This window comes from Ruditapes philippinarum, unplaced genomic scaffold (assembly GCF_026571515.1).
Source record: "Ruditapes philippinarum isolate M1 unplaced genomic scaffold, ASM2657151v2 ctg4412_1_1_1_1, whole genome shotgun sequence".
NCBI lineage: Eukaryota > Metazoa > Mollusca > Bivalvia > Venerida > Veneridae > Ruditapes > Ruditapes philippinarum.
Genome location: NW_026860386.1, coordinates 1 through 72089, shown reverse-complemented (window position 1 = coordinate 72089; position 72089 = coordinate 1). Strand labels below are relative to the sequence as shown.

At 32.9% G+C, this 72089-nt stretch overlaps 1 protein-coding gene across 2 annotated transcripts; it reads right to left on the bottom strand.

Annotated features, from left to right (window-relative positions):
- Positions 1-50114: 50114 nt before the first annotated feature.
- On the bottom strand, positions 50115-57143 carry LOC132759884 (myosin-2 heavy chain, non muscle-like). 2 transcript variants are annotated; one of them, XM_060751754.1, is made up of 4 exons: positions 56717-57143; positions 56108-56179; positions 54642-55626; positions 50115-50703 (listed from the first exon to the last, which is right to left on the bottom strand). In XM_060751754.1, the coding sequence occupies exons 1-4, from the start codon at positions 57104-57106 to the stop codon at positions 50606-50608; spliced, it is 1545 nt and encodes a 514-aa protein (XP_060607737.1). In that variant the 5' UTR covers positions 57107-57143; the 3' UTR covers positions 50115-50605. The 2 variants fall into 2 exon arrangements, with proteins under 2 accessions (XP_060607737.1, XP_060607736.1); XM_060751753.1 differs by having other exon boundaries at positions 50117-50706.
- Positions 57144-72089: the final 14946 nt, after the last annotated feature.

Below are 72089 nucleotides of genomic sequence, written 5' to 3'. Positions count from 1 at the left end.
TTTTTACTTTATTTCTAGTATCTTGTTACAATTTCAAACAAAATACCCATTGGTCATAAAATTAAACCATCTTTGATCGAGCTGCTTTGTTGGCAATTGGTTTAATTGTGATGAATTATAATTTTGTATGAAAGGAAAACTACTACTTCTGTTGACATTGTTAACTTTAAGACATATAACTGCCCATTCATTGCTACTTTCCCCTGCTGTTAAACACCTAGCATGTTCTAAATCCATTATAAAAACATTATTTAACACATGTTTGACATTTCCAAAGAATTGTATAAAAGCAGATTTCCGAGGCATAATGTGCCTTTAAAGGTATGCTCTGCATAAACTGTTACAAAGGTAAATAAGTACAAAATTTTCGCATATACATTGTACCTCAATCAGATATTTAGAAGTACCAAATACGTTTCATGTAGATACACTCAATTGTGTAATTGAGTTGTGTCCCGGCAATAAGTGAAATAAGGACATTTACAAAGCCTAATGGGCAATAACTCTAAAAATGTGCACAAGGCAGCAATTTACTTCAAAGGTTCGAAACAAAAAATTAAGCATTGCAAACTTTAAAGGGCTTTAATGTCTAAAATGTGTTATAAGAGGGTATGATTTTTATAGTGTTTTTAATGAGATTTATCTGTCTATGAATTTTCAAGCTCTTAACTTCAACACTTTAAAAATTAACCTCGGAGGGACAAAACTTAATATGAAAAGGCATGAGAGAAAACTAAGGTGATTCTTGAATATTTACCTTCTTAAACAACTTTGTTGTATGATAGTATTATTACTGATATGATTGTGGTTTTAGAGAACGGGTGCTATATTGAATACGTACACAAAATACAAAAATAATTATCTTTGTAAATTATACAAAATCATACTAAGGAAACTATATACATGTATACAAAAATCATAAAAGTAACAAGACGGCCATGATGACCCTAATGAACCAAGTATAAGTAATTATTACAATCTTTACAACTTTGTTGTATGAGAGTATTATTGCAGACATGATTGTGGTTTTAGAGAACGGGCACTATATTGAATACGTATACATAATAAATACAAAAATACTTATCTTTGTAAATTATACAAAATCATAATTAGCAAACTATATACATATACACACAAAAAACATCTCTTAAAGTAAAAAGAAGGCCATGATGACCCTAATTCGCCATATTTCATGTCATAGTAGCATGACAATATCCCATCCTTCTGGATGTATCCTTATTGTGTTACCTGGATATATGTAACTTTCTTTATTACATATACATAGGTTAGTAATATAACATGCCATTTTCTGATCACTAAATATTTTGTTTTGTTTTTAGTTTTACGTCACATCGACACAGTATAGGTCATTTCGCGACGTTCCAGCTTTACTGGTGGAGGAAAACCTCAGGTGCCCTTCCGTGCTTTATTTTAGGCACGAACTGGCACCTGAGTAGAACCACCGACGTTCCGTAAGCTAGCTGGATAGCTTCCTCACATGAAAGAATCCAAAGTCCCTGTCGGGATTCGAACCCACAGCGGTGAGAGGCAAGTGGTTTGAAGTCAACGACCTTAACCACTCGGCCACGGACGCCCCTGATCACTAAATATAAATTATGTACATGCATATAAACAAAGTAGTTTGACAATGAGATACACAGTACCTCAAACACAAAAAAATAGTATTTAGAACTTATGGATAACTATAAACATCTGTATATACTTGAGCGGAAAATAAAACAACATCAAATCTGACTAGAACATGGATAATAGCAATACATTTATATATTTTCTACAAATATACAGATCAACCTATAATTGATAGACACCTCTAAACACAACTTAATTAATAAAGATTTGTATATGTTCTTGCATGCAGGGACCATTAAATTAGATTATGGAGAAATGTTATAGATTGTAAATGATAACAACTCTCACAATACTGGCAGGGTTGATTTATTATATGAGTTTTGCATCACTTAAGCACACATCTGCTGAAATTTTAAGATACTTTTTTCACTTCTCTTTATTAAACCAAGGAGGCATTTTGTGTAATTTTATAAATGTTCTTAAAGACTTCTGAAAGTTAATACGGTCATTTATAAAAAACCTGTTTGCTATATAACCCGAAAGCATCGGTTATATTAAATTACAGCCATTTAATCTAGGTCATATAACTTGTTGAGTCATCACAACTAATGATATAATTTTTATCTTAAAATAGAATGGTCTGGAAACACGCTATGTAAATCCTTCTCGCCACAATTTAAGATGTCTTGGTATAACTCAGTACAGTTTTCTATAAGCAAATTATGTAAGTGTTCAAGAACAGGGCAACACCTAAATACAGGAGTAAACATGAAAATTCTGGCAACATGATGTGCTTTAAAAATCTTTAAATATGTGAAAGAAAGATAAATATTTCAGAAAATAATGTGATTAAGCCATGATCTATTGAAAAACATAGAATATTTGCGAACAAACGGCGCCATTTTGAAAATGCATCAAATTTAACATCAAATATTTGTAAATGACATTGTGAAATATTATAAAATCTTCTAATGATACAATTAAACAACATTTTTCTTTGTAAAATCAATTTCTATTTTGCCATTCAACAATGCATAATTAAAAAATGAAACTTGGACCTATTTTCAAATATAAGCAGTAGATTTTGACCTTGACATGAATGAAAAAATCCCAATTCCATTGCAAATCTATAGAATTGTTACTTTTTAAAGTAAAAACTCAGATAATGTAATAGGAAAAAATTTTTTTCAGTTATTTTTTTTAATTTTCTTATAACTAAAATTTTTGAAATTGATGCACTATCCCAGACACAGTTTGTAGTTTTCCCCTAATTTTTTTTCATAAATAAAATAAAATTTTATTTAAGAAAAAATATAAGTGTAGCCAAAAAAATTTTAGTGATTTTTATTTTTTAAAATGTTTTATATTGAAAATTTAAAATTCCTTTCCCTTTTTTGTAAGCGTAAAAAGTAGTAAACCCTTTTTAAACTATAAAATTTTTATGGTTCATAATAAATGTTTTTTTTCAAAAGTAGTATATGTAGTATAATTAAATATTTAATTAAAATAGCGGACACTTTATTAATTATTAAATAAAAAAAAATTTTTATTCATACTTTCTTTAAAGTGAATTGGTCTATAATTAATGGAAGATCTTAATACCATAAATAATTATTTTTATAGTAGTCTAGTATTTAGTTTGATATGTTAAAGCAAACCACAATTTTTTTTATATGGGTGTTGTAGGCATGTATTAGATAAATGATCCGATACGGTATATAAATATATAACATATAATAAAGTTTTTTAGAACAAAATGTTATAAATCACCATATATTGTGTTCATACTAAATCATTTTAGAACTCTATCAACATTTCCAAAATCTATCAAAAATGCACATATCTTATTGTCTAATTGTGGTCTTGTTGGAAAATGTGCACATTGTAGACCAATCCACTTTAATTACAAACGTTTTTTCAAGTTTCATTTGTGTTTTCTAAAGGTATGTGAGTAGTTCACAATGTTTTCAGAAGGATATTTTTAAATATTTGACAGCGGCCATGGTAAGAACTTTCATTACAGATGTAAATTCTCCTTGAAGAAAACAAGTTTAAGTTCAAACGATGCAATACTTTGCTGGTCTGTCTTTGTTTCAGCAAGGAACTAGATGATTGTACAAGGTATTGGTGATGCACTGTTTTTAAACAATTTTCTTGTGGATATGTTTCTGTAAAGCCAGAAACCAGGTGTTATTTAGTCTTCATATTGGACTCTAGTAGAAGCATAATCATCATTGTCACTGCAGATTTACCCTAGCTGATTTTCTGAAAAAGTAGAATAAAGAATATTATGAGAAAATCTAAATATAACAGTGTAGATTACAGGATTAATTAAGTATAATAATATATGTTATGTGTTTTATGATTCACACACATTTAAGGTGAACCTAAGTAAATGCAAATCATAAAATTCCATACTCGTAAGGAACTAAGTAATTTATTTATTATAGTGGCATGTGTGAACATTTTTTTATAAATCAAATTATATAACATATATAATGCATCCAGCCCAATCCTTCATTTTTAACTAGAAATGTGTCAAATAATATTCATGCCACGGATGCCCCCGCACGCAGCCAAAATTTAAGATGGTGCATTAATTTATTTTTTTTTTCATTTTAAGTGCAAAAGCCCTTAAAACTTTTCAATGTTAACACAAACCATTTTCATACAATGTTCAAGGCACTGAAATTATTCAGTCTTAACCTTTTAAAAATAGCATATTGCATATTTGTAGCCAAAATAATGGCTAAAAGTATGAGTGCTGAAACTGAAAGTTCAAAATTTTTCCAACATTCAGGAAAGATAAGTTTGTCTAAAATCATTGAACCACGACCAAATTCAAACTTAAACTGCTTATTCCTAAGATGTATCTATATTATTTTCAAAGTGAAAGGGACATAACTCTGACAAAAAATCATCAAACCATGACCAAATTCCAACTTGACCTGCCCATTCCTTTGACATATCCATATGTCAAATTTAAGTTGAATATGTAACACTGTTGGGTAGATAATGAACAGAAACTTTAAATTTCATATTATTTTCAAAGTAAAAGGGGCATAACTCTGCCAAAAATCATCGAACCATGACCAAATTCGAACTTAACCTGTATTTTCTCATGACATATCCATATGTCAAGTTTGAGTTGAATGTGTTGTTCCGTTGGGGAGATAATGAACAGAAACTGAAATTTCATATTATTTTCAAAGTAAAAGGGGCATAACTCTGCCAAAAATCATCGAACCATGACCAAATTCGAACTTGACCTGTATTTTCTCATGACATATCCATATGTCAAATTTGAGTTGAATGTGTGCAACCGTTCTTAAGATAATGAACGGAAACTGATGATGACGGAATGACAGAAGGACGAAGGATGGAAGGACGGAATGAAGGAACAGGGTAACACTATATGCCCCGGCCATTACATGGCGGGGGCATAAAAATAATTGCCATAAAGTGATAGAAATATAAATAGAATATATTGAAATTGCCCTTTACTATATGGATCATTAAAAGTCCACGACCTGACATATGAGTAGAACCACAGACCTTCTGTAAGCAAATTGAATTGAATAAAACATCTTCCACCGGACAGCTGAAATGACTTATTTAAGCATATTAGCTGGAATTCAAGTAGAATTACGGACCATCTGTAAGCAAACTGAATTGAATTATTTAGGCACAACCTGATATCCTGATATCAGATAAGAGTCAGCCAACTTAATTGAATAATATAGGCATGAGCTGACAAGTTCAGAGGGGAACCTCGGGCTTTCCGTGAAGGAACTAAATTGAAAAATACACCTTCCCCAAGCCAGCTGAATTGAACTTTTTAAGCATAAGCTGGTATCCGAGTAGAACCCCAAACCTCTGTAAGCCAACTGAATTTAATCATTTAGGCAAGAGCCGACATCTAAGTAGAACCACAGCCTAAAGTTAACGGTTGCTTTTGAAAACAGTCAGTGGTTGCTATGGAAAGTAAATGGTTGTTATCTATGTCATTAGTTGCTATAGAAGTTAAAGGGACTCCACTGAGGTTTAGGCCATTCTTAAAAAAATGTTTGTTTGCAGTAACCCGACCCAGAATTTTCAAGGTGGGTAGGTAGGTCGATTGTTTTTTTATTGAACTGTACTCCCAAATAAACGTGGAATTTCAAAATGCTGGACAATATATGCTTTGATAATCTGGTAACAATTAATAAATTGATAACTGAATTCTAATTTAGTAAGACCTACATTTTATTTCTTCCATTAACCTTTAAAAGAATGAAAACAAAGCACAAGGAATAATTTTCTGATTCAAAAAAAATAATATTTTTTTATCCAGACCATGGAAAAAAATTTTGAGTAGGGGCAAATTTTGTGAGTCGGTCACATTACTACAAACGAACATTTTTTTAAGGATGGCCTTAAAAGCCTAAAAACATAACATTTGAATTTCTTACATAAATGATTTTTGTAAGAAATTAAATGGTACATTTATCTGGAAAAAATATTTTCAGTCCCATCATGTCAAAAAAAAAACCTCAGTGGAGTCCCTTTAAATGTTTGCTAAGTATTAAAATAGCAATGGTTGTTTGGAAAGGTTAATCTAAGGAAAATCCATGACTCTTTGGGTGCACAGATGATTGGGGGTCAGATCCTGCCCCCAAGGTGATACACCCCTGTAAACACTTTATCAAAATATTTTATTATCTAAACACAAATGGGACATCTGCTACAACGATACAACTGCTTTTCAACACAATTTTTACATATCTGAAAAAATTACCTTTTACCATTAAGTCTCAATAAAGTTTATTGAGTTGGGTGGGGCCAATATCGACCCTGATTCTATACATTTATAATTTGAACTTGCTAGAATTCACAAGACAATAGTTTAAACCAATAGTTCAGATGGTTTTATAGAAGTTGATTATTTTCGTCTGAACTATAAAAATGCATACGCGTATGTTTTATAAACAAGAGGGCCATGATGGCCCTGAAGTCGCTCACCTGTATATAGGCCCCCAGAGCGGGGCCAGTTTAAACCCCAGGGCTTTTATTTGAACAAACTTGGTAGAACATGTTTCATGCTTGATATCTTAACTCTAACTATTCGGGTTTTTTTTTAAAGAAGGTTTTTAAGTTTTTGCTATACACATATAAGGAAAATCAATGACGCCCGGGGCAGGGCCAATTTTGACCCAGGGGCTATAATTTAAACAAACTTTGTAGACAATCACTAGAAGATGCTTCATGCTCAGTATCTAAACTCTAGCTATTTGTTGTTTTTTTCAAAGAATTTTTTATTTAAAGTTTTTGCTTTACACAAAATAATTAATAAGGAAAATAAATGACCCCCGGGGCAGGGCAAATTTTGACCCCAGGGCTCTTATTTGAACAAATTTGGTAGACACCCATAAGAAAATGTTTCCTGCTTAATATCTTAGCTGTAGCTCTTTGGGTTCTTTAAAAGAAGATTTTATAAGTTTTTAATATTTATATATGCAAATGGGGAAAATCAATGACCCCCTGGGCGGGGCCAATTTTGACCCAAGGGCTTTTATTTGAACAAACGTGATAGACACTCATTAGAAGATGTTTCATGCTAAATATCTTAGCTCTAGCTCTTTGGGTTCTTTAAAAGATGATTTTATAAGTTTTACTATATGCATATAGGGAAAATCAATGACCCCCGGGGCGGGGCCAATTTTGACCCCAGGACTTTTATTTGAACAAACTTGGTAGACACCCATTAGAACACGTTTCATGCTAAATATCTTAGCTCTAGCTCTGTGGGTTCTTTAAAAGAAGATTTATTAAGTTTTTACTATATGCATATAGGGAAATTCAATGATCCCCTGGGGCGGGACCAATTTAGACCCCAGGGCTTATATTTGAACAATCTTCATAGACACTCACTAGAAAATGTTTCATGCCAAATATCTAAGCTCTAGCTCTAAGGGTTTTTTAAAAGAGGATATTTAAAGTTTTTTCGTTCGGTGCCATGGCAACCAGAGTTCTTTATGAAATTAATACTGTGAACAATTTTTAAAGATGACCACCAAAGGAACATTCTTGTGAAGTTTGGATGAAATTGGCTTAGTGGTTTATGAGGTCAGGAGATGTCATTTAAAGTAAAAGTTTACGGACGGACGATGGACGAAAAGCAATCACAAAAGCTCACCCTGTCACTTTGTGTCAGGTGAGGTAAAAATAGAAGACCCAGGGGGCTAATTCAATTGAGACCTCAAGGACTACAAATTTGAAAAAACTTAATGGTGGTCCGCAAAACAATATTTCATTCAGAATATCTATTAGCTAAATACCCTTTATGATTTTAGAGAATTATATATTCTATAATTTTGGTTTAACTACATACATATAAAGACAATCTTATTCTACACCCCAGGCAAACTAGGGAAATTTTGCCCCCAAGCTATAATTTGTATAAACTTGTTCGAGGAGCACTGGACAATGTTTCAATTGCAAAATATACCTAAGCTTTAGGCCTTTGAGATTTTTAACCCTTTCACTGCCATAGGGGCGACTAAAGTATGCCATACCTGTTATTTTTGGCTTATTTGCCATATGGACGGTTTATGTCGTTTCTATAATAATCATAATAATAATAATAAAAATAATAATAAATGTAAAGAAAATTATACCATCGATAATAATTATTATTATACTAGCCACAGGAACTTGAAATTCTATCAAATAACCAATATTAATTATAATATCCAAATATACCCCCTATATACTATTAATAAACAGTATAGTATATAGGGGGTATATTTTGCATATTATCGTTAATATATAGTGATAGAATTTCAAGTTCCTGTGTCCGTAACTAGCATATTTGGAACATAATAGTTATTATAATACTAATAACAAATTATAATAATAATTATAATAATTAATAAAATAGTAATTTCTTAGAAAACCCTCTGGCAAATAGGTGATCAATAAAACATTCTAACACTATCGGAATTTTTTCTATATAGACAAAGAAGGCCGGAAGCGTGCATTATTCTACAACAATGCACTCGCCGTTCTTATTATCTCCCTGTGTATTTTCACATTGAAGGCGCCATTTTGTTTAAAAAATCTGATAAATTATAACAATTTTTTTCGAATTTTGTTGTGAAAACTATCTAGAATGAAAGAAAATGGTCAAACTAAGAAAATTAATCCGAACACCAATATCTTTAATTCAGTCGTTAACGCTGTACAGACGTTTAAAGTGTTGTTTACGTGACGTCACAATGTAGCGCCAAACAGCACGTGCAAAACAATCAAATCAAGTTCGCTATTTAATGTCGCAAACGAGTTTAGTTTTACATTTATTTCACTTTTAATAATTTGTATTTCGCTTGGAAAATTATAAACTGAAATAAATAAACAAACAAAGTTGTATCAACGTTTTCAAAATTCGTTATTTTCAAAATGTTTCTACAAACGGTAGATTTAACAGTTTTTTTTCAACCCACTGGAACGACCTCTTAAGAACGTTTCTATTGGAAACTCTGAGGCGAAAACAAATTCAACCACCAAACATAAAGTCCAACGTTATAATAAAAATTATATTTTTTCTTGACGTATTAGAATGGAAATAGATATCAATTCTTCGTGCATTATTGTATAATAATGCACGTTTTTCGTTCAAATGCTTTGTAATTAATCACTCAGGCCTATCGGCCTTCGTGATTATATTACTACGCATTTGAACTCAAACCGTGCATTATTCTACAACAATGCACTCAGAATTGATATGTATTTCCTAAATAACCTTCTGGCAGCGAAAGGGTTAAAGTTTTATGCGTAAATCAAAAATCCATGACCCCATCCCCCTTTTATTAAATCCAACAGCTGTAATTTAACAAACTTGGTTGATTTCCACTAGAGTATGAGTCTTGACAAATATTTAAAATTAAACCTTCATTGTATAAGAGAACCTATCTAAAATGTTACCAATATACGTTTAAGGAAATTTTAAGTGCCCCCACCCCCCTTGTTGGGCAAACATTGACCCAATGACTTTAATGATTTAAACATACTTGGTACAGGTAAACTAGACAATGCCTAATGCAAAATACCTTAGCTTTAGTATTGATTGATTAAGAAAAGATGACATTTTAATTATATGAAAAAAAAAATCATGCCCCCCCCTCCCCCCATCGGGCTGGGTCAGTTAAGACCCAAGGGCTACGTACTATATGGTTTAAAGGAAATTGGTTGACAGGTCAGCATCTAATGTTATTAAAAGAGACGCTTAATTAATTAATAATTAAAAGAGTCTGGCAATTAATGTTACAAAAAGATAAAAATCTAATGAGAACAATTTAATCTTTCCGAAAATAAGAAAAGAAAAACAATTTTGATTTTTGAATAAAAAAATTAGTATACTGCAGTAGGAGATAATAGAGAGTTAATTAATAACCTGTGTTCACCTATGTATATATAGCCTATGTTTAAAAAAATAATTGAAAAAAAATCATGGTAGATCCTAAATATTAATTAAAAAAAATTGATTTATTTAAATCAAATATATTTTCAAGTAAAAGTTTTATAATATAAGAGTATTGTTCACTGTTAATATATATTCCATTTCAGTTCTTACATACTGTACTGAGTAAGCATCTATAACAAAAAAAAAAAAAACAAAAACACAAAAAAAAATCTATATAAAATCACTTACCTGTTAAATATTTCCATATGCTAATCCAACTTTTATATCCATTGAATTCCGTAAAAAACTTCCTTGAATTATTTCTATTATTTAAATGTTTTTATTTATAAACAATTGTCACTTAAATTATTAATTGAAAACGAAAGGACATGTGTCCTAGTTAAAGTTTGAAGAGCCGCCATTTTGTTTCTAAGTGTCCATAATTAAATTGTCTTTATTAATTAAGATCATTTAAGTAATTTCTTCAATTTATTTCACAAATGCTGTTCCTTGTCTATTCTTTGCTTGGTTTTATTGTTTTGAACTCAAATGACTTCCTCCTGATCTCGTCTCGTATCACATGAAAAGTTTTTGATCTCCGAATATTTTCTCTAACATGGTCATATTCTGTTTCCGGTTTAATGTATCTCATCTCTACTGTAACTGTCTGCGGCAGATTTTGCAGCACGATAATAAAGTTCTGTAAACTTATTACAGACATTTCTATCCTCTCCAACACCACACGTTTAATATTCAACATGTCACGTGACAGTAACAATGAACTTTCATCTTGATTGATGACCCCCAACCTAACATAAACTAATGATGGTGTTGATATATTTAATTGTAGCCTCCCAGGTAACCAGTCCAAGTGTAACTTTGATAGAGTTGAATGTTGAGACAAGTCCAAGTTCAATCTCTTACAATCAAGGCGGCCATGTTCTTTACAGTCTAACCCGTTCAATGTTAACTCTTTCATTGATTTTTGACCAGAGATAAAATTGAAAATTGTTTCAGTATTTTGTGAGATAAACGTGAAGCAGCTTATATATATAAATATTGTAAGTTTTGACATCGCGCCATGTTTTCACTCAGATTTTTCTTCATCATTTCTCCATGTACCACCAAACAAAGTAACGGACTGTAAACTGGGAAACAATATCCGACTACTTATCTGATCCTCCTTCTCCTCGTCACTAGAATAGTAAAGTTTCTGTATATGACTGAGATCTGTGAGAGAGAATAAATCTATAATTTCACGTAAACTGCTGGAAGTATTTCTGGTGTTTATATAAAGTGATTTTATGTTGGTTTTATTTTGTTTTAATAAACGTTGTAACTGCGTACTGTACACCTCGATGTCCTCGTCAATGAAGAAATCTTTCAAACATAATTGAATATTTTCACTTTCATGCATTTCTTGTGAACACGACATGAACATTTTCTGTATGTTATACAATGGATAATTGTACCAGTCCTCGTCATCTGTCCCAGCTCTATAGTCGCGTGTTTCCTCGTCTTCATTTATCACAGACATCAAATCATTTGATATTGCACACATCCGGTCAGCATTCATTGTACTTATAAATTCACAAATTTTTGACATGTCCAGAATGTCTTGAACATTTTTACATTTTTCTGCAACAATTTTCTGCGTGTCACTTTGAGAACTTATAAATATGGCAAAAAGAATTCTTGCACTGTTTTGTGGAAAATGATAATAATTTCTTTTGAATTAAAAGTTTTACTTCACTTTCTGAACAGTATTCCCTGAGAGTAGAACTTAATTTCATGTCGTGCTTTGAGTTATTTTTCAGCAATGTTCATCAAATACAGCGGTGTTTTTCCCCTCTTTTCGTTAAATAATTTGGTAAGCTTTTCTGCTAATGATGTTATTAGGCTGTAAAACTTTTTTACAAAAATTCATGAACTTTTGAAGTAATTATGGAATTTCACTGCAGACGAATTCACGAGATGGTTGAACTTCCGGGTGTTTCTTTGACGTTCTTGATAATAGAAAATTTCAATATATTGGTGTAAATTTCATGTTTTTGAATTTCCTATAGGAATTGTTGTTTGCACCACAGGCAAACTATATAACATGAGGAGGAGTGGAATCACTTTGCCATGTGCTTTAAAGGCGACGATTCACGTAATCACTTTATTAAAGTCCCGTCTTTTATTCATCCCAATACTCTTATCGTTTTTTGACACCGGTTCATCTTCCCTTATGCATTTTCTTTAAGTTGCCCGCGTAGAATCTGCACTTAATTGAACCAATTCTACTTTTTTGTTTTAAATTTGACTTGTTTTTGAGATTTGAAAAACTCCGAGCTTCCCGGTCGGGTTGTTTTTAGGATAACACAATTAATCAAAGGTACGCGGTACCGATGATGGGATTTTTTCTGTTACTTCGCCACAACTATTATCTGGGTTGTGTCCATTTCATTCAAGACCGTCCAATATAATCAAAACATTTTTCTCTACGTAAAACTTCATTCTAAGTGAATTGCAGAGGAACGAAGTTTCTTTGGGTTTAATTTGCTGTTTCAATCATATCGTCAATGTTACAAACAGAAAAGGGGGTGCGTGTGGGTGGCGGAGAACGTGGGGTGTTAATGGGGGGTGTGGTGTCAGGGGTGTAGGGTAATAAGTCTCCCACTTAATTTGAAAAAATTGTGTTATTCCAAAAACCAAGAAAAACTTTAAAGTCAAATAAACTTGTTAAATTTAACCTCATCCATCTTTAAAACAGGCGTAGTTTTCATCATGAACAATGAGCTTGGGCACAACGTGATTGCCCAAGATATTTTTGAGAAAGCAGTTTTTTTCCAAAGCCTGCATCAAGCTGATAGATAAAATTGCTTGTTTGATCAGCACTTCCGGTTGAAAAACAGGTCTTTCAAAGACTTGAATCGGAGTTCTTTCCTCTTCATGACAAGTTAGGGACTTCTGTTTTACGGCGACTATTATCTGGCATCACCATAGAACCAATTAGAGGTGTTCTATTTGCTTCAAAGAAGCCCGGTGAGAGAGGTAATTTTCGAAACTACCAACCTTTTTCTGTAGAATTTAAATCAGGTCGCTTTTGAAAGTTCTGAAAAGAGAGCAGAAAAAAAACGTTAATCAGTGACAATCTTTCTATTATAAGATATATTTAATGCTGAGGTGTTTAATTAATTTAATTTTGCATGGTTTGGGATCAGATAATGCATACGGCGAAATAAGAAGTAGATATATATTTTATTACATTGCTTAATATAGATTATATGTACACTATATATTCAGATGATATGTTTAACTTTTAAAAATGCATAACTGGCAGGCTAAAATTGTTTTAATAATTGCATAAATTTTCCATATACAAAGCGATTTTTTCCATCGTTATATTTAATAAATTTGTATTGATTGAAAATAAACATTTTTCCCTTCTTCATGAAAATGTAATAAAAAACCATACGAAAGTATATTTTGATAAATGTTAAATGTATAAACTCAAAAATGGCAATGATTATCCGTATTATGCACCCAAACAACTGTATAAATCTGAAAGGCACCCCAAGTTTGGGGGAATGGACAACATTTTTCAAAATTCTGGGGAAAAGGTGGGGGCAGGAAGGTGGGGGGAAAGTTACAGTTTTGGGACTTTAAAGTTAATGTCTCAGTAGTTGTGATCTATTTTTTCGGAAAGTTGATAATCTAATAGTCAAACCTAATTATATACTTGACATAACTGACTAGTTTAAATTAAATGCTAGTGAAAAAAAGACTGATTTAAAATAATTTTAATATGCCAGGTCAAATAAAAATTGTAATGTGGTCGATTCACCATATTGATAAAATTTTATTTTTGATACAAAACTATTTATTTATTCTGGTCTTTGGACCCTAAGAGTTTAGGGGGTGGGAGTGGACAAGATGAATAAGAAACACATTTTCCTATAGTTCATTGGCATGAAACAGACACCAAGAACGATTTATGTTTCACGACCTGTTTTTTAACAGTTTTAAAATCATAAAATTTTACTTAAAAAATATGTAAAACAAAGCGTTATCATGGACGGGGAAATAAGAAGGGGCAAATTATTACTCGAAACAGGAAGTAATTTCTCCTGATTTCTCCATCATGAATTCCTCGGCTATTATTCATAATGACCTCAGATTGTTTGATTATATTAAACTGTAAGCTGCGTACTAATTATACAGGAAATGCACACAATATATAGACCTTCGATAGATTTCCGGCAACGCTCGTGAGGTGTTCCATATAAAATGTGTTTATTTATTTGTTTCTGTAAAATATTTAAACTGAGCGTCTTAACGCAATAGAGAGAACTACAAGCTTGTTTGTCTACATTTTCGCAAACATTTGGCAATTTTCTATTACAGAATACTTCAAAAATAAAGAAAGAGAAAAGTATGACTAAGCCTCGTTACCGCCCAGTTGGCAGGTCACCTCGGGACGGATATTCCGGTCCGAACCGTAACATATGACATATATTTTTTTCTTGCATATTCTACAATATTCCATTATAATTTAAATTCTTTATCTTTATTTTCAACAGATATTTATATCATTACAGCCGTAACTATTTTCTTACAACAAAGTATAAAATTGCAACTTCATTCATAACTGTAAAATGTGGTCATCCTATGCGTGCCATTGTACAGCACGCGACTCATCTTGCACCCCAATGCCAGATAAAATTTCCGGCATGGGACTGAAACACAAGGAAACGCCAGTCTACTATGCAAGAAAACAGTAATCCTCTGACCACAAAACACTCGTATAAAAGGCAATCACTTCACCGGATGTGATAACGATATATATTTTTATTAAGCTAGTGTAATTTTATAATATCTAGTATATCTACCGATTTTTTTAGATGTAAAACACATGTTGTACTCTTTGATTGAGTTGTTATTAAAATTGGTTATTGATTATTTCTATATTTTGAAACACATCATCTATCATTCTTGACGAAACCACAGCTGTTTATTATTACATGTATATGGGTTAAATAAGAATTGACAAGAAAAAATCAATACTACGATGGCACAAAGGTGACATGTGTGTGTGTTTTTATTTATCTCGTGGCCACGAGATACAATGTCGTGGCAACGAGATAGCTAAATTGTGGCCACGAGATAGCTAATCGTGGCCACGAGATACTATGTCGTGGCCACGAGTTACTATGTCGTGACCACGAGTTACTAAGTTTCGGCCACGAGATAGCTCAGTCATGGCCACGAATTACTATCTCGTGGCCATGAGGTATTATGTCGTGGCCACGAGTTACTAAGTCGTGGCCACGGGGTAGCTAAGTCGTGGCCACGAGATACTATGTCGTGGCACGAGTTTCGAAGTCGTGGCCACGAGATAGGTAAGTCGTGGCCACGAGTTAAATAACTAATCAGATTACACCATTTATATGAATTTCCCTTATTAATTGGACATGTGCTATAGTACAAGGATGTCCCTACCTCACCAGCCTGTTAAAGTGCCATTTATACAACTTATTGACTGGTCAATAATGTTACATTTAGCGTCACTATGACCCTGATTTTTTGTCCCAATGACCTCGAAATTATAGATGTCATCTACTGATCAGGTGCAATGATCTTCCTGGGTTATATAAACCATGGCTTACCCCTTCTAAATTATTCATCAGACAATGATTTACCTTATAGGCTGCTGTCCATGGGCAATGTCCCTTCCAAATAAAACAAGAAAAGCATTGATGCAAAGCATCAAAGGGCGTCCAAGCAAGAAATGCAGAAAGTGAAGATGAACTAGTAGACATATGATGACAAAATATTCTTATAAACTTTTCAATGGTAAATTTGTTTTTACCAGAATGAACAGACGAAAGATATTGTTTCATTTATAACTTTGATTGGCATGCTAGAGATTAGAATATTACTTGTTATTTCTTTTAATGATCGTGATCATTAAAAGCACGGATATACATGTATACCATCATTTATAATCCATATGTGTAACGCATGATCAACACCACACTGTGAATTGTTTTTATTATGTCATCGCTATTAGCGAAAACCCCTCTCTTAAGGTACTGTTCACACTTAGTAAAAATAATGACACTGGTTTATATTACCATGTTGATCATGTTTGAGCATAATTGTTTCTTATAAAATAATTGTAATATCTATTTTAATATAAAATACAGATTTTAATGAATAAGTTTTTTCCTGCTCTTTTTTGTGTTTTATGTGATATTTTAATATACTAGACGTTTACTGCTTCTTTTTTATCAAAAAAAAATTGTAAAAATAAATTTTTAAGAACTCAATTGTCCAATATTGACTGACGATTAATAAGTCAAAAACTTAACTGGAAAAGGTCAAGTAAATTATGGCTTAACCTTTCAATATATAAATTGTTTATTCTTAAACAATGTACATTTGTATTTTACTTATCATTTTTTAAATTATCAATCAATTAATAATTCATAAAATCTAATTTGTAACTTTGAATAATTCCTGCGGCATCTTTACTTATATATACGAATAACAAAATTAAATAAAATGTTTCAAAGTTGATAATGTCATATTATACCATAAAATGTACCTTTTTCTCATTATTGCACATATTTATTGTTTTTATCTCAATATAGATATTAAAATGAAACATGCTATCTGTATTTATTAATTATTGTAACCAAAACTAAGTGACAAACATTCATTTTGAAAAAAAGCTTATTTATCTGTAAAATTTTGTTCTGTTCCTGTACGACATATCAAAACATCTACTTCCAAAACCGGGAGACCGGACAATAACGTGCGATTCACTTAGTAAATCCCGGTCAAAGTAGACCGGGAGAGACCGAGAATTACCGATAGCAGTACATCCCTCTATAAATAGATTTTTCGGAATATTTAGTCATCAACTCATCATTCTATTTTAACATACCATAATAACCCACTGTGTACTAAAAATAATAATAAAAAAAAACCGAAGAGACGGAAAAGGTTATTTCATGCATTGCGAAATTCTCCAGTTCGCTATCCATTGTGCATATCGAGACATTTTTTGATCGGCTTTTATTATGGCCGACTATAAGGCTCGAGAAGTTGCTGTCGCCCAGTCACAAAATCTGATTTCATTCCATAAGGGCGCCGCGCTTCGGCGCGGACGCCAATAAACCAGGTTTTATTCCTTCTCATATTATCGTATAAACAAGGTTAATAGGCTGTTCAGTACGTACAAACTGGCCAATTCGATCAAAAAAATTGTCACAACAAAAAGCTATCAATACAGTCTAAATTAATGTCTCATGGGACTTGGAAGGTGCCTTTCTAATTTAACCCAAAAGACAAGTTTAAAGTGAATATCTTCAGTATTTTCAAAGATTAATGTTGCATGTAAAAGTAAGTTATAAAGTTTGAAAATTTTATAATATATATATAGTGTATTCTAATTGGTTAATTATCTCGTGGCCACGACTTAGCTACCTCGTGGCCACGACATAGTAACTCGTGGCCACGACTAAGCTATCTCGTGGCCACGACTTAGTAACTCGTGGCCAAGACAGTGTAACTCGTGGCCACGAGATAGTATCTCGTGGCCACGACTTAGCTATCTTGTGGCCACGACTTTGTCACTCGTGCCACGACATAGTATCTCGTGGCCACGACATAGTATCTCGTGGCCACGACTTAGCTATCTCGTGGCCACGACATAGTAACTCGTGGTCACGAGATAGTATCTCGTAGCAACGACATAGTATCTCGTGGCCACGACTAAGCTATCTCGTGGCCACGACATAGTAACTCGTGGCCACGACATAGTATCTCGAGGCCACGACTTAGCTATCTCGTGGCCACGACTTAATAACTCGTGGCCATGACATAGTATCTCGTGGCCACGAGATAAATAAAAACACACACATGTCACATTTGTGCCACCGTACATTACCGTTACCAAGTGAAGAAAGATATGACCGATACTGAACGCCCCGAGGCTGACAGTATGTCAGTAAGCTATAAATTTGGCATACAGTACGGAAATTCTAGCTTTAAATGGTTAGCTCAAAATGTAGATCGTTGAACAATAAATCGGTGTGTCTTTAAATTGTAATGTCAAAAAAATAAGAAAAAAGTATACCCCCCCCCCCCCCGAAAAATTAAGTTTTTGTTCTATAACTACAGGATTTTTTTTTTTTCATTTTGTGGTATGAAAGTTATCATATTTCACTCACGGCTACCGCCACTCATGAAATATTTATTTTCATACCATTCAATGAAACTTTGAAAAAAAGCCTGTATTCACAGAGAAAAAAAAACAACTTAAATATCCTCTACTGTATATAATAGCATAAACAAGCTAAATGAAATCAATTGCAGTACTGTATACTGAATAATTTACTTAAACTGAAAAAAATGAATTGTCGTCTGCTATCACTTCCGTAGAAAAATATAGACTTTAAAGACATGTTTGAAATATTTTAAAGTGAAATGAATCAAATTTCAATAAATAAAAAGCTTACCGTGGTTACCACTGGTATTAAATAATTTGAATGTAAAGCAGAAAAAGAAAACCACAAAACAAAAACAAAAAAAATTTAAAATGTGCAATCACTGGTGAATTTGCGCGGACTACTGAAACAAACATACATATGTATAAATAGAAATTGATTATTTTTTGACAGTGCCCACAAAGGAAGGATCCATAATTTAAGGTAATAGGGTGCGCAGGAACATAGTGGTAAAAATGGTGCATTCTCGTGGAAAGGGTCTGTTTATTAAACACAAAATCTGTTTCAGTTGCGGCAGACAATTTTATTTCACGCTTGCACGCACGCCGCGCACACATGCACGTGCGCGCACGAACACAACACGCACGACACAAACACAGTTTTATTTTGATAATGTTGGGATTCTCACTTTAAGAACCAATACATATCTTGAAAACAGAGCCGTGGTAGGCCCGGGCGTTTGGGGAGGAGGGGTAGTGAAACCCACACAAACTGCAGGATTTTCATCACTTGTAGTCAGTTTCAGTGCATAAATTTACATCTGATGCATTATTTATATGATGCATTCCATCAAAGGGGGTAGATGCACAGCATAAGTTATTATGCACATTGGTTTAAGAACTAAAGCATTGATCAAATGCTTTTGTTATATAACATATTTTATTATTATTACATTTTTGTATTATTGTGTTGTTGTTTGTTATTATTATTATTATTATTTTTATTATTTTTTATTCAACAGTCTTTGAAAATGTCTAAATACTGGTCCGCAAACATCCAATTAAAAAATATCAGTGAATGTGCATTTATGTGCCTCCACCTTCTCTCTTACTCCTTTCTTTTCGTTTTTTTTTTTTAATTCAATGTCATATTGTTGACTTTCAATCTTTACTGTTAAAGGAAGGCCTTCCCTAGGTACAAACAGATATCTGCATAGAACCACCCACAGACGTCTCATTGAATGCTGCCACACATGAAAGAATCCAGTCATTTTCACAATTCGAACCCAAAGCTGTGAGGACCAAGTGCAATAAGTAACGTAGAATTGTGCAATAAATGGGGGCTACCTGACAGGATTTCCAATGCGGTAAGTAAACTGGCCAAAATATAATATAAAATATAAAATGTGTAAAACATGTATAGCTGCATACAGCTGCAAAGACATTACTCTTAATCCCTCATCAACATTATTTCCACGAAATTGTTAACTTTTCAAGATCATTAGTGAAAATAATGACTTGACTACCGTTTTAAGCGAGATTTTTGCTTTTTGTCGACTCTTATAAGTACAACAATGTATATTATTCCCTATAATTTAGACTTTTGGTAGGTAAGTGACATTTACTAAACTTCCGATGATATAAAAAATTGAAATAAGCTGATAAATTTGAATTCAAGTCGTTTTTATGGGGTAACGCCGATGTACGTGAATAGTACCCTGCGGCAACGCCGGAAAATGTGATTTTTATTTGTTTGGGTCGTCAGACCAAACAAATAATGGTAGCGAAATTCAGACCCTGATGCTGTTAATTGCAAATGCCGAAAGTAGTCCGCTTTTTAAAGCGGTTACTTCCGCTATATATGTACACTTACGCCGAAAAATTCAGGGGATTTCACTGCTTAAAGATTGTCAAATGACAGGTGCATTAATTTTCAAGCAAAATAGTTCCCGAATGGTCGAAAATTTCTAATATTGTTTTATTCTTTATAGATATACATGCTTATAGTAAGCTCAATGATTATTTACATCTGTGTTAAGCAACATGTTTAACGTCAAAATAATAAGAGTTACAAACCCTAATTTAGAATAATATGGTTTTCTTCAGTCCGTTTACATATAACTTCACTGTGGCCGAGGGGTTTGCACGCTCGCTTAGGAATCGAGATGTCAGGCAACTCATTTTTTACATTTTTTTAAGTCAAATAAACAGTGAATTAATATCAGTTTTGCAATTAGTCTTATAGTCGATTTACTACAGTTAAAACACTGGAAAGCGTTGCTGGCACTATACAAAAACAAATTGGTTTATAGTCTCAAAACCTTCACCTTTCTGGCATTCTGTGACCTAAACAAATTCAGCGCCTTCTGTGCTTTGATTTCATGTATGGTACTGAACTGTTACACAGGTTTAACGCCATTAATCGGCTAGTGTCAGCATTTCTCATATATATTCTGGTGAATCAACAGAGCCATAAGCCTCGTATTATAAGTCTTTGTTGAAGTGAGTACAAAGCAATGCGTGGAAAAATTTCTAACTCAAAGAAACAACGGGTGAGCAATTTCTCAATACCTATTATGATGGTAGTTATCAAAATGGGCTTTGTTAATTACAGAATTTTTCATTGTTTTCACTCTTTATCAATTATTTGACATGAATAAGTCTACTTTTAGACAGACCTTCATGACATGAATAGATAAAATCTTCCACAAACACATCTCTAGTAGCTCTCCATATACATGTACATTGAGTTAAAAAAAATATATATTCAACCTATCTTTAGTCTATGTTACCTTTTACCTGTTAAATTTATAAAATGGATTTGCTCGGCTGTGAACTTGGAACAGTTCATTCAAAGTCTGAGAGATTGATATTAGATATATAATGTATTTGTACAAATGAACTACCGGTCACTCTGTATGGATGTGATCTGGCTCTGTACTGGCTCTGTACTGGTGGCCTTTTTAGGGACATTAGTCTTGTAGTTTTGTAAACGTCTATAGTAATGCCTAACATAAACTCTTATGGTAGATTCATATGATTTTCCTACACAAGTTAACATATAATCGGAAACACTAAGAGAGGGTAAATCTTAACCCTAATGGTTGGATTTATTTTAACTTTAGCTTTTACACGTTTTGGGCATTATAGTTTCTAAGTAAAATATCTTTGAATACAAATTACTTCCTTATATTAGAAAAAAAATGAATTAAATAAATATTCCATTTTCACAAAAGTTCACCAGGCAAATTGCTACAGCCAAATATTTGTTTTTTGTTGGGTTTCACATCACGCCCACACAGTAAAGGACATATGGAGAATTTCAAGCTTAATTGGTGCATTATTTCAGGCATGAAATATACAGACACTTCTTCTCTTGATTGTTTTCTATTATTTTTATATTCAATTTATTTGCAAACTAAGTTTATTGTACTTATTTGCTAATAAGATCAGACGTTGGCAGCATGTTCACAAATAATAATTGAATTTCAGGAAACAATTGTCAAATTGTACTTAGTTATAATATGCAATCAAAATGTTGAAAGTTTGTCAAGATCTAATTATCATATATTTCTTAATGAGTTGCGAAGAAAATACATTGACTATAGGTCGCAAATAACTTTATTGTATTCGCAGATAAAAGGCGTTAAACCTGTGTAATAATTCTGTACCATATAAGACAAAAATCACATTTTCCGGCGTTACCACGAAGCACAATTCACGTACATCGGCGTTACCTCATAAAAACGGCTTGAATCATAGTTTAATAAGTTTATTGTCAGATTTCTATAACACAAGAAGTTAAATTTATGTCACTTGCCTGCTGAAAATCTAAATTATACGAAATTATATGCATTGTTGTTAGAGTCGACAAAAAGTCAAAATCTCGCTCAAAACGGTGGTCAAGCCATCATTTTCACAAATGATCTTGAAAAGTAAAGAATTTCGTGGAAATAATCTTCATGAGGAAAAATGAAGATTTATGTTTTAGCAGATGTATGCAGCTATCGATTTTTTTCAGTTTGGTGAAATAAAAAATATATTGGCAAGTTTTCCTACTGCATTGGAAATCTTGCCAGGTATCCGCCATTTATTGCACAATTCTGCGTTACTTATAGCATGAATCTTGCGTTATTTTCACATTCCGGCGTTACTGGATATGTATACACGGTGATCAAACTTTCGTATATCTTTTTGTAATATTTGGTGACTATGCGCCTCGTTTGTAAAATAAACAGTTATTTTATTCCGCGTCAAATATCTTATTTCAAAAATTATTAATTCATCACTCTTCCTCTACTGACTCATATTTTTCTTTGTTTTTATTTAAGTCAATGCAACATTTTACAAATGTTCTCAAATTAAAACATGTTATAAGCTAAGATAAACTCTGAATGTTTAGAAAGTGTTACATTATGCAAAACAAATATCTTTTGTAAAATTTTCGTAAGAATATATTTTATTTCTTTTACTAGTACATAACGGCGCTTCTGTTATTACCGATAACATTATCAGATTTGTTTAAAGTATGATAAGTTTAGTTTTCCACTGCTCATCTGCCCTTGGACGGCCTTGTTTAAGACTTGAACCACGCGCGCTGTACGTGAAAATACACAGGAACGAGTAGTAAATACATGTACCACAAATGACGATACTTTGAAAACTCGATACTGTCTTTCATTTAAGAAAGATACAAAGTCACATACCATAACCATTTAATTAATTATCAAACCTGTTATACATGTTTGAAAGAGAGGAGATCAAGTTTTTGATTTATCCGCTATTTTACCTCTGCATATTATAAGACAAAGGGAGTTTTTTTTTCAAAATTGTCACTAATTATGATTTATATGAATGTTTATTTGATTTTACCCATGACATAAAGTGCTATATCGGTCAAATATACATGTATTTCATATATAAATATGTGTAAAATAAAAAATAAAATATAAATATGATTCGGGCGGAGACAAAAATATTTATTTTAAGGGACTTCTTTCTTATGTTTCTTTCAGCTCCATTTCTGACAGTCAGTATTTCAGTTATTTACTTCATTATCACTAATTATAATGAAACCTTAAGATTAAAAAATATTTACCACTATCGGAGATTTCTGTTATATATAAACAAATAATGTCGGAAGCGTGATATATTTCGCCGTTCTCGTTTTTGTTCTGAAAACTATCTAGAAGGATAAAAAAGGGTCTAACTAAGAAAATAAATCTGAAAACCACTATTTTTGATTCAGTCATTAACGCTGTACAGACGTTTAAAGTGTTGTTTACGTGACGTCACAATGTAGCGCCAAACAGCGCGAGCAAAAACAGTCAAAACAAAAGCGCTATTGCAATGCCACAAACCAATTAAATAATATTTCATTATATTTCTCTCAAACGAAAAAATTCCTCTTAAAACTCCTCGTGATCTGTCACTTTAGACAAAGAAAAAAAGAACGGTGTTAAAATGACAATAAACACTGGTTAGGGAGTACTTGTATATGCGGTTCTTATGTTTTCTCCCTCGATTACATAGTTTGCAAAGCCTTTTAAAACAACAATCAAACGCATTGATATTCTCAGTTCTTATAATATTTTCTTTTCATACAATATTGAAATAATATCTCACATACACAAACGCCACATATTTGATCCAAATCAGTTGACAAAACGGCGCCAATCCGTAGGCAGCGTAATGACGTCATCTTTTCGTATACAACTCATTCATAAACGCACTAGAATGACGTCATTTCAACACAATACAATTCACTCTGAGACGTTATTTTTTAATGTTGAAAACTTGATAAAATAACGTGTTTTTCTTATTATTTTTTTTTGTTTAATAATTTCTATTTATCACACACCCGTGCCGATTTTGCGACTCCATAAAAATGGTATTGCACGGCCGTGCATATATTTTGACGTGACGTCATTAGCGTTATACAAACATAGTGTAAAGACGCGCTGAATGTTAGCGTTATACTATAGGGGTGTCAATGAAAAATGACTCTTATTTCACTTTAAACGGTATTTATTTTGGATATGTGATAAATAGAATATTAAATTCGTGTAAGTTCATTACTGAATTTGTCACACACCCGTGCCGATTTTGCGACTCCGTAAATATGGTATTGCACGACCGTGCATATATTTTGACGTGACGTCATTAGCGTTATACAAACATAGTGTAAAGACGCGCTAAACGTTAGCGTTATACTATATGCGCGTCAATGAAAAATGACTCTTATTGCACATTAAGCTGTCTTTATTTTTGGTATGTGATAAATAGAATATTAAATTCGTGTTAGTTCATTTCTGAATTTATTGCACTCGTTGAATAAAATAATATTATGCTCGCCAGAGGCTCGCATAATATAATTTTATTCAACTCGTGCAATAAATTCAGTATTGAACTTACACTCATTCAATGTCCCCTATTTATTGCATTCGTTGAATAAAGAGACTCGTATAATATAATTTTATTCAACTCGTGCAATAAATTCAGTATTGAACTTACACTCATTCTATATCCTCTATTTCTTTCATAGCAGACTGGCGTTTCCGTGAGTTTTACCCATGCTTGAAATTATCTGGCATGGGGGGGGGGTTGCCAGATGAGTTGCGTGCCATACAACAACGTCATTCTAATAACACTTTGACGTAACGTCATTTGCGCTATAAACATACCGTGTGTAGCGCCGATATATGTCCAAACGTCGAAAAATGTCCAAACCCAAACGACGATAAATGTCCAAAAATTGACGATAAATGTCTCAATCGCCGATAAATGTCCAAAACTCCTTTAACGATAAATGTCCAAAAATTAACGAAAAATGTCGCAACAAATTAGGTGCTCATAAATGTCAAATCGGTTAACGATAAATGTCTCAACTTTTCATATGTTAATTTGTAATTAATTATATTGGATACTGTAACAGTCTATCCAACTAACCCGTGATTTTACCCTCTGGTTTACCCCCGATGTAAAATGTATCATACATTATTGTGCATGGCCAGTTGCAGATCCGGATGGGGCGCGAGGGGCATGTGCCAAAGCAATACGTTTTTGCATTGCTTTTGTTCTTAAATATTTTTGTGCCCCATATAGCGTTGCCATTGTCCGTCCGAGTGTCTAAGTGTCCGTCCCGAAAGTTTGTGAACGGTATAGGGGCGTGGACAGAGTTGCATATTCCTTTACAAGTGGTCAAAAGATAAGAAAAATATGCAACTCTATCTGGCAAACAAAGCAGTTAACCTGTATAAACCATGTGAGCTAATCAATGGTTTAACTACTTTGACAGTTAAAATCTGACCTACTGATTCAACAGCGAACAGTGCAGACCTTGACAGGATGACGCATTTGCTTGTCGGGGGATATGGTTCGACAATGGTCGTTATAAGCATATACGCAACACGTGTTAAATGGGTTTTGTGACTTTTTTCTTAAGTGCTGCGAAGACGGTCCTTCTCATTCTACATTGATTTAAGACATTTGAATTTGATTATTACTCATTCGCGCGTGGTGGACTGAACGCTACAGCGGGGCCACCGCCTTATAAATACAGAGTTTTGAAAGGCTACTTACATGTATCCCTCCAGTGTCGACCCAGATCAGTTTGCACGCAAATGCGTCACCAGATGAGGGTATGCGCTATTAAACACCAGTAATTGGTAGTTAAGGTTTTGTACGTCCCTACAGTGTGACACTTTCAAGATCAACCTATATGGTTATACATGAATATAATGTAATGTAATCAAGTAAATTTCAACTAAATAAGGGGAAGTAACTGCTATATTACCATTTTACAGCTTATGACTGGCTATAATTATGTCGTGGGAACAAGATATTTTCTCGTGGGAACAAGATTATTATTTCGTGGGAACAAGATAATATCTTGTGGAAACAAGATAATATCTCGTGTGAACAAGATAAATAAAGACACCCATGTGTCACATCTGTGCCACCGTAATAGACACTTGACGTAATAGTATGTTTTCATGCTCTGCTGGTTGGATATAAACATGTACATTTAAAAATTACTTATATGTCAAATATTAACTTAACAATATTATATAAATAACACATGGCTGTCATTTTGCATTATGCTAACTGGTTACTGAAGCATTATCGTTTTTATCAATGCAGAGTTATGTAAGAGCTATGTACCCCAGGGTGATATAAAATATATTCCCCGGGAAATATATCCTAGGAGGGTGATTTTCGATCAGAACACATTGTAAGCCTATGGGAGTTTTACATTGAATGATATTGAGGTATAATAATATATAACATATTGCTGTCGGGGTGATAGAGGATATTATGCCAGTTCAAGGTTTGGCAAATATCCTCTATCACCCCGACAGCCATATGTTATTTATTTTATTATACCGAAAATAACAGAACAGAACAGAACAGAAACTTTATTACTTGGTTTAAGCATAAAAAGCTCATCACCATATTAAATATACAAATACAACATATAATACATAAATGACACATGACATGAATATATATAATTACAAAATAATGGTTTATGTGATGTGAGAATGTTTAGTTTGAGATACGAAATTACTTAAAAAGCATATGAATACATGTATATAATACACAAGAATTGGCCTATCTTTACCAAACATTATCAATTTAAGCTACAATACATTTTCTTTTATGTTATTCAAAAAAGCAAACTGTGACAAATGAAGGGGGATAACTTAGGTAACTTTACATAACCAGTATTTAAACATTTACTTCCCCTTAATAATTCATGATCAATATTAATAGAATTCATTTCTATATGGAAAAGAAAAACCCACACAAAACAGACCAATACCCAAAACAACTAACACTTGACTTAATTATAAGGATTAGTTTTGTCAAAACATTTTATCATGGTATTTATATTTTGTTATGTGTTGAAAAACAGATCAATTTAATTTGACAAGTTACAAATATTAATAAATAAATTAAAAAAAAATATATGTATATATGTACAATTTCATATTCACATATAACTTTACAAATCTACATGATGGATATACAATGCGCATTTAACAGTAACAATGATACTTTTTTCATTTTTTTAAACAACAGAAAAAACAGAGAAAGAGAGTAAAGCTTACATGTCAGTATATTATAACAAACTATCCCTCAATTTAAAAGCTTTATCACAGAATATAGCTAAATTTTTCAGTTCTTTCTTGCGACCAGTTTGCATTAATGAAATGAATTTAAACATACTTGTGTTGCAATAATAGTATTTTGGAATGTATTGCTTTCTTAACTCAGAATATATCGGACATTTAAGGATAAAGTGAAATTCATCTTTTATATCATTCATATAACATAAAGTGCACTTTCGTTCATTCCTTGGTACATTATTATGTCTTCCTAACTCGATATTAAGTTTGTGTGAGGAGAGCCTTATTTTTGCTAAAACATTTCTATATTTTACATTTTCAATATATTTTATGTATAACGATTGTTCAAATGTGATCTTATATTCCCTATACAGATCTAACAATGATGAAGATTGAATACCATCATTCCAACAACTTATATAAATATCCCGTAATCTATTCCTAAAAATAGGTACAAATATTTTTATATTAACAGAATCGGGATATAACCAGACTTCATTAAATCCTGCTGACTGAAGAATGTTTTTGACTTTTGAAGCCCAGTTTGTTGAACAATTTACCACATCAACATCATATATCTGTCTACACAATATTGTTCTCAATATACAGTTATCTTTTTTACTTGTATTTAACTTAAGAAAATATTTAATCATACGAATATGCCTTTCAATGTAAAGAGGAAATCTCCCCAATTCTGCATATAATGCCAAAGTATTTGTTGACTGTTTAACATTTAAAATAAACCTACAAAATTTTTTATGTACTCGTTCCAAAACTTCTGCATTCATAAACCCCCATACTTCACAGCCATAATTTAAAATTGATAAAACATAGGCGTCAAAGAGATTAAACATAATGTTAACTGGTACTTTGTAGTCACGTAACAATTGTAACAATGAATATAATGATCTGAGCCCTTTCCCAGCTAACGTCTTTGTAGCTTGCATGAATGACCCACCACTCGTGAATACCACACCTAAGTAGTTAAATGAATTTACTACCTCGATTTCTTGATTATTATAAAACCACTTATCCATATTACCAAGTCTACCACCTTTTCTGAATACAATTATTTTTGTCTTTTCAACATTTACCTTCAAATTCCAACGATTACAATAGGACAATAAACTATCAAGTGACTTCTGCAAACCAGACCTGGATTCTGAAATGATGGCGGCATCGTCAGCAAATAACAATAAATAAATTGATATTTGGTCGATATTAAGACCAACGTCAATATTTTCCTGCAGGTGTAATTCGATATCATGCAAGAACAGGGAGAAAAATATTGGAGAGGTTATCTCCCCCTGGAAGAGACCAATGTTACTATTGAAGACATCAGATAACGTTCCTAGATGTTTTACACATAATTTTACATCATTATACATTGATCTTATAATTGACAAGAATTTGCCGTCAATACCTAATTTTATAAGTTTATACCATAACCTTGACCTATCAATACAGTCATATGCTTTTCTATAATCAATGAAACAACAGTACAGTTTCTTTTTGTTTTCAATTTGCCTTTGTATGAGTGAATGTAAGATAAAAACAGGATCAACTGTGCTATACCCATTTTTGAAACCAAACTGGGCATCCGACAATACACAGTTGTCTTCAGCCCATGATTTAAGTCTTTCGTTTAATATAATTGTAAACAGCTTAGAAAAACAGCTAGTAAGTGTGATTCCTCTATAATTGTTGGGATCTGAAATATTGCCCTTCTTATGCAAGGGAATAATAACACCTGTCGCCCATGACTTGGGAAATTTCTTCTTATCTAGTATATCGTTAAAGAACAAGTTTAAAGGGTGAATTATCTGAGGGACAGATACTTTAAAATATTCATATAGGATATTATCTAACGAGGGCGTTTTGTTTACTCCTAGCTTCTTGATAGCTTTCAAGATTTCCTCATTTGTGATACGTTCATCTAGCGTCTCAAATGTGCTACTGTCATATATCCCCTCACCTAAATTATTGATAAAATCGTCATAGTCATTATTTTCTACTTCCTCGCTCTCCCCTGACATTAAATTGCAAAAATAATCTTTAAAATCACTAACTGAAATATCTTCCCCACAAACAGTAGAATTTGTACTTTTGAATATTTTCCAAAATTCCCTTGGTGATTTCCTCCTTAAATCGTTCATTTTTTGACAACGTGTATTATTAAAAGCATTCTTTGATTTTCTACATTGATATTTATAGTCTTTTCTTTTATTAAAAAGTATAGTTCTATCTTCTGAAGAGTAAGATAAATTATATCTGGATACAGCATCCTTATATGCAGCCAATTTTTGAGAACATAAATTATCAAACCATTTCTTATTTTTGTTATTATCACTAAAACAAACTTCACTGTCAACAATATAAGTCTTCTTGAAATACTTATCACCATGCTCACACAAAAAATTAGTAAAAATAGAAGTGAGTTTATCAACACTGTTTTCTCCATTAATTTCAGAACGTAAATCACTTTCAAGTGAGTTCAAATTTTGAGATATATCTCTCAAAAATAAATCTTGGTTTCTTTTATCAAACTTAATACGTGTATTAGTACTACTTGTAGGCTCATATAATGGTTCAATATTAGTTTTAAAAGAAAACGACAATGTGGCATGGTTGGAAAAAACCGAAAATAACCTTAGGTTCCAAAACATTCATAAGAGAAAATACAGATCAACACTTCAAAATGACAGTGATTTTGATCTGTAAACACAAAAATGTATTGATTAAAGATATACTATGCTCATCTTTTTGGTAAAATATTTTTATCTTAGAAATGTATTGAAATCCATGAAATTCTTACTTAATATGTTTAATTTGAATAAAATCATGAATAAACTGTGTGTGGGAAGCTTCCATCCCTATTACGGGTCAAATAAAGTTGGTCTTTTCTTAAAAAAACTGCCAGTTTTTTTAATGACACTCATTCATATGGTGACCACATATAGTGTGTAGAGTTCAAAACTTATCATATCTACCTTAATTAAAGTTCAAACATATTTATTTTATACATACAAAGAGACTGTCTATCAATTATTTATATTTTTAAAAATCAAATTTGAGCATAGTATATCTTTAAAACAAGACAAACAAACAAACAGACAGACAGACATATCGTTATTTCTTCATTAGAAAATAAATAACAGCAACAAAATCAAATTATCAAAATTATTATTAATGGATGCAAAATTACAATTACTTTTAATCATCTATCTATAAAATTTTCATATGTAGTAATTTTTATACACGTGGACATGTACACGCTTGTACATATAACGGTTTCGCGCGAACTTTTCGCTTTCCAAGTGGGATTCTTTGCTAAATAAAGATTTTTTTGTAAACTATTTAAATCAGTGTAGCAATACCACATGACTATGACGTCATTTTCGGCATCATTTCCAAGACAAATGTTGCTCGATTTGGAAAAGAAAATAGCCGTAAATATTTTATTTCTGTACCAATTTCTTTGGGATATGCACCAGTCTACGGGGAAAAATATAAGCTTTCCACAGAATATTGAAGAATATTGGATCTTCGTCAGTTTATATGCCGTTTTATCAAACACTTTGTAGTTGCTTGTATTAGAGCGGGCTTCAGTTGCAAGCTATTTCGTTTTCTGGCGTTATCTGGTCTACGCCATGATTAAAAAAACAGGTTTACATCAACCGGGAGTACAGACAGCAAAACTCAGCCTAAATATGTTCATATTTTTGTTATGAATTACTTAAATCTTATATTTTTCTTCAATTGCCAATTCAAGCACCAGTTCCAAGTCGAAAAAAAGGACTACAGTTTAAAGTAGATTTTAGAATCCGTGCAAATGCGAAGCAACATGTCTACCGTTCTCTTACTACAATAAAGTTTTTCATTGTTGATCTTTCACAGAGAGATTGTGAAAAAACTGATTGTTCCCTGTATCGCAATTGTGCACGTCAAATCATGTAGATTAAGTCCTGTCGAAAAATTATATTTTGGTTTTGAAGATGTTTAAAGTATTGCTCATCTTATCTTAGTTGTAATATGTGTTTTATTCTATTTCACAATGCGAAATTGATAAGAGATATATGTGCTCTCAGTGAGAGAAAGAGTTAAAATAAAAATAAAAAAACTTTTGTATGCTACGGAGAGGGCTACACTTTAACGTGAGTGTTGTAAAGCTTAAGGTATTTTTTTCAGTCTTTTTTTTGTAAAGAGTAACTGACAAACACTGACACTCGTGAATATGACGAAAAGGTTCTTCTGTCCTCAAAAGAGAGACTTTTAAAAGTATATATTTTTTCTGGAATTGTCGTATAATAAATTTCTATAGAGTTTGATAAAGGAAATCATGCACAATTTGAAGTACTATGCACATGTATCGGTATTAAAATCATGAATCTAATTGTCACGTGCATTAACATGACGTTGACATTTTATGTTTATTAAACTATAAGCACTTTCATCATCAGTCAGATTTTGTTCTTTGTGTAGAACAATTTTGAATATTATTACATATAACTTGGAACTTTGCCGTGTAAACCTGATAGTATTGTTACTTAGTTGCATTACTTATGATTCTTATTAAAAATGCCCAAAATAGCGCCAATAAAGAACGAGAATGGATGCCATGTGGAGTAAACAAAGTAGAAAATAGTAAACAGATAAATGATTTTACAAACTAACAGCCATCGATCACAGTCAAATTTCTTGAAACAAAACATTCAAAAAGACGGAAATAACAATGATTATCAATAATTATATAAATATTTACATTAACATCTGTAATAGCAACACAGGCAAGATCTATGACTTGGGTCCATATGACACTGATGCGTCCATTGAATAATTGATATCTAACATAAACTAAGTAAAATTACGATTACATTTGAAAAGTATATTCATTTTTTATTTTTCAACTGTCAAATGACTAACTTCTTTATTTACATATTAGATAATTCACTTATTTGGCATATGCATTATGTTTATCATGTTTTAGATTTTAATATGTGGTCCTTTTTTAAATCTTAAAATGCTACAAAAATCCTGTTGAGGACATCTGCAGGTCATGCCGCGTGCAATAATCTATGCATTTACAGCCAATGACCACATCGATAAGAAATACTAGTAGCCCTATCGTTTTTATTCAGTTGAAAGCGACATTATTGTTAAAACATTCTACTCGATTTTAATGTTTTCAAACCATAAATATTCCGTTCCCAATGTGTATTGGTGAGCTCTCTGATAAAGCTGGGTTGACTGATAAACATGTAATTAACTAAATTTGTCAGATATGCAGTTTATCAACAGAAATAAATGCAATAATATAATAAATAGTGTTTAGTGTTCTTAAGTGAACGAAGTTATATCCAGTTCACGAAAAACGGTTACTGTGGGTATAAAAACAGGATGTAATGGTATTTTTTATCAACGCGTGCCACTGTGTTAAAAAGCTGAATATACCATATACTAAAACATCGCTACAGGTCCTTTACCAAGTATATACATGTATATGGTTATACGTATAAATAACTCTTTACAAAAGAATAACCTTTGACTTTAAAATTTGCCTCGTTGAGGCGTAACCACGAATGGAAGTGATCCTGAAGGTGCACTGTAACACCGCAAAACGTCCGTACCGCAAAACGTACGCGTGTGGACGTTTTGCGGCGCATATCGTACACATGTGGACGTTTTGCGGTGCATATCGTACTTATTACGTTTTACGGCGAGTGTGTGCCTTTGCGTCGCATATCGTCCATTTTTCCTGTATTAAAATATATTCATTATAAACGTTACTTTTATTGGTTCTGTCACTTTCATATTGTTTCAGGTAAAGATATGACGAAATAAACATTAAAGTGCCATATTTTTGTGATCCTATATAATTCTGACTTTTTCAAATTAAAAAAAAAAAGAAATATGCTTTAACCGAGGATGTTCTTCGAACAGATTTTTTTATGAAATGAAACCAAGCAGCAGCAGCAGAGATATAAAAACGATGATATTGAAATAAATGTAATCTTATAGACATACAGAAAAGGACGGCTATACGGACGGACGAACCGGAGATTGGACTAAGTGAATGACAAAAATATTAAAATTAAGCTTTGCTTTGGACAAAAGCTTTTCATATAATTGCATCAAGAAGTGGGAATTATTTTTTGTGTTCTTGTTGACTATGGAGGTTTGGTTCTATCGTTCATTTTACGGGGTTGGATGAGGGCTTTTGACAGCGTAGTCATATTGGAGCGAGAGAGCTATATTGTCATGGAGATGGGACCTTTAAGTCGCCTAGTCATAAATGAGCAAGAGAGCTTTTGTCGCGGGGGGCGGAGGTGGGGATGAGGTTGCTTTTAGCCGCCTAGTCATATTTCAGAGAGAGAGAGAGCTTTTGTCGAGGGAGGGATATTTTAGCTGCCTAGTCATATCTGAGTGAGCGAGCTATTGTTGTGATGGGAGGAGGGGTTTAGCTGCCTAGTCATATTTGAGCAAGAGTGCAAATCGTTTTGTTTGAATGTCATAATGTAATTTTATAATTGAACAATGTAATTTTATACTTGAACAAAGCAAAAGGTCATGGTGGCTTTATATCGCCCACCTGTCTATAAAGGCTCCACATGACAAGGATAGATAACATTGAATTTTACAAATTAAAAGCAAGTTCAAATGTACATTTCATGTACTTGGTCAGAATCTGGGTAACTGATATCAGTACTCAATTCTACGTCTGAAATGGTCATCAATATCCAAATATCTGTAAATGACAAAGATGTGGTAATTTAAGCAAAATTCAATAGTGACCTTGAGGTCAAGGTCATTTCAAGGTCAATATTATAGTTGAACTATTCAAGATGTCCGTCCTGTCATAAATGTATGATTGACATCTGATCATTGATAACAAAGAAATGACAGTTTTATCACAATTCAATAATTTGACTTTAAAATATGTCTTTATTTTTATTATTCAAATGCAAATAACTCTTGACATATTCAGTCGTTTTAGCTCATAAATGAACTTGATCGAGACTTATTGTTATACAATTTAAGAATGGAGAAGAAACGACAGCACTAACAAGGTGAAATATAAAGCTTTTTTTTTTTGGTTAGATTTAGCCTATAATCTAACTTTGATGAGATTTTATGGTCATAGATATTCTGTTGAAAATTGTCAAGATTAAAGAGGAAATGAAAGCGTTGGAGTGGTAACAATGTGAAATATAACAGATATTGTAATTCAAGGTCAGATAACTCTTGACATATTGCTAAGGGTATGTGGATGCTAGAGTGGTAACAAGCTAAATTTGGACAGACAGACAGGCGCATACTCAGGTGAACTTAAATTAACACTCAAAAACACCTGATAATAACTGGTCAAAATTAACGAAAATTATATAAACTTTAAAATATGGACGTTATGCGGCAGAACCATGCCTTTTTGCCGCAAAATGAACTTCAGAAAAATGTGGACGATATGCGCCTAAAAACGTCCATATATCGTTTTGCGGTACGGACGTTTTGCGGTGTTACAGTGTACGTTCATTGGACAGGCTAGTAAAGTCAAACCGAGCCTGCAACATATTCAATTTTGCCGTTTTGGGCGATATTTAGGGTTTCTGTTTTCACTCTATTTTGTATATTCCACGTTTAGTATTGCTACATGACACTTATAAATTTTTCATAATCATTACCGTGAAAGAACAATGATTAAAAAGCAAATCAATTTCTTGATCAATTTCTTGCAAATACAGACAATAATTTTACGACTTTTAAAATCACTTATAGCGCAGCGAGTAAAAATCATTAAAATATTCACTTTTATTTTATGATTTTCAGTGGATTACTGATTTATCCGTGAAAATTATATTTGGTAATTTCACAGTGAAAATTATCAAAATATAATTTCACTTTTTTCAATGACGAAACTACTTTTTTAAGATTTTCCCCATGTGGTACCTCAATTTTATTTTTGCTGACAATTCTGACAATGTCAGGCTGTTTAAAGAAAAAGGAAAGCTGAAATTGATAAATACCTTAAACGTCAAAAGTAATAAAAAGAAGAAAACTTACTTCTGTTCATTCAAATTCCAATCACCAAATTTCGTCTCTAAATTTTTTGTTTCATTTTTACAGTCTGAAAAATACATTCCTTCCACATGCAAACTGCTCTTGGTGACATTTGGGCATATTAAAGTATCCTACGAGTAATAACTGCCGTATGCTTTATGAAAAATTGAAAAGCAATGACAGCTACAGCTCGTAGAACAAGTAAACCAACCCAGCGTTCCGAGCAAGTTCCAAGTCTTCCATTTTCATAGCTGCTTTTTTCATGTTTTCACATCTGTCAACACTTATTTTTTGTCTGTTTCAATCCTCAAATATGTTTTCTTTCTTTTAAAAAGGTGTATGACTAACAATTCCAAATGATATCCCTCTGAATCAAACACAAATTATTTTCCTCCCGTGAAATACACAACTTTAAAAAATGGCTGCCGCTTACATTTAACAAAGCCAGGTCTAATATAAATTCGCAGTTGGTAACAGAAATATGGATGGATGGTTGGAATTTTCTCCTACACGAATTGTTTGTTTTTATTATTAAAACAAGCGATCATTCATATTTTTAAACAAAATAAATAATATCACTGTCATTTAATGTTGATTGTCGGACTTATTTTTCAGCTCAAGACTTCTTGTTTTTAATGAGAAATTCTCACGAAATGGGGCTCTCAATGGGGAAACAGATTTTAATATTTATGTTAATATTATGGAAATTTCGTTTAAACTTGTTTTTTAGCATAAAATAAAAAGAAAATTTGTTTGTTTGTTGTGTAAGATGTAATTTTATTTCATCTCGTGAACTTTAAAAACAGTATTCTCACTCGTGGCTACGCCACTCGTGAGAATACTGTTTTTAAAGCCCACTCGATGAAATAAAATTTCATCTTACACACAAACAAACAAATATCCTCTATGTGTTTATGTAAATCGTATAGTCGGCGCTACACCGTGAAAGCGCACAAATGTAAGCGTTACACTATAGGCGAGTCAAAGAAAAAATACTTTTGTTAACAGCTCACCGTTATTATTTTACATAGAATCTATGTGATAAAAAGAATATTATTTTCGTGTAAATTTAATACTAAATTCATTGAACTCGTTGAATAAATAAACATTTAGTTCGCCAGGGCTTGCATAATATTATTTTATTCAACTCATTCAATCAATTTAGTATGAAACCTACATCTTTATATTTGCAACAGTAGGGTGCGAAATCGAACATTGTCATATAATGAGGGTGCGAAATCGAACATTGTCATACAAAAATCGGCATAGAAAAAAAATACAATTATTTAGTGATCTTCCTTATTTTATCGTGTCAGAATCGAAATAATATCGGTCTGAGTGGTGTTTACCGGCTATCTAACACCGGTTTTCTTCGTGGTCAATTCCTACGTATCAAAACTCCAAACCGGTGTTAAATAGCCGATAAACACCGCTTAGACCGATATTTATCTTAATTGAACACAGCTTTTTTTTCCAATTTTCAAAATAATCTGTTGCTTTCTGAAAGGGAAAATATAGCGCGTTAAATCAGAAATGGGGAAAATCAAATTCTAACAACTGAGAATGGAATTTACCCACACATTTGATAAAATATTCATTTTCAATTCAATTCAATTGAACATGCATGGTACAAATCAGAGGCTATAGGGACAGCTTTCTGTCTTCTAGCTGATATAATAAGTCAGATACTGTTGAGATATGTATGGAGGCTTATTTATGCCAAAATTACATCTTGCTTTCTTACGTTACATCGTGCTTTCTAACTTGTACATCGTGCTTTCTTACTTGTACATCTTGCATTCTGACTTTTACATCTTGCTTTCTTACATGCACATCATGCTTTCTGCTGTGTGCGTAATGCTTAATTGTATGTTTATATTGTTATTTAACTATCAATAATTATTCATTTGTTGATCTGGTATATTAATTCAATAATTTAACCTGCAACTATTTATATTTGGGTCTATGAATGACGAATGTCATAAGGTAGAATGACGCATAGCCGAAAGCCAAATGCAGTAAGCATAATACGACGCCATTTCTGGTGTAATAATGTGTGACATCCAAATTATGCTGGAAATGTTCAACTTGCCATTGTCAGCTGGAAATATAATTTGACCCACAGAGTCTCAGTAATAAATACAAAAATTTGTTAAATCGTTTTTTATATATGTTTATCATTTTTCCTCCATAGTGGAAATGGAAATTTAAAAAAAAATGACGTAATTTGGTAAACTGAATCCGAACTGCAATACGGACTTTACAGTTTGAACAGTTTATTTGAAAATGCTGGGCCTCATAGAGGCATCAGTCACATATACAATAATATATACATATAGTATGACATATAAAGAGATATCCACGAAATATGCTGATGTATTACATGGCAAATATAAATCAAAAATGAAAGTGTTACATTATGAAAATAAGCTTAGTTATCAGTTACCTAAATGCTGAAATATTTTTTTTACAGAATACTGCAAGTGTTAACAATATACTCCTATCTGTTCGATTAATTAACATATAAAACTTGATTGAATTGGCATTAGTACTATACTCTCTAGTAATATAATGATAGTCATCTCCAAGTGAGCTAGTATTGCATAAGTTGCACACTCTTAATCATCTTGGCATATCTCAAAATCTACCTGGCTCAAAAGGTAATTTATGATTCATACTTTCAAAGCGCCTAAATGAGATGGTAAAATATCTAAAAAAAAAGTCAAATCTGAATTCACTTTTGTACATTCTATAAATAAGACATTGACTGGTTTCTGACATTTCACTATGCCAATTTTGAATGAACTGATCTTTCAGTCTATTTTTTAACAATTTTCTTAAACAATGGAAGAGAAGTGGCAAATTATTAATCCAAAAATTTGATAAAGTCAGTGTGTCTTGTAATTTACAAACAGTATTGATCCATTGGAGTTTCAACACATTTCTACTATACAAAATGTGTGACATACTATACAATATATGGCCTATTGTTTGCTACTTATAATCTTGTTCCAAAAGCACACATAAGGCATACAATTTGGAGTACTTTCTTTCAAATTTGATATGAGTTTATAAAATTTTAATTGAAATCTTTCTATGATATTAACATTTTTAATTCCCCACACTTCGCTACCATATAACAATGTAGATGCTACTATTTTTGCTATCAAATAAATGAAGGTAGATCAAACGTTCTAGCCTTCACTATAATTGAAAACATAGCCCTTCTTGTCTGTTCTGATTAATCATTCCTTGTTTTTGCAGATTTACCATTATAAGAGAATCTAACACCCAGATATGAAAAATCATCAACAATTTCTAGCAAATTACCTTCAAAACTAAAGGCTGGAATATTACATAAACCTCTTTTACTTTTACAAAAACAACAATTTTAGTTTTACTAGGATTAACTTGTAAATGCCATAATTGACAATAATTTGACATTGCATCTGGTGCTTTTTGCAGTTCTTCAGCAGATTCAGCAAATATAACTGTGTCATCAGCATATTAAAGAATATACCATTTAAAATACATTTCAACATCAGAATCACTCAGGGTATCATTTACAGTGTTTGATAGTAGATCCAGACCATTAAACTGTTGTGACAGGAAATAGTTTAAATCATTTAAAAATAAAGAAAACAATATGGGAGATAAATTTTCACCCTGACGAACGCCTGTATGACATGTAAAAAAGTCTGACATATGACTAAAAGAATTAATTTTAACACAAGATTTAGCTTGTAAATACATGTTATAAATGATCTTTATATATTTTCCATCAACACTATTGCTAATTAATTTCTGCCAAAGTGCAGTTCTATTTATACTATCAAAAGCCTTTCTATAATCAAAAAAAAGAACAATATAACTTTTTACCTTTAGACAGATATAAATCAATCAAAGTTTTCAGAGAAAATATATGATCAGTAGTGCTATACTTTTTCCTAAATCCAGCTTGTTCTTCACAGAGAATATTATTACTTTCTAAAAAATTATTGAGTCTAGAGTTAAGAACATTTGTGAAAAGTTTCCCAAAACAACTAAGTATAGTAATTCCCCTATAATTAACTGGATCGTCTATGTTACCCTTGTTTTTGTATATTGGTAAAATAATCCCTTTACTCCAAACTTCAGGAAAAATTCCAGAATCTAAAATAATATTAAACAAATAACAAAAGACATCAAACATGCTGTCGGGTACATTCTTCAGATATTCATTCAATACATGATCAAAGGAAGATGATGCTTTATTGTTTTTCAGTGAAATAATAGCTTTACGTATTTCTAATACAGTAAATGGTTTATCTAAATCAGAGTTATTTGACGAGACATTAGTTATATCAAAGTCATCAATGTCAACTTGAGTGTCAACCTCATTCAATTTACTAAAATGATCAAAAAAAGCCTCAGTTGTTACTTTGTTAATAACTTCCTTCCGGATACCTGAATATTTGTTCAATAGACTCCAATAAGATCTGGGATCTTTATTTTTTAAACCTTTAATTTTATCAACAATGCTTTTCTGATATGCTCTAAACTTTTTCTTAACTTCTTTTTTATACTGTCGGCTACTACAAACTAAACTATCTTTATTTTCTGCAGTAGGGTTCCTGCTATACATGTTTTTATAATTCATATATTGAATACGAGCATTTTTACAATCACTATCAAACCAAATTTTATTGTTTTTCTTAGACTTCCTATGATTAACATTTTTCTTTATAAGATCACAACTTACAGCTGCATCGGTTAAAATACCAGACACTTTACCGGTCAAATGATTAACAACATTTACATCAAAATGACGATTTTCACAAACCTCTTTAAGCTCATCCAATAAATTTGATACAGCTGTGCTATCGAACTTATGCTTATAACTAGCACTTAAATTAGAACTCCACACAGGCCTATAACAAACATCATCTTTAGATTTGATACTTGCATCCATAACATTACAATCTGGTATAATGTTCAAGTTAAAACAAAATTCCAATGCACAATGCACATCAGATAAAATTGGATCAAATTGCAAAACATTAAAATATGTTATACAAGGGAACAAAATTCCTGACATAAGCAAATAATCAATCAAGCTACCATTACCTTTATTACATGTGTTTCTACCAATATATGCATCATTACCACATCTACCATTACCAATAAAGATATTTGCAGATTTACACAACTGAATAAGTCTCTGGCCATAATTATTACATTTGCTGTCACAAGAAAAACGTTCAACAGGGAAACCAAGTTCATCAAGGTTATTCATAACTATATGTTGCATGGTAATATCATCAAAATTTTCATTAATTACATACTTATCAAAGTCAACAAAATCACTCAAGGAACCAGTTCTTGCATTGAAATCACCAAAAATACTGAGAATATAACTGTAGCGCCACCTGTAAGCATAATTTGGATGTCGCGTCGTATTATGCTTGCTGCATTCGGCTTTCGGCTATGCGTCATTCTACCTTATGACATTCGTCAATCAAGCTGAGTAAATAGACCCAAATACAAACAGTTGCAAGTTAGTTTTTAAATTAATAGATCTATACCAGATCAACAAATGAATAATAATTGATTATTAAATAACGATATATACATACAATTAAGTAAGACGCTCACAGCAGAGAGAATAATGTGCATGTAAGAAAGCGACATGTTAAAGTCAGAATGCAGGATGTACAAATCAGAATGCGAGATGTACAAGTCAGAATGCAAGATGTACAAGTTAGAATGCAAGATGAACAAGTTAGTAAGCATGGTGTAACGTTAGAAAGCATTGTAAATTTTGCGTTAATACCCTTCCATATATTAATCTGGCAAAATTAAGTAAACATTTACAAGTGTCTAGCCTACATGTATAATATCACGTGGACATCGATGATGTCATTTGCAATATAAAGTATGACGTCACTTAACTTGGTGATTAACTTTTTGCTTCTTAATTGATTCGTAATTGAAATCGAAACAGAAATAACAAATAAATAAATATCGCATCTTGATTCAAAACTTGTAAGGGTATGATATAAAATTGTAGAATTCACATGCTGATAAAAATGAGAATACATTTATAAGCAATTGAAAAAAGTCCGTTTAAATGGGCGGTTCTTATTTTTGATATCAGATTACTGACCTGATATCAAAAATAATTACCAGGCAAGTGTTTTCGGGCAGTTACAATCGCAGTTGCATTATAATAAGTTTTAGCCAGAAGATAATATCTTGAGGCGACAAGATAATAAGTTGTTGCAACAAGATAAAAAAGGACAGCAAATACCACCTGATAATCCCAAAATGACTGAGTAATACTGTTTTTGATTGATAAAGTTTTTTTTTTACAATTAAATTATTCTACGGTGGCACAAAGGTGACATGTGTATGTTTTTATTTATCTCGAGGGCATGAGATACTATGTCGTGGCCACGAGTTACTTAGTCGTGGCCACGAGATAGATAAGTCGTGGCCACGAGATACTATGTTGTGGCCACTAGTTACTAAGTAGTAGTTATTAGTAGTACTTAGTATCTCGTGGCCACGACATAGTATCTAGTGCCTACGAGTTAGCTATCTCGTTGCCACGACTTAGTAACTCGTGGCCAAGACATAGTATCTCGTGGCCACGACAGATATGCATGCTTACAGTAAGCTCCATTATTATTTACATCTGTGTTAGCGTCTACAAACCCTAATTTAGAATAATATGGTTTTCTTCAGGCCGCTAACAAATTATATAACTTCACCGTGGCCGAAGAGTTTGCACGCTCGCTTATGAATCGAGAGGTCTGGAGTCCAAATCCCATTTGAGGCAACTCATTTTTTTTTAAGTCAAGCAATTAGTCTTATAGCCAATATTTACTACAGTTAAAACACTGGAAAGCGTTGGTGGCACTAAACAAAAACAAATTGGTTTATAATCTCACAACCTTCACCTTTCTGACATTCTGAGACCCAAACAAATTCAGCACCTCTCGTGCTTTGATTTGATAGTGTACGCAGTATCATAATGTGTAAAAGAAATAGTGCGTTTTAAGAAATTTTCATAAACAAGGACAAGAACAAAGGATAAAAATATGTTTTTGTAATAGATTCTACAATAAACTAGCTTCCACTCGTCTGAAACTTTAAGGTTAATCGACAATTTTTCGATCAAGAATCAAAATCGCAAGCAACGCGAAATACTGACAAGAAAGGGAAAAGTTGTGTCAAGGCATTCGAAATACAAAAACTAAAAAAAAGACATCTTCTTTGCATCTTCTTTGCACAAGAAATTAAATTCAAATTTATTTTGATTGTTCGACATGACTCAATACCGGTTGAGTAAGTGTTCGCGGTATCAGAATGTTGAGGATGCGCGCATGGTATGACCCCTATGTTGTAAAATTGCTTTTTACACAAACTTTGTTCTCTTTTTTACTTTAATGATGATTTTTACATATTGCTCAGCAAGCAAATATAATAATCACATTTTTATAATTAATGAGTTCATTTCACACTAATTGAAAGAATAAACATAAATGACGTAAGTATGGGTGCCGCCATTTTGAAATGGACGTCACGTCAGGTTGCAACGTAACTTAACTGAGAAAAAAATATAATTTTAACATTTTGACCATATTTCAAAAAAAAAAAGAAAAGCACGCCTAGAGATATTGACGTCAGGGTTAACATAACATTAATCTTAAATCCAAATTTGGTTGGACAAACTAAAATAAACACTTACCGACAGTATATATTTTAAATGTATTTGTTAATGATACAATTCAATGAAAAGTCTAATTTTAAAGTTTAAAATTATTTCTGAACGAAAAAGATACCTGTGTTATGAACCAAGTGGTTGATGATAAAGGAACATAATATAATTAAAGTTTGAACAAAAAATCCCTTTAGAAATAATATTGATGTAGTAAAATTTAACGATTTTAAAGTAATGATCGATATTCAAAGGGGAGACATTTATGGAAATATGGATGTGAGCTAAATATTTGTAAGCACATTTGATACTGCTAATAATAATAGCATTCCAAATGAATGTTAAAGTGAAAAATATTCTACTGCACTAAAACTTTAATCTTAAATCTAGAAGCTGACGCCGACGTCGGGCGAGAAGGACAGCTCTCCATATACTTCGTATAGTCGAACTAATAAGATCAAAAAAGGACTGTAGTCGGATGACATATCCCTACCCGTTGTCATTTGTAGAAAATGCAGACTGAGCTTGGCTTCGATTGTAATAACTATCCCCGAGAATTTGAAACAATGCCGTCCAATAGTAGTGAAAAGATTTGGTCGAATCGTTGCCTGATCGCACGGACACACGCACGGACAAGTTACATTACCATATTTCTCATCTGAGATAATTATATTGACAGTGTTTCTTTGAAAGAGTCCAGTAAAGGCTCTATAGTTTAGGTTGGGGTCATTATTCTACAGGGGGTCACTATTCTATGCTACGGTCATTTTTCTACGTGTAGGGGAGTCATAATATTATGGCCCTGGTCATTATTTAATATAAAGTGTTATCAAGTGTGCAAGTGTGATCAATTGCTGGTGTGTATTTGATGGATACTTTAGTTTGTGAAAACAGGTACTGAAATAGCAAAATTTCATTTTCTTTTTTTATCAATTACAACTTAGTAATGTATAATCATAGTGTAGGCTATCATCATATTTACATCAGATGAATCTGTATCAGATATGGAGAGAATTACTTTTAAAAGTAATTCTGTAAATTAGCATTATTTATCAAATCTGTCCATAATAAGTTTTTCTTTTATTCTAATCCCTTCAATAATATATAGAGGATATTTGTTTGTTTGTGTGTAAGATGAAATTTTATTTCATCGAGTTGGCTTTAAAGACAGTATTCTCACGAGTGGCGTAGCCACGAGTGAAAATACTGTTTTTAAAGTTCACGAGATGAAATAAAATTACATCTTACACAACAAACAAACAAATTTTCTTTTTATTTTATGCTTAAAACAAGTTAAAACGAAATTTACTTAATATTTACGTTAATATTAATTCTGTTTCCCCCTTTAAAGCCTAAAAAAAGTCGAATTTCTCATTAAATACAAGTAGTCATGGGCTGAAAAATAAGTTTCACAATCAACGTTAAATGGTGGTGATAGTCTTCATTTTATTAAAAAAATATGTCTGATCCAATGTTTAAATAATAAAAACAAACAATTCTAGTAGGAGAAAAGGTCAACAATCCATCCATATTTCTGTTACTGACTGCGTATTTATATTAGAACTGGCTTTGTTAAATGTAAGCGGCCGCCATTTTTAAAATTGTGTATTTCACTGGAAGAAAATAATGTGTTTGATTCAGAGGGATATCATTTGGATTTGTTAGTCATACACCTTTTTAAAAGAAAGAAAACTTATATGAGGATTGTAACAGACAATTAATAAGTGTTGACAGATGTGTAAACATTCAAAAAAGTGGATAGGAAATTGGAAAACTTGGAAGCCTTACGAACGCTGGGTTGTTTTACATATTCTTCGACTGAAAGCTGCCATTGCTTTTCAAGTTTTCATAAAGCATACTGCAGTTTTTGCTCGTAGGATACTTAAATATTCCCAAATGTCATCAAGAGCAGTTTTGCATGTGGAAGGAATTTATTTTTCAGACTGTAAAAATGAAACAAAAAATTAAAGGGACGATATTTGGTGATTGGTAATTTTAATGAATAGAAGTAAGTTACTGTAAGTTTTCTTCTTTTTATTACTTTTGACATATAAGTTATTTATCAATTTCAGCTTTGCCTTTCTTTAAACAGCCTGATATTGACGGAATAGTCAGCAAAAATAAAATTTAGGTACCCCATGGGGAAAATCTTAAAAAAGTAGTTTCGTCATTGAAAAGTGTGAAATTATATTTTAATAATTTTCACTGTGAAATTATCAAATATAATTTTCAGGGATAAATCAGAAATCCACTGAAAAGCATAAAATAAATAATAATCATATACATGTACATATAACATGTAAAATATAATGAAACATTGAAATAAATATTTTTATAATTACTAAATTTGTGCATTAAATTAGTATTTCAAAGCAGCATTTATAAAGATATCAGTTTTTATTGTTTTCTACATTTCTAAACGTCTGTTCTAGAAACAGGACATTTCTTGGATAAAGAGACTGTCCTGAAAACAGGACTTTCATGGGATTATGGGACTCTCCTGGGAACAGGACTTTTCTGGGAGTTTAGACTGTCCTGAGAACTGGTTATTCCTGGGTTTATGGGACTGTCCTGGGAACAGAACTTTCTGGGATTATAAGATTGTCCTTAGATCAAGGCATTCCTGGGACAGCAGAGCAATATTTTTATTTTTTCCGTCTTCAAGAAATTCCTGGGATTGCCCCGTCCCATTTAACGGCGTGAAAATATTTCAGGATTATCTCAGGTAATCCTGGGAAGTTTCGAATACGGCTATACATTATTCTTGTTGTATGATCTTTTATGTTTAATAATTATACATGAAATTGCGTATAATAAAAACTATATGTCATGGTTTGCAGAAATCTGCAATTAATTTCTATAATATAAGACAGAAGAAACAAATTTCAATAGTTATATATTTTGTTTACAATCAAATAAACAAAAGTTGAGTTCGGTTTTCGACTATAGATGCGGGTAATGGTTCACTGCAAAGATCTGATTCACATGACCAAAATTACCGGTATTGTACGGGGTTTACGTTTCTCAGTTAATAAGATTCGCTAGAGCTTGTAGCAAAGTAAAGGATTTCAAAGAGCGGAATATTTTTATTACCTGCAAGCTTCTAAAACTGGGCTACCGCTATCATAGATTACGGAAATATTTAACTAAATTTTACAATCTCAACTTTGATGTAATTTCTAAATTCAATAGTGATTTAAAAACTCCTCTGCGACAAGGGATTAGCCAGCCTGGTTTTTATGGCTATGTGATTTACAAACTTCGTAAGATTTTTGGTCATGGTAATTTTTCTGCTGTTTTTACTAATTTAAAAATCATTAAACATTTTATTAATAGAAGTTATGACCCTACTCTTTTAAGACATACTGCATGTTTAGTGTTCAACCCTTTTACAGTTGGATACTACGCTTTCCATTTTTGATTACATCTGACGGACCAAGTGGGAGACTCTATGATGGATAGTTCTTAAAGCCCTTTAGGGACTGAATTGTCTTAATGTTCGTCTTCTGCCTTGCTTCGTCCGGCCCTTGTAGGTGATTTTCTTGTTGCTCTGTCTTCCTTTAGGACATTGGGTACTTTTGTTATGGTCATTGGGTTTACTTTTATATGTTTCTACATGATCATTTTAGTGTTTTACTTATTTAACCTTTTGTAACCATGACAACTGTAAGAATTTCACTTGGCGGGGATTCATTTTATTTACATTGTCTCGTTTATAGGAACATTGTTGGGCTAAGAGCGAGGTCTGGTGCACCATTAACCGGTTTAAACTCCCCAGCAGTCATTATAATGCTGATACCCCATAGGATAAAATCTTAAGATAATTAAAAACCATGCCTCCTTAAAAACTTTGATTACGTGAATTCAAGACTGAAACAACGATAGAATAATTCTCTCTGAAATGGTTTCCAGTTGATATACCCGCTTTCCAAAAAAAAAAAAAAAAAAAAAAAAAAAAAAAAAAACTAACATTGATTTATCATAATAATTTTACATGTGTTATATAATATATGGCTCGTGAATGCAGAGGGGTCAGATTTCAAGAATATTTAGTGTTAAGGTGTGGGGCGTGGCCCTTTCCTCCTGTGGTGATAGTAGTGATGTCATCCTGGGGGTCTGCATGCGCTGTGGGGAGGTATCTGACTCCCTCGGTACTGGACCTTGGTGTAGCAGTACTCATGCTATCCAGGTTCGTTAGGTTCAATATTCTTTTAGTCTGATGTCGCTGTATTCATTCTTTTATCAATCGTTCATATATTTTCTGTTGTAAAGTATGACAACAAAACAATGAAAATCATCAATATGCATTTAAAGTAGCTTTTAATATTTATTTATGAGTTTATGTTAAAAGGCACATTATTTCTTACACATTTATATATTGAAGACAATTTTAATGTATGACAATAATATTGTAAAGTGAGTTTTAAGGATCTTTAAGTTATATTGTATTAATATGTAAAAATAATTCCATAATTTATACTTTTAATTAGTTAATGCAAAATATTTTTAATGTTCATAATCCTGTTCATTTATATTGTTTTAGACATATATGATTGATGTAAAGCGCCTTTGAACATTTTAATGAAAAGGGCGCTATATAAATGTGGTATTTATTATTATTATACCCGAATGTATTTAATTTGCTCATATGTGCTTACTCCCTTTTGTCATAACCTTTGATTGATACACATTATCAAACAAGAGACGGTTGAACCAGGTAATGCTTCCCGACTAGGTTTTGGACACATAGTAGTTTCAGAGTTATGTCCCAGACAAAGTTCCAAGTGTGATAATACAAAACTGAGGCAAGGTAGAGTTACTGCACTTCTACTCAATGAGATCTAACTACCGATTTGTGTGCGACACATCGTCTCAATATGGTGATCATTTCTGTGAAATAGTTTTAAAATCCGACTGCAAATAACGAGGTTATGGGCCGGACACGATTATGCTGCAAGGTCATGCTGTGACCTTGACCTTGGAGGTAACGACAAAAATGCTGCGCGCGACACATCAACTCAATATTGTGGTCATTTCTGTGAAATAGTTGTATAATCCGTCTTCAAATAACGAAATTATGGGCCGGACACGATTTTGCTTCAAGTCATGCTGTGACCTAGATCTTTAAGGTAGCGACTAAAATGTTACGTGCGTCACGTCGACTTAATATGGTGATCATTTCTGTGAAATAGTTGCAAAATCCTACTTCAAATAACGAAGTTATGGGCCGGACAAGATTTTGCTTCAAGGTCATGCTGTGACATTGACCTTTAAGGTAGCGACCTAAATGTTGTGCGCCACACGTCGTCTCAATATGGTGTCATCTCTTTACAAAGTTGTAAAATCCGACTTAAAATAACGAAGTAATGGGCAGGACACGATTTAGCTGCAAGGTCATGTTGTGACCTTGACCTTAAAAGTAGCGACCCAAATGTTGTACGTGACACGTGGACTCAATATGATGATCATTTCTGTGAAATAGTTGTAAAATCTGACTTCAAATAACTAAATGATGGGCCAAACACGATTTTGCTGCAAAGTCATGCTGTGACCTTGACCTTCAAGGTAGCGACCCAGATGTTGCGTGCGACAAGTCGACTTAATATTGTGAACATTTCTGTGAAATAGTTGTAAAATCAAACTTCAAATAACGAAGTTATGGGCAGGACACGATTTTGCTGAAAGATCATGTTGTGACCTTGACCTTCAAGATAGTGACCCAAATGTTGGACGCGACATGCTGACTCAATATGGTGATTATTTCTGTGAAAATTTGTAAAATCCGACTTCAAATAACAAAGTTATGGGCCGGACACGATTTTACTTCTAGGTCATACTGTGACCTTGACATTCAAGGGAGCGACCCAAATGTTGCACGCGACACGCAATCTCAATATGGTGGTCATTTCTGTGAAATAAATGTAAAATCCATCTTCAAATAACAAAGTTATGGGCCGGACACGAATTCGGGACGTACAAACGGACGGACTGACGGATGTTATAACAGGAGAGTAATAATGTGGCTACTCTATTGTTCTCTCTATTGTTCTTTTTAGCCACACAAAAGAACATAGGCACATCAAAGCATTACGGAATGAATGAAATCAAAGAGAAAGAACAGTTACCTTTTGTCCTTCTAGCGACATAAGTACTGTCCTGTGAGTGCGGACGGACGAATAACCCGAATTTTTTCGGGGAGCATAAAAATATAACACATATTCGATCAAGGTAACATCCTAAAAGCATTCCTTCAGAATCAATTAGCAGCTACGAATATCAAATTTAAAAATTTCGATTTTTGATTATTATTTTTTCAAACTCTGCCGTTCGTATTGACGTATCAGAAGGTACGCTACTGGTGTGAAGTCTGTCGTTATGATTGAAAGAAATCATTTTTGTTAAGTGTACAATCGAAATAATTAATTACTTGAATGATTTTTCTTTTGAAAGCGGCCATTGTTTTTTTTTTTAAATAAACGGTGCGATATTAAAAATTATTTCATAATATTTATGTTGCCGAAATTATCTTTTTTATTTTAGTTCACATCTAACACCTAATGATTTTGAAACATTAGCAAAACCGTGTTTACTTTTTGAAATAGATTTCAGAATTGAAAAAAATTCATATCTTCAAAAATCTTGACTAAAATGTTGTGATGTCCTGTAACGGAAGATCAGTGCGTGGGAGATTGCGGGAAGTATTATTAAATGCATGTATAACTTCCTCTTGTGAAATAGGAGAGAGAATTAACATAAAATTCCTCTCGTAACAACATCAGATAAATCAGCTATCAGGGGTGCACAATTAGTTCCAACTGCCTATAATATGTAACCAAACTTGACAGAAATGTTATCTAATAAAACTTGGTCACAGGTCCTGAGTGTATATTGTTTAATGATTTTGCATTTCGTATAGAAAGCCTTCATTGAATAAAAGCAAGAAAAATAATATTTTCTCTTGCAAATGGTTTTGAATCAAAGATAATAATTTACCTTTAATAATTTAATGTGGCAATGTTGTATATTTAATGTAGAGAATTCGATAGTATTAATTAATAAAACTTGATATTTCTGCACTTTAGATTAATCTAAACAATTCTTGGGGTTTTATTAGTCCCGAAAAGATTGAGGAAAGAAAGGATTGGAACCACTTAAGTAAAATCAGATCAAATAGAAGGAAATAACGTAGCACAAACATGCATACAAATTTGAGGAAAACAGAATCTTTAAAAAAAATCCAACATGGTGGACACGAAAATGATGCAGACTTGGTTTGATTTAGCCTGTTCATGGACGGTAGTGGTAACTGCAAGCTACTGATCACGCCCTCTAGCATTTCATCGGCCAAGACAGAATAATGTTGTCAGTTTCTATAAAAATATATGTACCGGTATATTATTAATAAGAAAGTATGTGTCCTTTAAACAGTGACTTCCATTATTTTCAACATTCTGCTTCTGGACAATACTTCAAACCTTAACGTACAACACTATTAACTTACCCTTTTTGCGAGTTTGGTATTTTTCCTCCTCTGTTTGTATTGGAAAGTCTTCTCCTCTCCCTCTCTCTGCTAATAAAAAGAAACCCATGTAATCAATCTATATTATATTAGTCGTTTGATATTAAATTGATTATTACCATATACAGAAAAAAGGGTCAGTATTCATTTATGTAAAATGTTTACTTAAAAAACTCAAATCCTTCACGATGAACTTAGCTTATATAGTTCAGCAGTTAAATTATTATTTGCCATTTTAGCTCGACTTTTTCTCGTCCGTCCGTCAATTTAAAACGATATCTTTTCATAAACTACGAAGCCAATTTCATCCAAACTTCACAGGAATGTTCCTTTGGTGATAACCTTTGAAAATTAATCATAGAATTTAATTCCATGCAGAACTCTGGTTGCCATGGCAACAGAAAGAAAAGAAATCTTCTTTCAACGAACCCAAAGAGCTAAAGCTTAGATATTTGGTATGAAACATCTTCTAGTGAGTGTCTACCAATTTGCTGGGTCAAAATTGGCCACGCTACGGGGGCAATTGATTTTCCTGATATGTATTTCGTGAAACCTTTAAACACCTTCTTTAAAAAAACAAAAAAGCTAAAGCTAACATATAAATAATGAAGCGTCTTCAAGTGAATGTCTACCAATAAAAGCCCAGGGGTCAAAATTGGCCCCGCCCAGAAGGCCATTAATTTTCTCTACATGAGTGTAGTAAAAACTTAATAAATCTTCTTTTAAAATATCCACAATAGCATGAAACATCCTCTAGTTTGTTCAAACAAGATATATTTGTAAAACATGTATGCCACTATCGGCAGCCAATTAGTCATGTGATCAGGTTATTATGCATGACTTCTGACCTAGTGAACAAAAAATCAATAAGGGTTATCTACTGGTCATGACTAGTCACAAGGTAATAATTATTGTGACCGCATAGCAGCAATTTAAGTGATTACAAATTTTACCAAATAATATATGCATACATTTTATGAATCATGTAGGCCTCATTAATGGCAGCCAAGTTGTTATATTACATAAGACCTTCAAATGTGTATACGAAAAGCATTTTAGTTAAATATAAAAATATCAACAAAGGCAACTTGAGTTGTTGAGTTGTTGGTCAGAAACCATTTTTAAGTACAAAGTCAATATGACACTGACAACCCCTTGACCCCAAAATCAAAAGGGGTCATCTACTGGCCAAGACCAATGCACCTTCAAATATTGAGGGCCAGCAGCTATGGGCTTGTCAAGTTATTGATCGAAACCCGTTTCAACTACAAGGTTAATATGAACTTGACCTTTGACTCCTTGACCCCAAAATCAATAAGGGTCATCTTATTGTCAAGTCTTATGCACCTACGAAGTTTGGGGGCCAACAAATCATGGGATGTCAAGTTAATGATTGTTAGCCGTTTTTACCAACAAGATAAATATGACCTTGAACTTTGACCCCTTAACCCCAAAATCAATAGGGGTCCTTTTCCTGGTCATGAGCAATCATATTACTAAGTTTGAAGTTCGTAGTCCTCAACGTTCTTTATTTATTGATCGGAAACTGTTTTTTATCCCTTAGGTCAATGTGACCTAGACCTTTGACCTCAAAATTAATAGGGGTCATCTGCTGGTCATGAACAATCATTATACCGTGATTAAAGTTCATGGCCTAAGAGTTCTCTAGTTATTGATCGGAAACCGTTTTTACCTACAAGGTCAATGTGACCTTCATCTTTGACCCCTTAACCCCAAAAATCAATAGGGGGCATCTGCTTGTAATGATCAATCATCATACCAAGTTTAAAGTTCCTAGGTGTTAGCGTTCATTAGTTATTGATCGGACACGGTTTTTAATAACAAGGCAATGTGACCTTGACCTTTGACCTCTTGCCCCAAAATCAATAGGGGTCATCTACTTGTCATGACCAATCATCATACGAAGTTTGAAGTTCCTAGGTCTAAGCGTTATTTAGTTATTACACGTAATCGGAAACCGTTTTTACTTACAAGGTCAACGTGACCTTGACCTTTGACCTCTTGACCCCAAAATCAATAGGGGTCATCTGACCAATCATTTTTCCAAGATGAAATTCCTAGGCCAATGTTTTTTTAGTTATTTATCGGAAACCATTTTTACTAACAAGGTCAATGTGACCTTGACCTTTGACCCAAAAATCAATAGGGGTCATCGGTTTGTCATGACCAATCATCATACGAAGTTTGAAGTTCCTAGGCCTAAGCGTTCTTTAGTAATCACTTGGAAACCAATTGCTCTACGGACCGACGGACAGACCGACAGACAAATGCAAAGCAATATACCTCCTCTTCTTTGAAGTAGGGGCATAATAATAATACCTGTAACAAGTTGGTCAAAATTCTTTGATTTTCCTTATGTACACATCTTTTGAAACTTAGCTTTACCTCAGCTATAGCAACCAGTATAGTTTTTACATATGCACTATTTCAGATGCTTATTATCAGTTCAAGATTTAGATTTTATAATTGCTTTTGTTTATAGTTTACAATATTACTTGTTCCTTGTCATGGAGCGTTTTTATATTCAGGCGAGCGATTTCAGGGTCATCATGGCCCTCTTGTTTCTGTAATTTTGTAACTGGCTAAAACTTTTTTTTATTTATAAATGGATGAACTTCGTATAAAAACACATCTTTTAGGTTAGCACCTTCGTGTATTTCAATCTCAAACTTAACCTTGACTCATGTGTTACCATGACCTTTAAGGTCAAATTATTTCATTTTCACCGATTATCGCCACTATTGGCTGTAACTTTGTAATTAATAGATGGATTGTTTTCATACTCGGATAAAACAACCTTTTGGACAAGACATTCTAAAAGGTTGAACTGACCTTGACCTTGAGCTTAGAATGACATTGAATGTCAAGATCAAATAATTAAATTTCGATTAATTTTCCATAATAGTTAATTATGTACGGTTTTGTTTCTTATACGGACAAAACAATACTTGTGACCAAACATACATGCAAAAAAATAAGATATGACCTTGATATTTATATTGCATTGACCTTCAAATGATTGAATTTTGATTATATTTTCTTAAGTTTGTCATCTATTTATGGAATGGATTCATGCTTGGACAAAACAACAAGTGTGACTAGGCAGACCTAGTAAAATTAAAAGAAAGACAATTTTTTTTCTTTACTTTTCTTGTAAGAATTGTTAATTTGTTTGCTTTTTGAAATTGCAAAAAGTCTAGCGTTGCCCCTACCGGTGGTGGCTTTTTTTTAAGTAAAGGTAATCTTTAAGTACTCGTATAGGCAGATCCAACGGATTAAATGTTGACTTACTGATCCTGTAACATAATTTTTTATGGTTTTAAATCACAATATGATTGATCAATATTGTAGGCTCCCAAAAAGCATTATTTATAAAGATATTACCGAATTTTACATTTCATGTAAATAAAGGCAGGTAATCAGAAATTTATTTTCAATAAAGTTTACGTCAAATTTTACAATAATAAATGAATGCATATATTGAAATGATGACATATAATGTGCATAAATATTTGCAGTACATATTTTACATATTCTAAGATGTTTGAAAATTGTTTTATTTGCATAATTATGTACATACATATAATTTCACTTAGTGTGGTTAACCACTTTTATCAGTTTATTAATAAATCAATACTAGTATTCCTCTATCTTTTATGATATGTTAGTTTTACTCAGATTCATGACTTAACAAAAACAAATTTACATTGTACATATTGTGTAAATTTATTGATCTACGCTAATTGAACAAAATAGATCTAGAATTATAAGTTAATGCTTATAAGAAATTTGAAATATTAAAGGAGTTTGATAAATGGAAATATCTCTTTCAAATAGAATTTATTTTCAGTGTGCTGTCAAAGATGCAAGATAGATGGACACAAGTATTTTATTATAAATTATATACATGTATTGTAAGCGCTTTGTACTCTTGTACTTAGTCATAAATTCATGAAATAACCCACCTGTCTGTGGTCGTCTTTTGACCTCTTCAAGGTCTTCCTGTACTTTTATTATATTTCCCTTTACGTCATCAAGGTCATTCTTTACTTCAGTAATATTTCCTTTTACGACATCCATGTCACTCTTTACTTCAGCAACATTTTCTTTAACGTCATCAAGGTGACCCTTTACTTCAGCAACATTTTCTTTCACGTCATCCATGTCACTCTTTACTTCAAAAACATTTTCTTTCACGCCATGAATGTGACCCGTTACTTCAGCAACATTTTCTTTCACGTCATGAAGGTGACCCTTTACTTTAGCAACATTTTCTTTCACATCATCAAGGTTAGCCGTTACTTCAGCAACATTTTCTTTCACGTCATCAAGGTTACCCGTTACTTCAGCAACAAATGCTTTCACATCATCGAGGTGACCCTTTCCTTCAGCAACATTTTCTTTCACGTCATCAAGGTCACTCTTTACTTCAGCAACATTTTCTTTCACTTCATCAAGGTGACCCTTTAGTTCAGCAACATTTTCTTGCACGTCGTCAAGGTGACCCTTTACTTCAGCAACATTTTCTTTCACGTCATCAAGGTCACTTTTTACTTCATCAACATTTTCTTCCACTATATCAAGGTCACTTTTTACTTCAGCAACATTTTCTTTCACGTCATCAAGGTCACTCTTAATTTCAGTAACATTATCTTTTACGTCATCAAGGTCGCTCTTTACTTCAGTTACATTTTCTTTCACATCATCAAGGTCACTCTTAATTTCAGTAACATTTTCTTTCATATCACCAAGGTCACTTTTTACTTCATTAACATTTTCTTTTACGTCTCCCATTTCCTGTTTTAGTCGATCAACATCTGCTTCATAGTCCTTGCATTTCTTTATTTCTTTATTTATCCTTCTTTCTTCCTCTGGATCAAGAGAACACGACTTGAAATCGGCAATTGTTTGATGCATATTGAGAGCGGGAGTGTTTTGTCGAATAAGTATCTAAAAACCGAATGTGATAGGAATTGTGAATTTAGCATTTGTTTTTATACCAGTTTTCAATTTTATTTTCAAGTTATTGCTTTTGTTCATTTGTATTATATTACTGCTTTATCGGTCACTATTTGAAGATATTCATATGAAGAGAGCACTTATTTTTATGATTATATAAATTTGATGAAGAAAATAAAGAAAAAAACATATTCATAAATACAACCTTGACACAAACTAATTTTAATGTCTTTATTATTCATGACAATATTTTTTATACAAATCTATAAGAATATTTTAGAAAATACTCATATGATGTAAAAACTTAAGTTGATACAAAGTTCCACCTGAAAGCTAGTAAATACCATAAACAATAAAAACATTTTTTTCTGTTGAAAGGAATAAAGTAAACTTAAATAAATAAATTTTTAAAGGATTGCATTGGAATGTTTTTAAGAGGAGAGAAACAATGTTTTAAAGCCTATACGCTTACCTTCTCGATTTCATTCCACAAAGTTGTAAACTCATTTTGTTCTATTCCAGTTGTTGTTGACATATGACAGATCTGCAATAAATACTCAATTTTTAGTAATGCAGAAAAAAGCCCCGTAGGTATAAATAGACTGGAACATGTTCTGTCGAAGTTTAGGTGAAAAGGGGATCGTGCAAACTTCTTTAAGTTGTAGGTGTAAGGGTATACAAGTTATTGTTGACACAAAACATGATAAAATAAAAAGAATTATATTTGCTAAAAAATATATTTATACTTAAAGTACAATGAAGTTTAAATAAATAAGATCAATCAACTTATAACGTTTCAGGTCACTAACATTTAAGTATTATTTCAGATCATCATTGTATGCAATCCACAAATATCGCGAAGTAATTGATAATTTATTTTACGTCCTTTTCTTAATAACATGTACTTACATGCTGTCAAATATGTTAATATAGAACTAAGATATCCGTTTTACTTTTCGTTAGTTTAAGCATTTAAAATATAATTGTTGTATAAGAGGTGTTCATCTGGTTGCTTCTTTTGCATGTTAACACAAAAGATTTCATACTAATATAGCAACAACTTTTCTCATATCATACTTACTTTATTCCGGAAATTTCTCAAACGACATATATCTGCCTCAACTGTTAAATCGGTTTCTGCAGGTGTCGCATTCCATTTAAATTTCTTATTCAATCCGAAACATTTAAGGTTTGCAAGAAGGAAAATGATAAGCGTAATGTCCATATCTGCCGTAGTAGGGTCTTGACCCCCAACTGGAAACAATAAGTCATATTGAGCCTGGCTGATAACGTCACGGCCATGCAATCGTGTAATTTTTGACCTTTCATTATTAAGACATGTCTTTAAAGTTATGCCTTTGGCAGCTATTGTCTGATCAAGTATACTTCTCAATACAAGCAGGCCTCCATCTATTATTAGAATTTGCAAACGGAATAGATGTGTCCGATTTTCTGGATCTCCAGGTGCCATTTTAGTCTTCTTGATTTCTCACATATTTACCATAGCCACATCTATTAATAAATAAACAAATCAAAATTTTTAGGTTATTTGAAAATCGATTTATCAGTATAATAAAAGTGAGGCTTTGCAAGCCTTGGACAGTGTTAATATTATTGTTCTGCTTTTCCGATTTTTTAAATCTGTCGAGAATTTAATAGAAATATCAAATAATTTAGATTCAAATAATTGTGGATATTTGAATGATGTTCCTAAATATTTGGATGCATAGAAATATTACATCTCTATCGAAGGTTGTTTTGCCTTTGACCTCCCGAATTCGTTGAATATTTTAAGGCTTAGTCCATGTTCGATATATTTGATACAATCATAGAATATCAGAACAAAAAACAACAAGAACTATCGCTGAATGTGATTCATACCCTCACCAATGTCCTTGACAGATGACAACTTGGAAATGCGGTTAAATGTTGGAATAACTTGAGTGGCACAAGTGTACAGGTAATAGTATAAATATATATTGTCAAATCATGTTTGAAACAGTTACAAATAACCTTTCATTTTTCCAATGTACTAAACATTTTCTAAGTCAATTTTTGACCTTCAAGTGTGGCCTTTGACCTTAAGCTGGCACAAAAGTAAAATGGATTCTGCACATTGCCCAGTTTGGGTGAACATTTGAGTAAAGTTGGAAGAAAATCCTTCCATTAGTAAAGAATTTATAGAGCGGACATGACATATTGTCTAGTATTGAGTGTATGTAAATTTAAAGACTTAAAAAGGGGCATAACTTTGTCAAAATGCATTACAGAGTTATGAAACTTGATCTGCATATCTTATTTGTGACACCTCATATATCTTTTAAGTTTCAAGCAAATACCTGTGCTAGTTTCAGAAATATTCAATTAACTGTTAAAATTTTAGACCTTTTTCTTCAAGTGTGACCTTGACCTTTAGCCAGCACAAAGTTAACATGGATTCTGCACATAACCTTGTTGAGGTGAACATTTGAGCCAAGTCTGAAGAAAATCTTTCAATTAGTGTAGGACTTACAGAGCGGACACGACATACTGCTAATATTTGATTGCTTGATATTTGACCTTCAATTGTGACCTTGACTTTGAGCTGACACATGGGCAACATGGGTTCTGCACATCCCCTTTGTTGAGGTGAACATTTGAGACAAGTTTAAAGAAAATCCTTCAATTGGTATAGGATTTATAACGCGGACACGAAAATGGAGATGGACGGACGGACGGACCGACGCGACAAAGCGAATCCATTATAGCCCCTCCCCCGTCCCATTTTGTGGTGGGGGTATAATAACTGTGAGATTAGATAAGTGTGCGTTCATGATACTTCAAATATCTTTAAATAATGATTAGGTTGAAATATAAACGACCGATAAACTGATTTGAAGTTAACATAGACATATTTATAGATCTATGTATTATTAAAATTAAAGATGTTCCACTGGTTTCCTAGCAGTTTCCAGCCCCTAGCAGTTTTCCGGCCCTTTTATATTTTTGCCCAGTACGGTCTATTTTTACCAGTAGGGCATCTATGTTACTTCATTAAATCAGAGAGACATTTATTTTCTATGCAACACAGCAGTTGAAATAATAAAGCGATTTGTATGTTTTGAAGTTTTGTCTATTGTTTTAAGTTACCGTAAAGAACATTACAAAATAAACACCACCTGGGGAATTCCTTTTTAAATGGCCATGTGCAATAACTGACACCCAATTCCAGGTAAATCAATACTTTTGAACAATATATTTGCATAAGACGAAGTTCTATTTCTTTGATCGATCATCTCAAAGATCCTGTATGTTTTGTGATTAATATTGATAATTTGTGTATACCTCACTTGCAAAAAAATATATATGTTTATAATTATGCAAATAAAACAAATTTCAAACGTCGAGGAATATGTAAAATGTGTACTGCAAATATTGCTTCACATTATATTTAATCAATAAATTATATGCATTCATTTCTTCTTGGAAAATTTGACTTAGAATTTATAGAAATTAAATTTCTAATTACCTGCCTTTATTTACAAGAAATGTTAAATTCGGTAATATCTTTGTAAATAATGCTTATTGGAACTTACAGTATTGACAAATCTTAATTTGAGCATCATATTTATGAAATAAAACCATGAAAAAATTGTGTTACAAGATCTTTAACATTCCTTACTGGTACTGAATTATATTCAAAATAAAAAAGGTCCTAAAAACTGCTATGAGATTTTGAATAAACGTGAGAAAGGCTGTTACATTCAGGCCTATATTCAATTAAAAAGTAAAGTAAAAGAGCAACATTGAAAAATGGTTATACAAGACAGCAACCCTACCTTACTTTGATATGCCAAAGTTCTGTACTCGCCCGTAGACAGAGTTTTATTTTATTTTTTGAAAAAATGCGATTAGGGGCGGACATTGCTAGGAAACCAATATGTGTAAATTTGATTTTTAAAGATATTGATAATTGATGCTCAAGCTTTTTGTAAATAAAAACTTGTTTAGACTTCACACAAAGTAGATATGGTTTGCTTCATATCCTGTGTACACTATAGCAGGACACACTATTTATATGTAGTGTCATTAACAAAATGTCAGTTTTGTTTTAAAGAACCAGCTTTAATAAACTCGTAAGAATGATAGTTGGAATGCAGATTCCCATAAATATGTCATAGCTTCTTTGATTGAAATATTTATATATTTATAAGAACTAAATATAATTCAATATTAAGTTTCTGCAGTAAAAATATTTTTCTCAAAGATATGAACACAGAATATCACACTACTAATGAGGGATCTATGTCTAAACAGGAAAATGAAAATCGAAGTTTATTTTTGTTATTACACAATTTAGCTTAGGTTTATGTTCGTGAATTTAATTAAAAAGCTGATAAGATATAATAAACATAATTGATAAAGACAACTTTTGACATCTATGAAAGATGGCCCATTCCATTGGGCTCTGTCTCGGCTTTTCTGAAAGCAATGTTATATTGGTAAATTCCCGATATCCCGGCTATTTCTTTATCGGTAAGTGAGAGAGAATAGAGTGACAGAGAATCAAATTCTATATTACTCAAGTTTGAATCATCTCCCTTTATGATGAAAGGTAAATTGTAAAGAAATTTAAGAATACATCTAAAATATCTTCACCAGAAGTACTCGTGATATTTGGCAAGGAGCATCAACGTCTCGTTTTCTAGACATGTTTAATTTATAGATCACTTTCTCGTTCAAAATTCGCCTCTGAGTTTTGGTCACATATTTTACATAAAGGTTTTTCGGAAAACGCAGCACAACTCTGTGAAACTACATATACTAGATAATATAACAATAGCTAGTAGACCTCTATCAATGTATCCTATATCGATTGTCAATTTTGTATTAAATGGGCCAGCCTTGAGGTTAATTTTGTAATATTGACCAACATGGAAGGGATAATTACAGCTATAGGCGATAGCTGTTCTAACAAGGACATTTATCACTTGTCATTTGCACACCAGTCTATAAATAATGGCAGCAAGGGTAAAATTGAAAACATTAAACCCGTGTCATTTACCTTTGTGTCCTCTTAATTAATTTTAAGTTAGAGAAACACCTAAGATATCTTGAAATCTTGAAAATAATTTAAACGACATCAATTAAATAGTTAAAATTGGATCAGCTAAAGTGTAAAATACTTTTAGTTATAGTGACCTTGATACAATAGACAAGACACCTTAGTTCCCATTAAATAAGAAGAAATTTCTCACTGAATATGAATAATGTTAGTCATGTTGGACCAATTCAGCAAAATTGTAAAAGCATTAAGTACGGTTCACCAAAGTAGCAGGATTATGTATCATAAAGGAGAAAATGAAAATTAGATGACTCGATAATTTAGATTTATGGCATTGAGATCTCCCATTTAAGTCTCTTAATTGTCACTCAGTGATAGAAGGTTATACTCCGAACAAGCATTATCAAAACTATTTTACTAATCTTTAAAGAAAAAACAATAAGCAATTCAGAAATATGTTGTGTTTCATTTTGTAAAATGAATTTTCAAGATTATCTTCACACAAGCATAATTAGACATTATAAAGGATGATAATTAAAAATTAGTAAGATAGAGTTAATTTTTTTGACATGCATTTCCTTACACGTGTCTTTTTTGATATTTTTATAATGAAAAAAAAAAGAATTATATGAACTTTAAGTATGTGTTAAGAGATAGATAGATGTAACCACTGTGATAACTATTAAATCATTTGTTAAATATAATACATTTATTTTTATTCTTTGCCGATTAGCCAATCAATAAAAATAGAAATTGTCACAAGTGCCGAATATCCCCGACACCTGCTTGTAAAAAAACATGCATTTCAGTTAATAATTTTGCTCATACGGAGAATGTAGTAGTTCATAGTGTTTTTTTTTTCAAATGCTTTTGAAGTATTTGTTCTACATCAATAAGATAATTTAAATACTCAGTGAAATCTATATACTTTCAATACCTTTAATAATTATCTATTTATGTCCCGGACAATTTAGTTCAGTATAAAAATGAACAAAGGGCAATATCTCCAAAGGGAAGTTTGGGGTTCTTATGTACGGCACTTCAGTGAGATCTATCTACGTACAAAGTTTGATACCTTTTACATCCAGGAAAATATTCAAAATGTGAAAATGAACGAAGGGTTATAACTTTTGAATTAGGGTAGGGGTTACGGTTCTTTTACACTGCATTTCTACTCATTCAGATTTATCTCCCTGCAAAGTTTTAAGTTCCAAGTTAAAAAACTAAAAAAAAATGGCAACAACTCCAAAATTAGGTAGGGAGGGTTACAGTTCTTAAGTTCTTATGCTCCGTACTTCCACGCAGTGCGATCTAAATACTTACAATGTTTGAAGTTAATGCTTTTCATAGTTCTCAAGTTTTGTCTCACACAAAGTTCAAAGTGTTAAAATGAATAAAGAGCAATTACTTCAAAATTTGGAATGAAAGTTTTACGGTTCTAATTTACTTCACTTCTACTCAGTAAGATTAAATACCTGAAAATTTAAGTTGATACCTTTTTTAGTTCTGATACCTTTTTTCAGGTTGTGTCCTGGACAATGTTCAAAGTGTAAGAATGCACAAAGGGTAATAAAATTTAAAGAAATAGATTAGGGAAGGCAGGGTTATGGTTCTTTTGCATCACACTTCTACCCACTGAGATCTATCTAACTACAAAGTTTTTTGTTGGTGTCTCTTGCAGAGTGTAAAAATGAACAAAGGGCAATAAGACAAAGCAGAGTTACTGTTCTTTTGTACAATACTTCTACTCCATGGTTCTATCTACCTACAAAGTTTCTAATAAATACTCCGTTATGTACCGGACACAGTTGAACGTGTAAAAATAAACAAAGGGCAATCATTCCAAAAGGAAAGGCAGATTAACAGTTCTTTTGCACTGCACATTTACTCAGTGAGATCTATACACCTCCAAAGTTTTAAGTTGATACCTATTTATAGTTATCAATTTATGTACCGGACAATGATCAAAGTGTAAAAATGAACAAAGAGCAATTACTCCAAAATAAGGGAAGGTAGAGTTATGTTTTTTTGCACTGCATTCCATCTCAATGAGATCTATCTACATATAAAGTTTCTTGTTAATACCCCTTGTTGTGCTAGAGTAATTTCTCCCGGACAAAGTTCAAAGTCTAAAAAAAACAACAAAGGGTAATAACTTCAAAATTAGGAAAAGCAAAGTTATAGTTCTTTTGTTCTGCACTTCTACACATTGAGATATATGTACCTACAAAATTTTAAGTTGATATCTCTTGTACTTTCTGAGTCATTACTTATAGAAAGCCGCGTTGTAAATTAGTAACCTTGTATCATTGAATAGTTTGATTGAATCCGTTGGATTTATACAACAATTCATTGTGGCTATGAAAGCAGCGGCTGAAATTACAATTATTTCGATAAACTACCATAAACGGTAGTTTAACGCAAACAAGATACTTGCTTTGTACTTGATTCAATACATTTTTTCAATGCTATTGTGCACAAAAGAACAATCGTAACTTGAGAAGGTATTCAAATATGCGGGCTTTATCTTTTGAAAATCTGAATAACTATTCTATTTTCGGCGCCTGTAATATAGTTAACTTTATACTTTTTATAATTTTGCATTGTTTAAAATTCTAAACAATTGGCGTACCTATTTTTATTAATTAAAACGAAAGAACCTAGCTTACTTATTGGGAAAATCAACTTACGGCATGGTTCCATATACTTGTATTATATTTTGGATTTATATAATAGTTTACGGTTTAATAAGGTGGTGTTTTCAATTCATATATGGTCGAAGTGAACATCTATATTATCCATTAAAAAATAATAATATAAGAGACAGTCACGGCTTTCCATAGTTAACCATGCAGTAATGTATCGTAAAGGTAGCAAAATGTAAACAAAGTACAATGTAATATTTTGACTTCCATATATAATATTGTATCCACTATAATTATACCAATTGCCATCAGAAGTGAAGAAGCGGAAGATCATTTTTATCTTAAAATGAGGTGTCTTTTCGGCTCTGTAACGAGATACACATATAAAAAGGTTTCTGAAAACTAAAATGATAGAATTTCTAAGGCATAATGGACCTTTTATAATCTTTGAGCTTTTGATCTACAAAGTATGTAATAAGCGGAGCGTGTCAATTTTGACCCCGTGAATATTACTTGGATAATATTGCCATAAAATCTATGATAATATTTCAGAAGGAAAGGCATCAAAGCAAAGCGTGTCTAGGGAAGATGTGTGAAGTTGGCGACCTAGCGGCCCAGTGGCCTGGCGGCGTGAAGTTGGCGGTCTAGCAGCCCAGCGGTCTGGCGGCCTAGCGGCGTAAAATTGCCTCTTGTAATGTTATAAAAACAATAAAAACGGCAATTAATGATGTTCTAAGGACAAACTTGTTATTTTAAGTTATGTAAAGGATATATAAACAAGAGGGCCATGATGGCCCTGAGGTCGCTCACCTGTATACTAACAAGTATAGGCCTCTCCCCACGGCAGGGCCAATTTTAACCCAATGGCTTTTATTTGAACAAACTTGGTAAACACCCATAAGATGATGTTTGTATGCTAAACATCTAAGCTCTAGCTCATTGGGTTTTTTTCAAAGAAGATTTTTAAGTTTTTACTATACACATATAGTTAAAAACAATGACACCCCTGGGGCGGGGCCAGTTTTGACCCCAGGGCTTTTATTTGAACAAACTTTGTAGACACTTACAAGAAGATGTTTCATGCTTAATATCTAAACTCTAGCTATTTGGTTTTTTTTCAAAGAAGATTTTTTTTACGTTTTTCCTATACACATATAAGGAAAATTACTGACCCCCCGGGGCGGGGCCAATTTTGACCTCAGGGCTTTTATTTGAACAAACTTGGTAGACACCCATTAGAACATGCTTCATGCTAAATATCTTAGCTCTAGCTCTTTGAGTTCTTTAAAAGAAGATTTTTTTAAGTTTTTACTTCATATATGCATATAGGGAAAATCATTGACCCCCTGGGGCGGGACCAATTTTGACGCTAGGGCTTTTATTTGAACAAACTTGGTAGACACTCATTAGAAGATGTTTCATGCTAAATATCTTAGCTCTAGCTCTTTGGGTTTTTTAGAAGAAGATTATAAGTTTTTACTACATGCATATAGTGAAAATCAATGACCCCCTGGGGCGGGGCCAATTTTGACCCCAGGGCTTTTATTTGAACAAACTTGGTAGACACTAACTAGAAGATGTTTCATGCCAAATATCTAAGCTCTAGCTATTAGGGTTTTTTAAAGGAAGATATTTAAAGTTTTTTCTTTCGGTTGCAAAGGCAACCAGAGTTCTGCATGGATTTAAATTCTTTGAACAATTTTAAAGGTGACCACAAAAGGAACATTCCTGTGAAGTTTGGATGAAATTGGCTTAGTGGTTTATGAGGAGATGTCATTTAAAGTAAAAGTTTACGGACGGACGGACGCCGGACGAAAAGCGATCACAAAAGCTCACCCTGTCACTTTGTGACAGGTGAGCTAAAAAATCACATTGAGAATTTTTTTATTTAAAAAGCCGGAAATTTTACAGTTGTAGAAATGTTATCAATATGATAAAAACGGGACATAATGAAGTTCTTAAGACTATTCTTGATATTTAAAGGTATATAAAAAGAAATAAAAAAACAATTGAGAGATTTTTTTAATTCTATCATTTATGTGAAAAAATCTGGAAACAATGTGATCCCTCGGAAGCATTAATCACAACAAAGTTACAAGAGAATTGCAGACTCGGTTTGATTGAGTCTGTATATGAGGGATAATGAATATGTGCAACATCCCTCACGCCCCCTAGCACCGGCTTGAGCGGTATTCAATTCTCAACACTTAATAGTGCTGGCATCAATGATCCCGAAGGACCAGAAAAATATAACAACACTGAAGTGAAGTACGGGGCAACGTTTTAAGTTGGCGGCCTGGCAGCCCATCGGCCTGACGGCCAAAAATTGTAATGCTGTAGAATAAAACCCAATGTTATTTCAACAATAAAACGGCATTTAATAAAGTTCTAAAGACAATTCTTGTTATTTAAAGGATGTATAAAAAGGAAAAATCACTTTGAGAAAGCTTTTTTATTTGATCATTTTTGTGAAGTTGGCGGCCTGGCGGCCCATCGGCCTAAAATTTTATTGTTGTCTAAGTTTTGAAAAGAATTGAAAAACGACTCTTTATTAACTTTTAAAGACATATCTTTTCAGTTATATAAAAGAAAAGCATCACATTTAGAAAGTTTTTAAGGGTGATCCATGTCTCATCAACAGTCACTATCCGTCGCTAAAAACGTTCACCTTCCCTCTGAAAGCGTCTGAGAAATTGATTGCAACACCGCACCCTTTCCACTTTTTGTTCGTCCGTCAACATTTTAGGAATCCACCTGGCACACAGACGTCTCATATTGAGTTCATTGTGAATAATGCGATGCACTGTGCGAATGCTACAATCCGATCTTTCGTGTATTTCGAGAATTATATCCGATGATCATTGTCAAGCAGCTCCTTTATCACAGCGACGTAATTTGACGTTACGTTGCGACGTCCACTGCGTTTGTCGTCATGGATGCTTTGTTGGCTGCCTAGAAATCGGGCATACCAATTGTACATTGCTGTGTTCTTCATCGTCTGATCACTATATGCTTTTTGTAATCTTAACATTGTTTCTTTCTTTGAAAACCCGTTCATAACACAAAATGTTATTGAAGATCGTTGTTCCGATGCCATTTTAACGCATACGCAGTAAACAATATGGTCGCTTAACGCCTAAATGACGTTACACACTAACGTGAAGTCATGTGCGTAACGCCAACATATTGCGCGTAAATTATGCAAAGTTTGGTGAAAATCGCACGGTAAACCTTAATATGCGACGTCATTATTAACCAGTGACTATTTGTAAAAATGAACAAAAGTGGGCCAGTAATCGCTACATGTGGTTACCATAACGACCGTTTGTTAACATATGATTCATGCCAGAACGGCAATATTTGCTGTATATTTTCAAAATATGTCTCTATTACTGTATAAGTTTTATTCAGCTAACTTGGAAAATAAGGAAATAGCGACACTTTTCCGCGTATTTATTGAACAGCCCTCGCATGTATTCATTTCTGTATTTCAGTTCTCGGTTGCATTTGTTTCCAGGTTATTCGAATAAAATTCGGTCAAAAGCTATACATACGCTATGTTTTTTGTGATATGTTTATATATAAAAAAAAATGGATTCGATTTGATTTGATACTCAAATACATGTAAATACAACTACATTGGCTAAACTAAACAGCTTCTCACTTCCATTTGAAGCGTGCTCGTCGCTGGCAAATGGCATCGGTAGAATATTTTAAGACCTGGAATGGCGAAAAAATATTAGAACTTAAACTTGAAGAGTCGTTTTTCATTTTTTTTCAAACTTTTACAACTTTAAAATTTCAGGCCGCTAGGCCGGTAACTTCACACAAATGATCAAATAATAAAAGTTTTCTCAAAGTGATTTTTTCTTTTAATATATCCTTTAAATAACAAGAATTGTCTTGAGAACTTCATTAAATGTCGTTTTATTGTTGAAATAACATTTCTACAACATTCAAAGTTTTGGCCGTCAGGCCGCTGGGCCGCCAGGCCGCCAACTTCACAAAAATGATAGAATCAAAAATCAACACTAATCGATACTTCGAATAAATTAAACAATAACCTGACACCAGTGACTCAGATGACACTAAACTGATAATGATATAAATTTATTTTTAGAATCAATTAGACTTCAAACAAAGGACATTGTACAATGCAATTTATATTGGAATCGGATATTATGTATTTCACTATAACTACCGTAACTTATGGTTCAGCCGATAATACATTGAAACCGACATTTGTCTAACAAAAGCCAAATATTAATCACACCGATCAGTTAAACAATTTTGTCTTTTATATGTGTTTATATTATGTGAATCGTGAAAGAGTAGTTTAAGCAAAATAAAAAAAAAACTCATAATAGATATACCATAATAATGAAATACATTAATAAAGATTAATACACAAAACAAGCAAATTATGCCGGTGTAACGTTGTAAAGTGACCCCCATAGAATAATGACCCCCCGGTCATTATTTAATATAAAATAATGACCCCCCGGTCATTATTTTATATAAAGTATTGACTCCGCGGTCATTATATTATGACTGGGGGGTCATTATATTATGACTCCTCACACGTAGAAAAATGACCCCTCACGTAGAAATGTGACCCCCTATAGAATAAGGACCCCCCAATCCAAACCTTGACCTAACCTATCTAAGGTACACTTACACAACATAATTATCTTCATCCATAGACATCGGAGGAGTGATGGCAACCGTCCGTGCATGCGTCCATACTGCACGTTTTTTTTTGACCGCAGTTAGATGGAATTGATCCAAGCTTCAGGGATTACCACTACCGATGCCTATTTGTGTGGAAAGAAAAAATGGTTAAAGTCTCCGACCGAGAATCTTTTGCCCCTCACCGTTGTGAGTTCGACGCCTACCAGGGTCGTGTATGGGTGACAGGCATACAAACTGTGCGCTGCTCAGTTTATCATTTAAAACATAGGCGATGGACTGCATAGGAACGTTCCATCAACAAAATACGCAACTACTTGTTGTAATTTACGGCCTGTTTGAACATCAATCATCAAAAATATTTATAATCACAGAACTAGCTAGTTTTCAGGGGGCGAGGGTGGCTGGATTTCAATCTAGTATCGTTGGACTTCTTACCAGAACTCGTCTAATCCTGATCTGATGTAACATACTTCGATAGCGTCCTCGCCTGGGAATCGAATCTGGGCAACTGGATTAGGAGTCAACTATATAAACCTCTCTGCGATTGAAATCAAATAATTATTAATTATACAAGCAGAATCACTGTAAGTGCACTGTAAGTGACAAGTGTTTGTTAGTGGTTTGAATCATTTTCGTAGTCATCAAAGTTGTATAGTGATTAAACGTCCCACACAGTTAAACTAGTGGAACTAGCAATGATGAATAACTTAAAAATATTATCCCTTTTTTCTTTTCATGACCATTCGAAAAATGGTTTTAGAAATCATTTAGCACAAAAAGGATAAGCAATTCATGCAAAAGATCTGAGTTACAGGTTAATTACAGCAACCTCTTATTATCATAAATTTTCTTTCTTCCCCAGGACTGTGTACCATTGGAACAACATACCACTTACTGTTGCCCTCCTCCCTACCCCTGAGCAGTTCAGTGCAGCTATATCTAGCATTGAACATGTCTCGCCTTAGTTGTACAGCCCGCTTGCGGTGAGCTCGACTTTGTCGCCACTTTTGGCAGTTTGGTTCGGTGTATGTGCGTACGTCCGTCCGTCCGGATTTCTCCGGCCTATATCTCGCTCATTTTTTGAAGGAATTCAACATTAACTCGAGATGTATGTTTACCTTAATGAGAAGACGTGTCGCGCACAACACCAAGATCCGCTCGTCAAAGATCAAGGTCACACTTAGGGGTCGGCGCAAAATCCGTTTCTGGAGCATATCTTCTATATGGATGGAAGGATTTTAATATAATTTGGCATAAATGTGCTCCATAGCAAGGCGGTGTGTCGCGCGAAAAATTTAGGTCTCTGTGTCAAAGGTCAAGGTCACACTTAGAGTTACAGGTTAATTTCAGCAACCTCTTATTATCATAAATTTTCTTTCTTCCCCAGGACTGTGTACCATTGGAATAACATACCACTTACTGTTGCCCTCCTCCCTACCCCTGAGAAGTTCAGTGCAGCTATATCTAGCATTGAACATGTCTCGCCTTAGTTGTACAGCCCGCTTGCGGTGAGCTCGACTTTGTCGCCACTTTTGGCAGTTTGGTTCGGTGTATGTGCGTACGTCCGTCCGTCCGGATTTCTCCGGCCTATATCTCGCTCATTTTCTGAAGGAATTCAAAATAACTTGAGATGTATGTTTACCTTAATGAGAAGACGTGTCGCGCATAACACCCAGATCCGCTCGTCAAAGGTCAAGGTCACACTTAGGGGTCGGCGCAAAATCCGTTTCTTGAGCATATCTTCTATATGAATGGAAGGATTTTAATATAATTTGGCATAAATGTGCTCCATAGCAAGGCGGTGTGTCGAGCGAGAAATTTAGGTCTCTGCGTCAAAGGTCAAGGTTACACTTAGAGGTCAAATAATGCGGATTTGTCCGGCCTATATCTCGCTCATTTTTTGAAGGAATTCAACATTAACTCGAGATATATTTTAACCTTAATGAGAAGACGTGTCGCGCACAACACACAGATCCGCTCGTCAACGGTCAAGGTTCACACTTGGAGTCGGCGCAAAAATCCGTGTCCGGAGCATAACTTCTATATGGATGGAGGGATTTTAATATAATTTGGCATAAATGTTCTCCATGGCAAGGCGGTGTGTCGCGCGAAAAATTTAGGTCTCTGTGGCAAAGGTCAAGGTCACACTTAGAGATCAAATGTCAAATAACAAGTTCAAGGTTACATAGACCTTAAAACTGAAAAACGGTTTCCGCTCAATAACTTAATTATTGTTCAACCTTCAGCTGCCAAACCTGATAGGAAGTAATGATGACACGGTTCTTGTGTTAAAAATGTTTTAACATTACAATTATGTTAGCTCAGATGCTCACTTATATGATAACAGACAAAACTTATTTCAAAGGCGGCAGCCGACCGTCGAACCAGATTGATCCAACAAGTCAGATGTGATAAACTTGCTGTTTCTTTTTACAATACTCCTTTATTCAGTATGTGCCAAGGACCTGTTTCGATATTTCTTATTGACGTTCTTCATCTTTGTTGAATATTTATATGTTTCTTTTAATTGAGGAGAATATGCTTATCAGTTCAGCTTATCGTTTAAGTTCAATCTTTTAATGACATAAGTACACGTCCATAAATCATCGTTTATTTTGTATAACAACAATAGTAAGAAGAACGTTCATATTAGCTTGTTCCAAATTGAAAGGACAAATGCAATTAATTTTGTTGTTATAGCCTGCATAGATATTTTCGTTGGTTCTTTCACCAATGCTCACTTGAAATTTGATTTCGTATGATTTTTTACTGAATTTGGTATTTATTATTTTAACTTCTTTATTCCGGTGATCTTTTGTGCCAGTTTATTGCTCTTCTGTCGGACTTTTACAGCCTGAGTATTACATACAAAATATAAAATTTGTATATAACTTTGCGTGGTTTGCATTTCGATGTCTCTCTTGTGTTTTATTGGGAGTGATGTGATACGTCTCGCACGGCATTCCGACCGTTGCAATGATATTATCTAGGGAAGGGCAGAATGACAGATTTAAACCACTTCCATCATTCACTCCTGCAACTCCCTTTAAACATTTTTTTCTAATGCCATAGATCATATAGTAAACCCTGGAGTTTTTTTTTTTGTCGTTATTTATTTGTACTCTTCGAAACTGTTCCATAACATGTTTAGGAACTTATTACCAACATAAAAAATTAATAATTACCAACGGTATACAGACAAGTTAGAATGTATTAGTGCATGCTGGCCTGGCTTTATACTGCTGGCACTGTTTTACCACTATCTTCTCCAGCAGGGTAAGGTGATGTGCACAATTCTTTTCAAATTTGAAGAAAAAAGGCATATGTCCTTTCTTTAAACCACGTTCGTTGAGTATTGCTTTTAATTTTTATAATGTTTCGATAAACATTAGGAAAATAATTGTTTTTTTTTTTAATTTGCATACGTAAATTATTGTGATTATGTTATCAAACTGAGCTGTAGACCATGATTGTAGTCGTCATTGAAAACAAAATCTTGTATTGATAGTAATGACCATCTTCAATGTTTTACAGCATTACAAAATCAATGTCCAGTACCAGAACACCGTCCCCCGTCTCCATTGCGACATCCCCTTAAATGGATGTATGCTGTACATTAGAGATAAACTATTATGTCACTCTAATACACGTCTTCACATAATTTCATTGTTGTGAACATTTGTGACAAGCAATTTCAAAATCCTTTGATCTATGGAAAAAGCTATTGATCTGACACATAATATATCCTATAAATAAACATTTTTAGCTTTGACCTCCAAATGTGACCATGGCCTTTGAGTTAGGGGTGCGGGTGTTGCGCATGACACATTGTCTTCATATTTTAAACATTCGTGCCCAGTAATTTAAAAAATCCCTTGATCTATAAACAAATATTGAACTGACACAAAATATAACAGACCATTTTTAGTATTGACCTTCGAGTGTGACATTGGAGCTGTGGCGAAGGTGTAAGTATGTTGGGTTAAAACACGTCATCTTATTATAACAATATTTGTGCCACGTTAATTCAAAATTCCTTTATGGTGTTACTTCTTAGTTATTATCCCGACACG

Coding starts and splice junctions, on each gene's coding strand:
- LOC132759884 (XM_060751753.1), bottom strand. CDS start 57,106: ATGGCACCTGGAGATCCAGAAAATCGGACACATCTATTCCGTTTGCAA. Junction 55,627..56,107: donor TGTGGAATGAAATCGAGAAG/GTAAGCGTATAG, acceptor TTCGGTTTTTAG/ATACTTATTCGACAAAACAC. Junction 50,707..54,641: donor CAAAAGACGACCACAGACAG/GTGGGTTATTTC, acceptor TCTTTTTATTAG/CAGAGAGAGGGAGAGGAGAA.